At 44.5% G+C, this 72,089-nt stretch overlaps 3 protein-coding genes across 4 annotated transcripts in view; 2 read left to right on the forward strand and 1 right to left on the reverse strand.

Annotated features, from left to right (window-relative positions):
* The window catches only part of ywhaqa (tyrosine 3-monooxygenase/tryptophan 5-monooxygenase activation protein, theta polypeptide a), a 28,737-nt gene extending 4,043 nt beyond the window's left edge, over positions 1 to 24,694 (forward strand). For both annotated transcript variants that reach the window (XM_083642588.1, XM_083642589.1), the window contains exons 3-6: positions 12,062 to 12,185; positions 17,791 to 17,960; positions 20,062 to 20,157; positions 21,293 to 24,694. In XM_083642588.1, the coding sequence (XP_083498714.1) occupies positions 12,062 to 12,185; positions 17,791 to 17,960; positions 20,062 to 20,157; positions 21,293 to 21,355 (453 nt within the window). In that variant the 3' untranslated portion in view covers positions 21,356 to 24,694. The remainder of the gene's footprint in view (positions 1 to 12,061; positions 12,186 to 17,790; positions 17,961 to 20,061; positions 20,158 to 21,292) is intronic.
* Positions 24,695 to 28,420: 3,726 nt separating this feature from the next.
* On the forward strand, positions 28,421 to 54,716 carry adam17b (ADAM metallopeptidase domain 17b; the record flags this gene model as incomplete). The annotated part of the gene is made up of 18 exons (XM_083643091.1): positions 28,421 to 28,656; positions 30,029 to 30,161; positions 30,851 to 30,981; positions 36,918 to 37,006; positions 37,359 to 37,536; positions 39,022 to 39,152; positions 43,426 to 43,512; positions 44,121 to 44,231; positions 47,314 to 47,458; positions 47,546 to 47,637; positions 48,252 to 48,404; positions 48,959 to 49,158; positions 49,940 to 50,043; positions 50,803 to 50,937; positions 51,410 to 51,540; positions 52,402 to 52,569; positions 53,828 to 53,884; positions 54,366 to 54,716. The coding sequence occupies exons 1-18, from the start codon at positions 28,569 to 28,571 to the stop codon at positions 54,714 to 54,716; spliced, it is 2,484 nt and encodes an 827-aa protein (XP_083499217.1). The 5' UTR covers positions 28,421 to 28,568.
* A 14,606-nt stretch (positions 54,717 to 69,322) lies between these two features.
* Positions 69,323 to 72,089, reverse strand: part of LOC310782242 (toll-like receptor 1) — a gene marked incomplete at both ends in the record, with an annotated part of 4,161 nt that continues 1,394 nt past the window's right edge. The window contains one exon of the mRNA XM_083642923.1: positions 69,323 to 71,086. Coding sequence (XP_083499049.1) covers positions 69,323 to 71,086 — 1,764 coding nt within the window. The remainder of the gene's footprint in view (positions 71,087 to 72,089) is intronic.

Consider the following 72,089-nt stretch of genomic DNA (forward strand, 5'->3'; position numbering starts at 1 on the left):
TCTTTCTCATGTGACCTGAATAACCTAAGCTTTGACATGAGGAGTAAAAGCGATATATACAGTATCACCTCTTTATGAAGACATTTGTGTTGGCTCTCTAGTCTAATTCCCGATCGTACCTGTTCTATTGTTCTATTGTGAAAATGTGACTTTGAACATGTCTGTCAGTCACAGGCTGACCTGTGCCAGAGACTCTTGATGTCGTCTTGGTAGCGCTAGCCATAGAGTGCGTGATGCCCCTTCATACACCAACAAGTCCTGCAAGTCAGTGACACGTTTCAAAATGAGAAACGGATCAAGTCCTGCAAGTCAGTGACACGTTTCAAAATGAGAAACGGATCAAGTCCTGCAAGTCAGTGACACGTTTCAAAATGAGAAACGGATCAAGTCCTGCAAGTCAGTGACACGTTTCAAAATGAGAAACGATCGCCATACTAGTGAAGTGAAATCACTGTGTTGGTGATGCTCCAAACGTGACCATACATGTGGGGTTTCTGGCATTTGGACATCGATGGACATTTGGACTTAATGACTCTTGGCCAGAAGGACCAGTCTGTCCACACAGTGTGGCTTTAGAGATGCTCGTTAGCATGAGAAAACAAGATGGCCGTTAGCATGAGAAAACAAAGCACTTTGTCTCAAAAGGAGATAAGTGCAAAATGGTTCAAATACTTTGAGCCAGAATGACCAGTCTGTCCATACTGTGTTGCCCTGTAGCATGTGACCGTATTGGCACCAGTACTTTTTACTGGCAGGTGATTTGTGACAACACAATTCAGCTCTCTAAACTGATGATGGCAAGCATATTTTAATTAGCAACTGATACAATGAGGTATGACATATTTGAAGGAATCTTATTTTAATTTTGTTTTGTTTTCTTTGCCATCATAACTTAACATTACTTAAAATGTGTGTGCGATCCATTTTCAAATGTTAAACGTGGGTGAGTTCTCTGGCTTCATTGCCTAGCGACACAAGCTCCACCTCCCATAGTCTCTGACAAAATAAAGTATTCCGGTGAAAACGACTGCTTGGCTTTGACGTGCCTTCAAAATAAAAGCCCCCAGTATGCTGCACTTGCGCTTAACAAACAAGAGTAGACTCTAGAACGGGGATACTCAACTTGCTTTGCCCGGGGGCCACTTTCGTGAAATGATAGGAGGCCATGGGCCAGTTAATACACAAACAATATACATTTTTCTGTAGCGGATTGTAGGTTTTTGGGGTGTCAGCCGGAGTTTAGTCTGACAATGTTGTGCACACCGGATAGTTAGTTAAGTTAGTTAGGTTAAGTACATACAGAAGTACCTGGGTAGCGAGCAGACGGCAGTATTTGACAATTTAGCAGCTAAATCATAGATTATTGAAAGATATTCCATATTCCAGACTGAAATGCTATAACAGAAGTGGAGTATTGGCCAGAATGACTGAACATTTGGACACTTATTCAGCAGGTATCTTGCATGTTGCGTTCAGGTGCACTGTTTAAAAAAAAAAAAAAAAAAAACTTGCGGGCCGCAAGTTGAGTATCACTGCTCTAGAATAAACGTGATTGCCTCAAATCAATACTGACAAAGCTATTGATTTGGCAACGCTATTGAAATCAAGCTACCGCTGTTGAAAAATTTAGAACGAAACCCAGTCCCCTGTGTGTCTGCCGTCTATATATAGGACCCCACTGTCCTTTGTGCAACAGTAGCTGCCCTTGTAGTTGGGTATACTCTGGGTTAGCTTTCATATTTCTGCTTCTCCCCGTGCCCTACACATCTGAGCATCCAGTCTGTGACAGTGTGAAGCTGGCTGACTGATGATGTCATCGTCTGCAGCCCCCCCCCCCCCCACCGCCTATAGGCTTTGACCTTGCCGTGTCACCGCTGTGATGTCATCAGCAGCGATGCAGGAGCGCTGCAGCAGCCAGGCTGCGGTGGACTGACCTTCTCCTGTCAGTACATGTTCAGGCTGTTCCTGTCAGAGCACCACCACCTCCCGCCTCTACCCAGGTTTCCCAGAATATTGAGTCATTATAAACTATGGTTGGGATGGTTACTTCAAAAAATGTATTCTGATGCAATTACTAATTACTGTTAAAAATCACCTGTTGAATTACCGGTTAAAGAATTTGAGTCGGTAACCTAATCCAAGTATCACAATAGGATGTAACTTGATGACTTTCCATTACTACTTATGATTTACATCGATACCAAACTGTGATGTCGTTCCCCTTTTCTGTCTATCGTTCTTTATTTTAGAATGCAGGTTGAAATTGTAATTCTGCTAATAGGCTAATCCCAATTCCTTTTTACGTTAACGATGATGTACAGGTACCTTTTTTTGTATCCATGCAACGCTGTTCCATGTATTTCGTTTCTCACAACCACAATATAGACTGACTAGAGCCGAACAATTTATATATATATATATATATATATATATATATATATATATATATAAAATAAATCACAAATTCTCCAATTTCCAAATCTCAGAAGCTGCAGTTACTTTGGCCAGAGAGAGCTTGGCACCAACTGGATTTCTATTTTTTTCTTTTGCACAGTCTGATAGGTTAGGGCATGTTCACGCCCAGCATGTTCAGAGTGGTTCAATCAAACTCTGGACCGTTTACTTCTTTAGTTCTGTTCTGATGCGAGAGGCCAGAGAGTAGGACTGCACAATACATCGATTTTTAAAAATAATAATAATACCGTAATTTAAAAAATCAATTTTGAGAGAGAAAAAATACCGACACTAACCGGACCCTCACACCGGTGTCATCTATTGGTCGCTCTGTTCCATCAGACTGGGTGGTGTGAGATCCAGCCTCTGATGGCTAATCATGTATTTTGCTCTGCCGTTTTCCATAAAGTTTCATGGTTTTGACCAGTTAGCATAGCTAGCTCGCCAAAGATAAAAACCACCGCCAAGCACCCCCCCAGAGCAGGCTACGGAGCCGGTGGAGGTGGAAGGTTTCGTGTTGGAGCCGTTCCTTCCTGCCTTCGTTCAAATAAACGCTGTAGAGAACTGGGGAAGCTTTCGACAGCTGCAGTCAGTCAGACTTCTCCATTTTCAACTGCTCTTCACAAAGCCTAAATCACATAGCAGCAGCAGGCGAACCAGGAAGCACGCAAATGTGACGGTAAAAAGTCCAGGCGTGGAGCACCGTCAACGCATTTACATGTGGGGGGGGGGGGGTGTCATTTCATGTCTTTCATGCACACACACAGCTCCCATTCATTTCTAACGTGAGATTGGTTTGCCTGATTACATCCCTCTATGGGCCATATATATTCTATACAGTGTCTTCCTTTGTTCCCCTGTGCACCAGCCCCTGAGGAAGTGTGTGTGTGTGTGTGTGTGTGTGTGTGTGTGTGTGTGTGTGTGTCTCTCACCTCTCTATAAATAGGTCAGGAGATATCAGTGCTGTTGGCAGATTAAGAGATGCTAGTGCAAAGCCTAGAATTAGGCTACATAGACTGGGCTGATCCTTTTGATAGATCCACCCTACAGACTCTTAATGGGCCCATGATAACTAAGTGCTGCCGTTTGTTTTAATCTGCTTGGACCGCCAGATGGGCGGGGCTCCGTCATGTAAACTTTACACGACATTGTAAAGGGTTCCATAAAGTGTATACAATAATATATACAATACACCTCCCCCCCCCACACACACACACACACACACACACACACACAGCAGCCGTTTTGTGTCTAAAAGGCAGGAAGTAACACCGGTGGAAGCAAAACATTGACGAGCCCCCCCCCCCCGCATTGGAACACCTCAATGGATTGGAAGTTGGAAACCCCCATTAATGTTGTGCTTGCGCCGGTGTTACATCCTGCCTTTCAGACACAAAATGGCTGCCGTTATAAAGGTCCATTGTACGAGAGGTATCTGTATGTCACTTTATTATCCTTTTGCCTTGGGGGCAGGAAAAAAACAATCCCTTGCATCTCCCTGCCTACTTTTTTATTCTAAGCTAGTTTTCAGTTCAGTTCACCCAGAAAATGACGCAGTCACTTAATGCGATACGTTTGGCCTATTAATCCGACTTCTCTCTACCCGGCGTTTTTGCTAAGTGTATCTGTTTATATCGGTTTTAGGCTTTGCTATATGTTCAAGACGACCATGCATGCATCTTTGCAATTCCTGCGTGTTCCTGAAAGGGTTTCACGGGGTGTGTTCGGGTGCGGTCAAACCTGCTCCACCTGTTGTGAGCCGCCCAAAGCGCCTTCAAGTAGGAACATGAAGACCATGTCAATGGGAATGACAGGCTGTTCCATGACTGGATGCTTCCCAGGCAGACTGTGTCCACACACCACACCGCTCAATCCGTCAACTGCGTTTCCCCTATATGCATTCGGCAGTGGGAGGTCGGCCCGCTGCTAAAATAGGACCTCCGCTAGAGACGAGACTGTATTGGAAGGGAACTGGTGGGAATAGCGTGATCCTCCCACGTGCTACCTACGTCCTGCCGGTGAAGCTCCCCCGCTGTCGGGTGAAAAGAAGCGGCTGGCAACTGCGCGTCTGTCGGAGGAGGCATGGTGCTAGTCTACGGCTCTCCCCAGATCGGCAGAGGGTGGAGCAGCGGCCGGGGCAGCAGGGGGGGAAATTGGCCAAGTACAATTCGGAAGAAAACGGGGGGTGGGGGCTTAAAAAAAAATAAAAAAAATATAGAAATATAAAAAAAGGAGATGAAACTGTATGAAACATCCACCCAAATGATCACTGCTGTCAGTATGATCGCGCTGTTGTTCAAATGTGCTGATGCACTCACTGAAATTCTCTCACCAAGGCTGCACGCCTGCGTCTGGGAGACTGTTGCTCGCTTGGAATGATTTGAATGTTCTCACCGGTTATCTCCTAATCTCCGCTGCTGTTTTTGTCTTTTCTTCTGAGCAGTTAAGTGTCATGCCTCTCCACTAGGGATGGGCATTTCTAGCAAAAACACTATTCGAAATTCACTGGGGCCAAAGTTGACTTTTTGTTGAAAATTCGCCCGCCCCAATTTTCTTCTTCTTCTTCTGCAAGTCAAATGTTATATAGGTTGGAGTCGATGTCTCGTCATAAATGCTGGGGTAGCTGGCTGAGGGCGTGGTCAGGGTGGGGTAAATCCCCCTGTTCTCAAAATTCAGCATGGTTAGCATTTAGCTGCTAGCCCAGCCCAGGCAGACATGATCGGGGATTTAACCCCCGCAGTAAACGCACATCTGAACAGACATCTATGTACCTGTATCTGGGGTAGAGGGGTCCATGGAGAGAGTCCAGGCAGGGTGGTTGCTCTGGGGTAGAGGGGTCAGTGGAGAGAGTGCAGGCAGGGTGGTTGCTCTGGGGTAGAGGGGTCAGTGGAGAGAGTGCAGGCAGGGTGGTTGCGCTGGGGTAGAGGGGTCCATGGAGAGAGTGCAGGCAGGGTGGTTGCGCTGGGGTAGAGGGGTCAGTGGAGAGAGTGCAGGCAGGGTGGTTGCGCTGGGGTAGAGGGGTCAGTGGAGAGAGTGCAGGCAGGGTGGTTGCGCTGGGGTAGAGGGGTCCATGGAGAGAGTGCAGGCAGGGTGGTTGCTCTGGGGTAGAGGGGTCCATGGAGAGAGTATTGGGCAGAGAACGAGCTCTTGCAAATGACTCAAACATCCACCCCAGATTATGGAGAAGCCTCTTGATGTGTTGTCATTTACCCCACATGGTATCAAAGGTGCTATCGATTATCGAGTTATCGATATATTTTCCTGGGTATCGGCGTTAGAAATTCTAGTGACGTCCCTGATCTAGATCTAGATAGATCTAACGTTGTGCCATATTTGCTATATACTGTATATACCCTCGAAAGGCAAAGCCATCTCTGTCATGGTTTTCTTTTGTAAAATAGTCCGTCGAAATCTATAACAAAATGATCTGCTGCTTAATCAACATGAAACATTGTCCTCTGCTCTCAGGTGCTGATTGATGCCTGTTCAAATACCCTGGCTGTGACCACGTGTCAGAGCGCTGTCCATGGTTCTGATAGCTGGCTATTACCTCTTATTTGCCCAGTAGTCTTAAGTGACTAATTCAACTGAACTGTAAACTCTCAACTGTCTGTCTGTGTGTGTGTGTGTGGATTAGGGAAAATTCAAATCCCCCCCTCTGGGATTTCCCCCACGGAAATGGGTTACAGTGAGGGCAGTCAGACCGAAGAAGGAAACTCTTACGAGTTGACAATTCAGTCAGATGCATCAGGCTAGTCAAACACACACACACACACACACACAGCAACACACACACACAGCAACACACACACACACACACAGCAACACACACACACACACAGCAACACACACACACACACACACACACATCCTGCAGTAGAGCATGGCAGCAGTGCCTGGCAGGATGGCTGGGTTCAGTTCCAGCTCGTCTTCATGATGTCATTTCCTGTCTTTGATTCTCTGCATCTCGCTGTGTGAGAAGCTGCAGCCCTGATTCAAAGTGTGTGTGTGTGAGCGTGCGCGTGTGTGTGTGTGTGTGTGTGTGTGCGCGCGCGCGGACTGAGACACACACACACACGCGCGTGTGTGTGTGTGAGCATCTGTGTGCTCCACTTCTCGTCCCTCCTGGCCATCTGTTACAGGGAAAGCATCACAGGCTCTTTCAGCTCAGTCTGTTGGAGCCGTGCTTCTCAAACCTTTTCATGTCCACGCCGGCGAACCATCCCTCAAATGACACGGATGAGACCACGAGCACCCCCAACCGATGACCATCTTAGCTTTTAGATGTTTTCTTACAGAAAGTGTAGGAGGAAACCCATGACCAAATAAATAGCCATACATCCTGTCATTGTGTTACTTATGGATGGGATTCTAGTGAAAATAAATGATCCCCCTTTTTTCCGGGGTCCCCCTGGAACCATCTCAAGGACCCCGATTTGAGAAGCACTGTGTTGGAGGGAAACCAGGTTTTTTTCCTGCAGTGTGGATGGAACTCATATTATGGCCCTACAGCCCACACACATTAGAATGATTTAAATGAGCTGCTGAGGTCAAATACATCCTCTTGTGCTGCTGCCTGCTGCCCCTGTAGGAAATCAAATGGACCTATGGAATTATTTGCCTATCCAAATGCAAGAGGTCGTTCAAGCAATTTGAGAGCATGATTTATCAATTTCACATTCAGATTTCAGTGTTTCCCACAGAATTTTGAGTATTTGTGGTGGGGGACCCCCCCCCGCAAGATTTTTTTTTAACATTTTAAAGTAAAATGCATGAATTTGGTGTACTTTGAGAAAGCTTAAGAGCAAAATGAAAAGGCTAGATCTATGAAGAACATGTCGTCATTACTGTGCTGTGCGTTTACAATGACAAACTAAATTTCTCCCTATAGGTCAGGGATACTCAACTTGCTTTGCCACTTTCGTGAAATGATAGAAGGTGAGGGGCCAGTTAATAAACAAACAATATACATTTTCCTGTAGCGGATTGTAGGTTTTTGGGGTGTCAGCCAGAGTTTAGGCTGACAATGTTGTGCATACCGGATAGTTAGGTTAAGTTAGTTAGGTTAAGTACATACATAAGTGCCTGGGTAGCGAGCAGATGGCGATTTAGCAGCTAAATCATAGATTATTGAAAGATATTCCATATTCCAGACTGAAATGCTATAACGGAAGTATTGGCCAGAATGACATGAACATTTATTGGACACTTATTCAGCGGGTATCTTGCATGTTGCGGTCAGGTGCACTGTAAAAAAATCACCCCTTTTTTGGGGGGGGGGTCAAAATCCTTTTGTGGCGGCCCGCCACAAATTCCTTTATGTATGGGAAACACTGGATGTTGGACCCTTGGACTCAAAAAGCCCCCGCGTGTGCTTACATTTGCTCTGCTTGTCCTCAAACTGTACGCTCACACTCAAAACATTTTCTGCCTTGACAGATTTCCTGCACTCGCACTCAAAGAAGAACCTCTGCTCACACTTACATTCACTCTGTTCACACTCAAACTCTGTGCCTGCATGTAAATGTCCTCCTCCCCTCCCCCTTCTGCTTCTGTGCGCTCTTGAAACTTCTGCTCTCGGATCTCTTCTCTCAATTTTTTTGTGCAACAATCCAGTCAGAAATCCACAGCCAATAGAATGGCAGGATAGTGTCACATGATCGCTGGGTCGGGGATCATGATGTGACACTATCCTGCCATTCTATTGGCTGTGGATTTCTGACTGGATTGTTGCACAAAAAGTCTGAGAGAAGAGAAAGCGATCCAAGAGCAGAAGTTTCAAGAGTGCACAGAAGCAGTTTGAAGGAGGAGGGGAGGAGGACATTTACATGCAGGCACAGAGTTTGAGAAGAGCGAATGTAAGTGTGAGGAGAGGATCTTTGAGTGCGAGTGCAGGAAATCTGTCCAAGCAGAAAACTTTTGAGTGTGAGCGTACAGTTTGAAGACAAGCAGAGCAAATTGAAGCACACGCGGGGGCTTTTTGAGTCCAAGGGTGCAAAATCTGAACGTGAAATGGATAAATCATGCTCTCAAATTGCTTGAATGACCTCTTGCATTTAGATAGGCAAATAATTCCATAGTGGAGGGCGTCCAAATTAACCTGCTGACTTTTCCCAGATCTGATGGTTGCCGTTGGTCCCCACAGTGGGGGGATCAACGGCTCGCTGATGATGCTGATGACATCATCAGGAAGCGCCCGTGTCGGCAGCCGGTGGGACGGCAGGATGTGCAGGAGGCGTGTTCACACTGGGGACAGGTGGGCTTACAGACTCCCCTGTGTGAGAGAAACAACCAGAAACACTGCAGAAACGACACGCATCCGGGCTTTCCCCTCTGGATTTTAGGGCGTTTTCATACCTGCGCTTTTAATCTGAAAAAATTGGGACTCTGGTTGGTTTTCCTCCTCGGTGCGGTTCGTTTGGGCAGGTGTGTGAACACGGCAATCGCACTCGGGTCGGGTGCTGTCTCGGTCCGGTTCCGAACCATCGCTGGAGTGGGCTGCTGTCTGTGGTGGGGACGTGATCTCACCTCGATCCCACACAACTACAGCAGTATAGTATTTTCACGACATTTCCTCTGAAGTGCAGTCAGGGTTCTGGCTAGTGTTTTTGGGCGGAGCGCTCTGGGCGCCTCGAGCAGAGAAAAGTTGAGCTTTTGGAGAGGCGCGCTGCTTCTCCAATGTCACTTTTTTTCGACGGCAACAAATGAGCGCTGTGTCTGCGCGTCGAAGCGCTCTGGGCATGATTTCCAAAGCTTTCTGACCCGGAAGAAAAGGTGTCCCTGTGGACAGGCTGATTTTGTTTTTCTTGTGTGCACGTTTATCTTCTGGACACAAGAAAATAATGTGTGCAGATTGCGCACAAGATCCACGTCTTGTGGTGTAAAGATATCACAAATAATCACCTTTCAGGACTTTAGGGTCTCTGTAAATGCCAGCTCTGCTGTGTCTCCATATTAAATTGCATAGCAATGTGCACACGTTCAGAACACAGGACCCTCTTCCTGTATTTACGTTCTTGCTCCCGCCCCCCCCAGACACATCTGACCAATAGCGGTCTCTTTCCAGTTTCTCACTGTTCTGTTCTTTCAAGTTTCTGTGGCTTTTTTTCTCATCTCATTCTGTCTCCACTCTCTTGACGTGACCCCTCCTGCCTCTTACTCGTCCTCTACTGCTGCGTCTACTGTGGCTCTGTCCTGGTTTCAGCTGCGTTCTCTCTTATCTGGGTCGCCCTGCACCTCCAGCCACACAAGCTCTCCTTCACATTTATAGCTCCTCATACCAGCTGGCTTTGAAGAGTCTCTCTCTCTCTCTCTCTCTCTCTCTCTCTCTCTCTCTCACTCTCACTCTCACTCTCACTCTCACTCTCACTCTCACTCTCACTCTCACTCTGACTCACTCACAGCTGGAGTTGGAACAGCAGCACATGTGCATATCTGCAGCTTGTGTCCATGTTATTATCTGCTTCTGTCATTTGAATGTCTTTGATAAGCCAACGGGCTTCTGTACACCTCAGCACTTTGTGTGCACACTGCCTTCATGTAACCCTGCACACCTCAGCACTTTGTGTGCACACTGCCTTCATGTAACCCTGTACACCTCAGCACTTTGTGTGCACACTGCCTTCATGTAACCCTGCACACCTCAGCACTTTGTGTGCACACTGCCTTCATGTAACCCTGCACACCTCAGCACTTTGTGTGCACACTGCCTTCATGTAACCCTGCACACCTCAGCACTTTGTGTGCACACTGCCTTCATGTAACCCTGCACACCTCAGCACTTTGTGTGCACACTGCCTGCCTTCATGTAACCCTGCACACCTCAGCACTTTGTGTGCACACTGCCTTCATGTAACCCTGCACACCTCAACACTTTGTGTGCACACTGCCTTCATGTAACCCTGCACACCTCAGCACTTTGTGTGCACACTGCCTTCATGTAACCCTGCACACCTCAGCACTTTGTGTGCACACTGCCTTCATGTAACCCTGCACACCTCAGCACTTTGTGTGCACACTGCCTTCATGTAACCCTGCACACCTCAGCACTTTGTGTGCACACTGCCTTCATGTAACCCTGTACACCTCAGCACTTTGTGTGCACACTGCCTTCATGTAACCCTGTACACCTCAGCACTTTGTGTGCACACTGCCTTCATGTAACCCTGTACACCTCAGCACTTTGTGTGCACACTGCCTGGCCTTCATGTAACCCTGTACACCTCAGCACTTTGTGTGCACACTGCCTGGCCTTCATGTAACCCTGTACATCTGTCTGCTGAGAAGAAAACGCATGTTTACATGCTATATGTTGTCATTGCACATTATTACTCTTATTATTCTCATTTGTCGTATCTTGCACAATTGCACTATATATACTATTGCACTGTGTGTATATGTGTATATATATGTGTGTGTGTGTGTGTGTGTGTATATATATAACATGTGTGTGGAATCCTGGCGTCTGGAATCTGGCTATCTCATCTACTCTGTGCTTTCCTCTCGTCTCATCACGTCACCTCTCTTCGCATCAACAGTCCGGTAAACTGAATACGCTGACAGCCGTGAGTTGTTGGAGAGTTGATCGTTTGCTAAACGAGACCTGACCTGACTATACTTTTCTTTACTGGCTTTCTTCTTGTTTTCTGCGGGTTTTGGAGTGTGTGGAGTACTTCCTTGTTTTGTTTCTATTGGAGAGTAACCGCGAAATCCCGGAAGTGGAATTATTTTTGTTAAGGGAAAAACTGTACTGTTTCACTGGATTGAACTGAACTGTCTTGATTATTTGAAATCCCGGAGTGGACTATTTTTTGGTTTGATGAACTTTCCGTGCCTTTACCTTCATTCTAATAATAATCCGAATCTCAAACTGAGTTGCTGGTGTGGTGTGAATTTATTGCATTGTTTCATTCCCTTGAATTTGAGTGTTTATATTGCTGTGTGTTGCATTTATGGTTGCTATTTAATCTTGATTGTGCATTCAAATAACCGGGTTAAGGGTTCATGTGTTTTTTTACATGTATCCTTTGTGGGGTTTTGACACTGACAAGCTATTTGACTGGTCAAACTGCTACAATATATATATATATATATGTATGTATCAGTAGTAGCAGAGCGTACACTGGGGCAGAGGGTGCACCCGCCCCGGGCCCACGCCCCCATGCAAAAAAAAAAAAAAACAGGCCTGAGTGTGAGAGCAATTCAATCAATAGACAATAACATTGGTGTGTTTAAAATGAGATATTCCACTAAATATGGCTAAAACAGATTCAAACATGCAAAAAAGGCACATTTTTCTTCGTCGCCGGCCTTAATTGGATTTTTGTTTTGTTTTTGTTTTTTGGATCGGGGGGCCCCCTATGAGCTTCGCCCCCCGTGGGCTGATAGGGTCGCTCCGCCCCTGGTATGTATGTATGTATATATGTATATTTATATGTGTGTGTGTGTGTGTATATATATATATATATATATATATATATATATATATATATATATATATATATATATATATATATATATATATATATACTGCCCAACTTTTTGGAGCGTAGCTGTGGCGTGAGCTGAGTTTTGTCTTACCTCCTCTCCCCGTGTCTCCTCCTCTCAGGAGCTGCTGGACAACCACCTGATCAAGAAGGCAACAGAGGTGGAGGGAGCCGTCTTCTACCTGAAGATGAAGGGAGACTACCACCGCTACCTGGCCGAGGTGGCCTCCGGAGACGAGCGAGACAGTGAGTCCCCTCCAGAGGTCTTTCAACCTGTAGCTGCTCGGGTAGAGTCTTCAGCTGTGTCTCTGCAGCTGCTCGGGTAGAGTCTTCAGCTATGTCTCTCTGCCCATGGATGTATTAAAGAGCTGGATACCGTATTGCAAATGGCCCATTCATTTGAACATGAAGCATTTTGAGAGAGAGAGGCGGCTCCAGAAAATGGCTCTTGGTGGCGTCTGAAGACAAATTTACTCATAAAGTCTAACTTGATCATTCAAAGAGTCGTTTTTGACTTTGAGTGACACCCAGAAAATGTTTTCAGAGTTTTACAGAGTTCTTTCCCCATGTAAGTGGATGGGGAAAATCTGTTTATGGGCTGCAGGGTGTCCCATGACTTGCAATACTGAGCTTAGCCACCAGGTTCAATTTGCTTGAAGGCTGAGACCTGACGCTGGGGGCTTGTCTCTTGCCCAGATCAGTGACTCTTGGTAGAGCAGAACGCCGACACAGCAGATTCGGACTAGATCTAAAAACTAGTCCTGCAGCGGAATTGTTTTGAAGTTAATCTCTTTCTTTATTGTTATTAAAGTTTTCAGTCTGAACAAGTGGAACACCCAAATCTGCTCAGGGGGGGAAACTAGGGCTCGACCGATACGGGTTTTCCAACGGCGAGATTTACAGAGCAGGGCGGCCGATATATAACGCCGATACCATGTTGTTGCTTTTTTGCATCTGATAAAATACATCCATTTAATAACAAATGAGACTCAGAATTGCTGAACCACACTGTTATTGTCTGCATTATCTCTGTTTCTCTGCACTCTTCAGTGCACATCTTAAAAAAAAAAAGTATCAACTAAATAAATGTCCACATTTAATCAAAAAACGTTTTTTTTTTTTTAACTCATTGAGTGCCAGCCACTTTTGGAGAACGGATGCTCCCAGTGCCAGAGTTTCAGAGCGTTTTCAGTGATATCTCAAGGCCCACAGAATATTGTGTGATATTACTATGTAAACACCGAACACGCACAAAGAACAAGGAGACTCTATTGTATCATCAGCAAAAAAAAGTTTATTGATACAATTTTCCGTTCTTTAGTTATGACCTGGTGAAGATAGGTTGTTTTCAGCGTTTTCAGGCGTTTCAAATTAGAAGCTGAGTTATTCAGCCTTTTGTGAAATGAAGCATTTCAAGCACATTCACTGACTCTAGCTAATATTTTCTGATGTAGTGACGTGGTGTAGTTGTGTGGTGCCCTGCATGCCCCACCCCCCTCTCCCCCCCCTCAGCTGCAAACTCCTCCCCACACTAACACACAGCCTCACGCACCCAGCGTATATTTTCGGAGTGCTCCGTTTTTGTGCGCCCGCTCCCAGCGCGACACGGAAAAGCCAAACCGGACTGCTGAGAATGGTTTGGCTTTTCAGTGTCGGGTGCTGCTTTTCTGGCAGCTAATCGTGTGGAGAAACTATGCAGACAGACAGAGAGAGGCAGAGGGGCTCAGTTGTGGGAGCGGATTGACTGCTGTTCGCAGCCAAGGTCAGCTGCAGCCAGAGCAATCTATATGGCTCTGGCTGCAGCATGAGTGGTTTCTCTTTCATCACGGGGCTTTTTCCTGCTGTTTTCCTGACCTTTCTCTAATCTGGAGAGCACTGTCGCCACCTAATGAGTCCGTAAATAGGTTATACACCTTCAATAGCTACAATATTTGTACAGCAGATGCAGGAGGCTTTGATCCACGTCCCACCGTCAAAAAACGCATTTGACGTCGATCGACGTCATTGGCACTCTACGTCACTATTTACTTTGACGTCGATCGACGTCATTGGCAAAAATAGTTTCAGTGCACTCAACATTTCTCAGCAGATAACAGCATCTCCTTGTTTCTGAGAGAACAGAAATGTGTAAATGTTTCTCTTTCATTCATTAAAAGAAAATCACACCCAGGTGCTGCAGTAAGCAGTGCAGACATACAGACACCACTTAGGGGTGGCCAAACTACTGCCCGCGGGCCAACTGCGGCCCGCTGCCCATTTTTAAGTGGCCCGCCATGAATTTAGCAAAAAACAAAATTATTATTGTTGCTAAAAACTTTTTTCCGTAAAAAAAAAAAAAAAAAAACGGTTTTAAAGTTTAAAACGTAGATAGAATTTCCTACTCAAGTAGCATTATTTTGCTGTTCTTTACCTCAGTGGAAGTATTTTAAGAATGAGATTTAAATCATCATCATCCTCATAATGAAAATTGCCTCATAAGTGGGTGGGCGGTGGTTAGTCACGATTTTGTCTGTTTGTGACATCAGTGAATTGTGATGTCATCAGTGATGTCACTTGAGCAATTGTGATGTCATCATTGATGTCACTCGAGCAATTGTGATGTCATCAGTGATGTCACTCGAGCAGTTGTGATGTCATCAGTGATGTCACTCGAGCAGTTGTGATGTCATCAATGATGTCATAAATCCTTCCTGGCTGAGGTATAAAAGTGGCGGAAACGATAATTTCCCCCATAAAGATAATTTTGACCATCAGGTACGGTAATTCAACATTTCCCACCTGGCAACACCGGCCATCAGTGATGATGTTCCAGAGGTCCTTGGAGGGGTTCCAGGGAGGCTTGAAGAGGTTCCAGGGGTCTTTGAGGGGGTTCCAGAGGTCCTTGAAGGGGTTCCACAAGTCATTGAGGGGGTCCCATCGGTCTCAGGAGTTCCAGAGGTCCTTGAGGGTGTTCCAGAGGTCCTTGAGGGGGTTCCAGTGGTCCTTGAGGGGGTTACAAAGTTCCTTGAAGGGGTTCCAGAAGTCCTTGAGGGGGTCGCATCGGTTTCAGGAGTTCCAGAGGTCCTTGAGGGGGTTCCAGAGGTCCTTGAGGGGGTTCCAGTGGTCCTTGAGGTGGTTACAAAGTTCCTTGAGGGGGTTCCAGAGGTCCTTGAAGGGGGTCCAGGGGTCCTTGGCGGGGTTCCAGAAGTCCTTGAGAGGGTCCCATCGGGCTTCAGGAGTTCCAGCGGTCCTTCAGCGGGTTCCAGGGGGCTTCAGTGGTTCAAGAGGTCCTTGAAGCGGTTCCAGATTCCTTAAAGACCCTGGCAACCGAAATCTACAAAAAAACCTAACTATATCATTTCGGGTCTTATGTGCATAATTATAAGAATAAAAGTTGTCACAATCCAAATCCTAAATATTGCTATTTTTGCTTGATTTCTGAGGTTGGGGTTGGTACTTGCCAAGTCCTGTGGCTTGTAAAAAATCACACACAGGTAAGTGGTGCAGCCATACAGACACCACTTAACCAATTTTAACTAAAAGAAGAAGACAATTGCTCAAGTAACATCATCACTGATTACATCACAACTGCCTGATGACATCACAGTCGAGCAATTGCGTATCATTTCCAGTTGAGTGACATCACTTCACACACACCTTGTTGCCTTGATCCAGACCCAAATCGTCTCGTGAGTCTCTACGAGTTACGGTTGCGGAGATACGTCCGCTCCGCATGCAGGACTACAGAGCTGTTTTCCCACATGCGCTTTTTACCGCTAAATGACCGGAACGCGGTCTAATGCCTTCATGTGTGAAAGTTGTTTTCCGGTATAAGCGCGACCCCGTCGTCGCGGACATTTCACCAGTTTCGAGCCAGTCAGAAGAGCGGTATGCGCGATCAGGGACACAAGTGTAAAACTGGTCCAGTCATTTGCCGGTCCTTCTCTCATGGGCACGTTGCTTAACGTTCACTTCCAGCGTGCATCATCTAATCATTCACGCACATCAAAGCAAACTACTTCCACATTTCGCTTCGTGCATTTGCTTTCTCTACATACATAGGCTACAAGCGTTGGGTGGCTTGCAAGCCACTGCCATTCTCGCTGTGTCTGTCCTGTGTCAGGCTGCTGCGAAGTGCGGAGGAGTGAAGGACTGGCCTCTCTCGAGCAGGGAGGGGGGAAATCGGCTGTGTTTATTACGCTGGCTTGACGCTGCTCTTAAGTCAAACGAGTGTGATTTATTGTGTGACAAGCGAACCTATTTCACCATCGGAGTTTTGCCGACCCCCAAAATAAGCTCCCCCCCTCCCCCCGCCCCCCAACATACAGGCAATTTCGCTGCTATATTCCCACATGCGAGCGCCCAGGTGTGAAGGGAAATGTCCGATATTGACTTACAGGTAATTTTCCGGTACGCATGTGGGAAAACGGCTCTGGAGAGAGAGAGAGCGGGGGGTGGGGGGGTTTCAAGTCACTGACCAAACACTATTTCAGTGATTGCTGTCAGAATATAATGCCATTTAACACTTATTTTAACACAAAAACATCGCTGAATGCACATTTAATATAATGAGGGGGGGTAGCCTTAGCCTGTTTTCTTTCCTTTACATTTTCATACGGTCAATTATAGACTGTCCAATGCAAAGATAATTCCGAATGAATGCATTTCCAAGTGATTTTCATTTTTAATTGGCGCTATTAAACCGCAAACATTCATTGTTACAAAGCCTGTTTTTGTTCATCAAAATGTATACCAAAGCTGGAGTGCTATACCTCGATTTTTTTCGGGGGTGGGAAAAAAAATATAGCAAGTACTGAAGCTGTCTCGCGAGTCGCGCACCCCAGGGGAGGCCTCGCGCCTCACACCTTGAAAAGCGCTGCTGTAGACAGTTTCAACTTGACAACATAAGCATTCAAAATGGCCTCCGTCCTACTTCCTCTTGCAGTGTTTGCTAATACATTAGCTGGCAGGAAATAAACAGGGCCCTAACTGTTCCCTAGCAGCAGACTTCCAGTGAAACGGTCTATAGCTCATCCGAAATGAATGATAATAATAATAATAATAATAGTAAATTAAATTTATATAGCACACTTTAAAATCCAAGGACTTCACAAGGTGCTTAACCGTTGTGTAGCCCTAGGGCTGGGTTCAAAAAAATCGATTCTCCGATTTTTAATCGATTTTTATTTTAATCCTCGATTATCGATTCATATGTCCAGAGATCGATTTTTTTTTATTCAATTTTTTTTTCTTTTCTTTTTTATAAACAGACTAAAATATTATGCTGTGTGTGGTAGTTGAAACATAGTTTCAAGTTGACGTTTATTTATGTTTGTAGTTGAAACAAAAACATAAATACTGTAGGCTACATGAATGGAAATGTTTGATCATTAATTTCTACTTCTAGAAATTATATAGGCTGAAATCAAATCACTGTGCATAATTGTGAAAGTGTCTTTATTGACAGATGAAAAGGCTGTTATTTACCCTTTGTCACCACCTGGTGAGTAAATATATGTGTAACTAAAACCATTAAAATTGACAACAGGTCTGCAACTTTTTTCCCCCCATGTATCTACTTGGCTGGTTGGGAACCCCTGTGTTACATAACTGGACATGTAATTCAGGGTACAGCTCAAAAAACATATTGAAATTGATCGAATAGAATCGAATAGAATTGAAATTAATCGATTTGCAACCTTGTGAATCGGAATCGAATCGATTCTTGAAATTTGAACCAATACCCAGCTCTAGTAGCCAGTCCGTTTGAATTGTAGTCTCTCTCTACAAAGCGTAGAGAATGAACTCTTGAAGCGTGAGCTGCTGATGGGTGTGACAGCCTCCTCTCCTCCTCCTCCTCCTGTGGTTGCAGTGACGGTGAAGCAGGCCCAGGAGGCGTACGAGGCGGCCTACAAGAAGGCCTCTGAGAGCGGGGACATGAAGCCCACGCACCCCATCCGCCTGGGGCTCGCGCTCAACTTCTCCGTCTTCTACTACGAGATCGCCGGCAACTCTGAGAAGGCCTGCGAGCTCGCCAAACAGGTTCCACCTCCCTACCCGTCTCTCTCTCTGGCTCTCCCTTTCCCACGCTCTCTCTGGATCTCTCTCTCACTCTGTGTATATATCTCTCTGGATCTCTCTCTCTGGATCTCTCTCTCACTCTGTGTATATCTCTCTCTGGATCTCTCTCTCTCTCTGTATATATCTCTGGATCTCTCTTTATCTGTCTTTCTTCCAGTCTCTCTCTTAGAGCGAGATATGCAGCTGATGTATTTTTTTTATTATTTAATTAAAAATCATATTAGATGTGGATGACACTCAAGCTGTGTTCACGCCCGAGATATTTATTTTTCGCTCTGTCGCTTGATTCAACCCTTTGGAATCGCTCTGTCGCTGTGTTTAAATCGCTCATCAACAGGCACACGAATTGACGGACATGTGGGGGCTATAACGTTACGCAATGTCATGATGTTTGTCCACTACGAGCCACCGTAGATGTTTACAAGCTAAGCCTATCAGCGTGCTCCTAACGCGAGCTCCATACCGGTAGTACAGACTTCACTTCATGTCAGCTGTCAGCCTGTCAATCAGCTGTCAATGCGGTTTGTTGCCACACAATAAACCAGCGGTTTGTTCCAAGCCAGTGTGATCCTTGACTCGCTCTCACACGGCAGCCAATCAGCGTTGAACAGCGAGCGACTGATGCCAGCGTAATTTCGCTCGAGTTGGGATATTTCATCTCGGGCGACAAGCGTATTTTCTCCCTATCGCTCTGTCTCTGTCGCTCGGACGCCCAGCGATTTTTCTCCCGTGCGAATATACGCTCAATCGCTGGTTTGCTTTGACTTTGTATGTAAACTCGATGCCAGCGAAAAACTTTTAATAGGTCGGTGTGAACGCAGCTTTACTATGTTTACATGGACGGCAATAATCCAACTATTGACCTTATTGTAAAGAAGACAATATTTCAATGAAGGTGTTGACATTATTTGCTTATTGAATTTTCCATTCCTTCACATGCTACAGAGCAAAGTCACAGCAACCGATACCGTTAATGATGGTTCCATTCCATTTAGGTGTTCCAGCGCCAGGGCCCTCGTTAATGTTATTGGTTACACCTGCGTTACTTCCTGCTTTAGCACCTCACATGCGTTACTTCCTGCTTTAGCACCTCAAAACGGTTGCTGTGAAAATGGCCTATGACTGAAGAGACACGTCCCTACGTCCCGAGTTTCCCTCTTAAATTGAACCTGAAATCCTTTTGTCGTCTTTCTGCCGTGTTGGGGACAAGCTGTTGGGACGTCTTTTTACCGCTGGCAGCCATCTTTTTCTTCTGTAAATAAGTTGCGCAACAACTCGCTGGAAGCTAGAGCATGTGCTGCTGTGTGATTAATGTTTACATGTCTACAATGCACTTCAGTAATGCCACCAAGATCGGAATACTCCACGTCTTAAATTGGTTATTGCTTACTCCGACTATGACCTCATTCAGGTTAACGTAATCAGATCATGCTGTCTACGTGGCAATGTCTTATTCAGAGTATTGTCTTAATCGGGTAATATCAGAATATTGCAGTCCATGTAAACTAGAGGTGTCAAAAATAATCCATTATAAGATGCATCGCAATGCAGACGTGCACGATTCTCATCGATCCACAAATGTCAAAAATCGTTTTTTTTATTTTATTTTTTTTATAATCGAATAAAATATAATGGATGTACATGCAGTTGTTTATTTGGATCATAATACAATGCAATTCCAAATGCACTTTTATTTTAAAAGTAGCCACACAGTGAGAAAAACGAGAGTGAGAAAAAATAAATCATGTATTGGGAAAAGAAGTGATGCATCGATTGACGATGCATCGAGATGCATCGATAATCGTAATCGAATCGTAGCCCTCTGAATCGTAATGGAATCGTGAGGCCAGTGAAGATTCACAGCTCTAATGTAAACGTAGTCACTGACTAAAATACACTTTTAAAGAACTGACGCATCACTCTCATCCTATAGGATCCTTCCCCCCTGTTTTTTCTTCATGATTACCTGTTCATTTTTAAATTGCTGTACTAATTGGTAAATTGCTGTACTAATTGGTGTGTGTGTGTGTGTGTGTGTGTGTGTGCGTGTGCATGTGCGCAGGCGTTTGATGACTCCATTGCAGAGCTGGACACGCTGAACGAGTCGTCCTATAAAGACAGCACACTGATCATGCAGCTGCTCAGAGACAACCTCACCGTGAGTCTGCTTCCACTCTGTCTCGACTTTCTTCACCTGCAAAATACCCAGTCATGTTCTCTCATTTCAAACATCAATTAGTCCAGTCATGTTCTCTCATTTCAAACATCAATTAGTCCAGTCATGTTCTCTCATTTCAAACATCAATTACCGTAGTCCAAAAAGCCGGTTCAGCTATATTGAGAAATCGGGAGAGACCATAGAACATTCCACTCGGACCAAAACATTGAAAAAATATTTTCTTTAAATCCGCAGTTTTTTTATGTTTTGGTCCGAGTGAAATGTTCAATGGTCTCTCCTGTTTCTAAAATATATCTGAACCGTTGGGTTTGACCAAGTAAACCCATTTTTATAAGTCATTTTACGAAATGTCTATGGGAGAATAAATGGCGGATGAAAATCTCTGGTACAGTGCTGAAGCAGGAAGTGACGTTTCACTTTGGCTCTCTATTGTGTCTCATAAGATTTATATTAACCACATGGAGGGAATGAGATGTATCTTGTTGCACGAATAGGCACAACAAAATGAAGGGTTGATTACACGTTGTAGTAGACATCACTTTTCTCCCAGGCTCCGTAGTGTCTTCCCTAGTTTCCTCTGTAGCAGTGTTTCCCAAACTATCGGTCGGGAACCAATTTGGGTCGCTGACCCGTGGGGGGCGGGGTCGCTGACCCGTGGGGGGCGGGGTCGCTGACCCGTGGGGGGCGGGGTCGCTAACTGGTCGTCGTGGCAACTCATTACCGTATGTTTTTTGTGAGTTTGGGTCCCAGGGAGAAACCAGATTTATCTTTTGGGTCAACATGCATACCTAAGACATTAGAATAGATAACATCTAACTAATGCATCTCATTATTTGGGTTTGATTTTGATTTATCTTTTGGGTCCCAAGATGAAAAGGTTTGGGAACCCCTGCTCTATAGTTATGTCTGTATTCATGCAGCAGGGAAATTAGCAACACTTCTTAAAAAAAAAGAGAGAGAAAAATTGAATTGGATATTTTCTTCCATCAAGGCCATATTTTCTTCATAATTTCTTCCATCATGGTCGGTGGCCGCGTGCGTGTGTTGTGTGTGCGTGTGTGTGTTGTGTGTGTAGTGAAGGTTAAAGGTCGTTGTGTGTGTGTGTGTGTTTCAGCTGTGGACGTCTGAGACGGAGCAAGAGGAGGCGGAGGGCGGCAAGGCGGAGAAGAACGAGTGACGCGCCACAGAAACCCTGAGACACTTCCTGTGTCCATTCCTCACTCCAACTCCAACTCCACTCAAACGGTTCTTCTTACCGAGCCAACGTTGTTGCGTCTGGAACGTCGGATCGTCGGTCATTGATAGTTTTTCGGCTCTCGGCAGGTTTTTATTTTTTGGGAAAATATGATTTCTGGTAATATTTGTTATTGTCGTGGTGCCTCTGTGCGTCTCCTGGGGTAGAACAGTTACTGCTTAGCTAGCTTCACCTGCTATCCAACACGCTCTGCTTCACAGGAGGGGATCAAGTGTGTGTGTGTGTGTGTGTGTCACATGTTATTTTTTTTTTATAGTTATATATATATATATATCACAATATGGCTTACATATGCAAAGTCACATTAAAATAAATAATAAGTTATCAAAATATGGTAATGTTAGGTGTGATAAATATTCCTTCAAATGTTTGATACCTCATGTCAGTTTTTACATGAATTTGCTTGCCAATATAGCTGAGTTACGGATTCCACTGGAAAATGATAATTATCAAACTATTGCCCGTGTGTGTGTGTGTGTGTGTGTGTGTGTGTGTGCGTGTGCGTGTGTGTGCGTGGGGCAGCCTGGCTCATAGGAGCGAACAGATTGTGGTGAATTTTGTGCGTGCGTTGCGTCACCGTGCGTTCACGCTGCGAGCGACCCGGGCAAACGTGCTCTGTCCTGACTGGTCGATAAGGGCACAGCCGCTTGCTTTGTGGGCGGGGCCAGAGGCTCCGTTCTGCAGACCCACTGTTTTCAACCAAACAGGCATGTGACATTTTTCACTGCTTTTGAGTTTAAATCATAAATGTAGCCAACTAATTAGCGATCGTTAATTGGGTGTTCATCTAAAAAATAAACCGAAGAATCTCGGTAAAATGACTTCAGAGCTTAAAATTGACACCAACGATAAATCAACTCTTCTCCCAGCTTCGTCTTTGTGACTGATTAGTATCCCAGGGTTGGACTGATATCCGTTTTTCAAAGCCAGTATCACTATTTTCGGATTGAAGTTGCTGATAGCCACCGATTTTCGTGCCAACATCAGCTCCGTATATCCAATATGAGCTCTGTGTATCAGTCTGACCCTGATTCCTTCCCGTCACCTTTCTGGGAAGATTTAAACCGCTTGAGTCAACGCCTCCATTTAGCAGGGAAACAAAATTGTAAAACCCAGAAATCCGATTGGCTAGTGATGGATGATAACTTGTTGATTGATTCGTCAGCGGTGTGAACGCACGGTCAGGACAATGAAACGCGACTCGTTAAGGTTTCGCTTCGTGTCGTCTGTACGATGTTGAGGATTTGACGGCCGGACGCCGGACGACACTGCAAACGCAACTACGGGAAGCCAAAGGGGTCAGAAACGCCCGACCAAACATCCTGGTCCGAGGAAATGTGTTTTTTTGAATATGGTTTTTGGGGCATCATTTTGCCCCTATTGGACACTGGACAGCGGAGAACGAGCATGGACGAGCATGCGATGAAGGGGGGGCCTCCGAGCGCGGGATGACGCGGTTACATCGTACGCTTAAAGTTAAATTAGAAACGCCTGAAATTCCAGATGAGTCCCCGCTGTCAAGACGGCTGATTTGAGGCGTTTTGACGTCAGTGTTCGCCCTGTTTGAGAGACAAGCTGCTGTGTCATTTCACTTGTACGTACAGTAGGGATGCACCATACTGGGTTATTTCTCATTTCTGCAGAGGGTTTATTTTTTTTGCCGATATTTGATATTTTCAAACTCTTTTGGCTGATACAGGTATATGCGCACATTTCCCCCCACCTGATTTCAGAGAATATCAAGTCTCTGCCGTAGTGGTATTAACACATTATTATGCATACTCTGATCATGATGTCCCACTGGTAGATGCAGACATAAATACAATGCTTTTCAAAATGTACACATTCACTGGGCACAAAAAACTACTTCAACTTAGGTTATGTAAAACATGTAATATTTGTTATTTATTTATGTAACATTTTCTTTCAAACAAAGCTGTTGGATTCATCCTACTTGAACAGGCTTGGATGACGCTCTCCCGGAGACAGTTCTGACAATAGCCACCACAAGCAGCTGCATATTTGATTTCATATGCATACGTAAATCGTCATTTTATCGGCTTGTCATATCCGTAGAAATGTTTGTTTTTGGATGATGCCGATATGTCTTTTTAAAGCCTGTCTCGGTCGGTACCGTTGCCATGCCGATTATCATGGTGCGTCCCTACTTGTAGGTGTTTCTGACCCCGTTGGCTTTCCGTACAAACGCTCCCTAGTTACTTCCTGTTACTGTAAACATGTCTGACCAGGAAACAACGGCACAACGCAGGCCTGTTCACTCTGTTTACCACCTGACGCAGGCCTGTTCACTCTGTTTACCACCTGGTGATGGAGATGCAACCACTATTGTCTTTTGGGGTTATTTCACTTTGGTTCTCTTCTTTTTCATGCTAATCATTGTTTGTAGTCCCTGAAGCCTTGTGAAACTGTTTCATACCCGACGTGACAAAGAAATAAAAACTGCCATTTTCTAAATCCAAACTTTGTGCGACTAGAGTTTTGTGTGTTTGTAGTTTCCCTGGCCGACGCCTAAATGTTGATTCCGGTGCAGTCGTTAACTTTATTTTGCTCTTGTCTTGTCTTGTCTTATGCCATATGTATGTTTTGAAGTTGTAAATGTCTCTCCAAAGATACATTTTAATTTCATGTGAGCAGATGTTTTTCAACCTACCTAAACTCTGGTTAAAACTCTTGATTTGTGGAATAGACTTTGATATAAACCTTTCTAGACGATTTTAACTTGACAACAAACATTCTAAATTGAACCCCAGCTCACTTCCTGTTGCAGTGTTTGCTATTACAGGACAGGATTGACAATTCCATGAAAACCGTCTGTATCCTGATTGGTTTAATCAGAACTACAATCAGACATGGAGGGAAAAGCATCATTTAATGTTTAAGGTGCCACTTGTTTATGTTAAATATACATTCAGTAACATGACTTAAACATGGATAACATTAACAAAGATTAGTTCATGTTAATTGCATATCAACAACTGAATCTATGTTGTATAAATTGAACTAATGTGTTAAACGTGAATTAAGCATGAACACAAGAGAAGTTCATATTAAATGCACATCAAGTAATGATGTTAATGTCTACATGTTAATGTCTTAATTGAAGCCATCATTCATGAGGCCTACTGAAACATATTGACTATATTTAGTTTTCTGAATAGTATCCAGAATATTTTCTGTTGGAAACACAAATTGCTGCTGTGGAAACTGTCAAGACGTGGCTACAGCTACATGCTATGTCCTTAAAAAAACACAAATAAAAGTTTAACCTTAATTTGACTTTCATTCTTTTGATTATTTTTTGCCGTGGCCTCATACTTGGACTGATTTTAAACATTTAAATGAATTTGTGCATAGGTCGGCTAGTCCTAGTGCTGTAAAGGAAATGGTCAAATTCCACTGTAGACTGAGTTAATAAAGTGAGCCTACATGTTGTTCATGCCTGAGAATGTGGTATTGGTGTTGATGCAGTTTCCTCTCCTGTCCGTCTCTGTGTGTCACAGTGGTTGGTCTTTGTGTCGAACTGAGTGGTTGGTCTGTGTCTGTGTCTCAGACAGAGTTTCTAGTCTGTCTCTGTCTCAGACAGAGTTGCTGGTCTGTCTCTCTGTGTCTCTGACAGAGTTGCTGGTCTGTCTCTCTGTCTCAGACAGAGTTGCTGGTCTGTCTCTCTGTGTCTCTGACAGAGTTGCTGGTCTGTCTCTCTGTGTCTCAGACAGAGTTGCTGGTCTGTCTCTGTGTCTCAGACAGAGTTGCTGGTCTGTCTCTCTGTGTCTCTGACAGAGTTGCTGGTCTGTCTCTCTGTGTCTCTGACAGAGTTGCTGGTCTGTCTCTCTGTGTCTCAGACAGAGTTGCTGGTCTGTCTCTCTGTGTCTCTGACAGAGTTGCTGGTCTGTCTCTCTGTCTCAGACAGAGTTGCTGGTCTGTCTCTCTGTGTCTCAGACAGAGTTGCTGGTCTGTCTCTGTGTCTCAGACAGAGTTGCTGGTCTGTCTCTCTGTGTCTCAGACAGAGTTGCTGGTCTGTATCTCTGTGTCTCAGACAGAGTTGCTGGTCTGTCTCTCTGTGTCTGTCTGACAGAGTTGCTGGTCTGTCTCTCTGTGTCTCAGACAGAGTTGCTGGTCTGTCTCTCTGTGTCTCAGACAGAGTTGCTAGTCTGTCTCTCTGTGTCTCTGACAGAGTTGCTGGTCTGTCTCTCTGTCTCAGACAGAGTTGCTGTTCTGTCTCTGTGTCTCAGACAGAGTTGCTGTTCTGTCTCTCTGTGTCTCAGACAGAGTTGCTAGTCTGTCTCTCTGTGTCTCAGACAGAGTTGCTGGTCTGTGTCTCTGTGTCTCAGACAGAGTTGCTGTTCTGTCTCTCTGTGTCTCAGACAGAGTTGCTGGTCTGCACGGCGCTGCTCAATATAGACACTTATTAATATCAGTCCAGACAACAGCAGCTCACAGCCAGCAGACATGTGACCCCAGTCTGAGCCACAGCATGTTTGATCATATACAGTCTGAGCCACAGCATGTTGGATCAGTAGACCAGCGGTTCTCAACGTGTGGATCGGGTTCCAAGGGGTCTCCAGCAAACTGGTGAATTGAATATTCCTATAGGTCTCTCAGATTGTCTGTGGTACTGAGGAGCGTTATAGTCAGTTACATTATTTGATCTCCTCTGATATTAAACATATTCCTGTAGGAGCTTTTCATGTGTCTGCAGAGGTGTGACCAAGTCAACCTCATTCAAATCCCAAGTCAGTCTCAAGTCTATAATGTCATTAATGTCCAGTCTAAAGTCTAGTCCATGTCATTAATGCCAAGTCTCAATTTAGAACAGCAAGTCAAGTCAGAACCAATCAAACCAATCAAATCAGTGTATCTTCAGTTTAGTGACTTTAATGTATGCTAATTTTAATTTATGGTGCAGTGGTGTGTTTACTCCTGTTTTAGTTTTACTGTATTGTGTGTGTGTGTGTGTGTGTGTGTGTGTGTGTGTGTGTGTGTGTGTGTGTGTGTGTGTGTGTGTGTGTGTGTGTGAGTGAGAACTAGAGGCTTTGGATGAGATCAGCTGTTATAAATAGAGCAGCCAGATGTCTCTCTGTTTCGAATCCCCCCCTCTCTCTCTCTCTCTCCACTCTCTCTTACATAAGATGGAAGACAAAACATATTTAACACGATCATTTGCCTATCATTTATTATCCAGATATGGAAAATCTGCTGCCTGCTTAAAAAAAAAAGTTTTCCATTGTTTGTGACTTCTTCCATTTCCAGAGGTTTTTTGGCTTTCACTCACCAGTGTTGAGCTAGAGACAATAACGGACGAGTAAAGCTTTGCGGTTTTCAAAATAAAAACCTCATGAAAAACAACCTTTTTACAAGATGCAAGATACATTGAATAGTCATAGCAGAAGATGGAGCAAACGGAAGACGATCTCAAATTATAAAGTGCAAAGTAAAAGTAATTTAAAGTGATATATAATTGGGGTGGGGGGGTAGGATAATGACCGTGGGCTAATGTCCATGTAAATGTCCAATAAAGTCCTTTAAGTGATATATATAGGGGGGGGGGGGCAGTATGGGATAATGACATCCATGTCAATGTAAGATGTCAAGTAAAAGTTATAAGTGTCAGTGGGATAATGTCCATGAGGGGGACCCCAGTCGTTGCAGCTGGTTTGCTCAGGGGTGGGGGTGGCAAAGTCCTGATTTTGGGGGGGCATTCGGGTGTCATTGAAGAGGCAGATAGCAGTTTGGTAGAAGTTGTCCCAGGAACTGTTCGGGCCTCTAAATCCCTCGCTGTTTTTAAAACGAGCCTTAAAACCCACCTGTTCCGCTCTGCTTTTTATTAGCTCGGAGTTTTTAGCTTTTTTTTTTAGCTTGTTTTTATTTTATTTTATTTTTATTTATTTATTTTACTATTTTAGCTACTGTAAAGCACCTTGAGATTTGTTTTACATTTTAAAGTGTGCTATATAAATTAAAGCCATTATTATTATTATATTATAGTTGTACCCTCTGACGTTATCAGTCTTCTGCCATGGGGCGGGGGAGGCCCCTAAAGAGTTACGTCGTGGGTGGGTAGGTTTCGGCGATCATTTTTCTAAGACCACTTTAGCGTGCTGGCAGTGTGTAGGTCCTGAATGGATGGCAGGCTACACCCAACCACCTTTTCAGCATGGCGGATGATGCGCTGCAGTCTGGAGATGTCCTTGCGGGGAGCAGACGATGATGGAGGAGGTGTAGAAGAGTACTTGGCACCTTGAACTTCATTAGCTGCTAAAGAAAGTACATCCTCTGTTGTGCCTTCTTGGTGAGAGTTTTGATGTTCGACAACAGTTTGGTTACTCTTAAGGGTCATGGGATTCCTGACATTGGGGTTGGGAGGAATGGGTAGGTTAGTTTTGTGTCGGTCTACTTTTTTTTTTTTTTTTTTTTTGTTCTTTCTTTTCGCTATGCCTTGTTTCATCATCATGCTAGGGCTCAGAGGGTGGGTGTGGAGTGGGGTGATGGGCTGGGACACAAAGGGAATGGGGGAATCTGTTTGCTTCTGACAATGATGATGTCCCTATTGCAATACAAAAAGATGCACACAAAAAAATATATATATATAATACAGCCACACTTTCACTATGTTTTTATTGGAATTAGTTAATTTCCTTTCATTTATTTTGATCTCTTGCCAATTTTGCATCTTCTTTTATATGTTCTCATGAACGTGTTTCCTCTTATATATTTTACTATTCTTGTTGTATTCTTGTAAAGCAATTTATAAAATTCTGCTTTAGGTGAGTGATTATGATTATTATGATTATTATCTTACAGTAAAGTGATTCAACGCATGCTTTTATTTTTTAAAGGCAGCTCCGTGTATTTCCTGTAGTGTCTCCTCACTCGGTACAGCTTGACGCAGCGGTGTGTCTTCCGGGTGTGTGCGGCGCTGGAAACATTTGGCTTCTGATTCCAAAACAAACGCGACAAAGGACATTTTCTTCACCCCTCATCAGATGATTGGTAAAGTTTCTCTGCTGTGACTTGTGAGCCGACCTGAAGTCAGATCCGTGTCTCTGATGAGTCCAGACTTCTCCACGGCGACCCTCTCCATTCAGCCTGTCGCTGGTCTGGGATCAGTCAGTCAAACATGAGACACATGTTTTTATTAATACTTATTGTTTTAGTAAAGGAGGCGGCTAACACTCCGCGGACAGATGCTGACCAGCAGGAGTACAGTAAGTGTTCTTCATTAAGTTCTGCTTCTCATTACATCACATGGATGCAGTCAGTGATGGAAGAAGTACTCGGATTTTTTTTACACAAGTATCAAAAGTAGAAATACCACAGTAAGTATAGAAATAGCTACTACAAGTAAAGGTAGGCCTACTGCATTCAAGATGTTATGTGAAAGTACAAAAAGTATTGGCATCAAAATGTACTTAAAGCAACAAGTAAAGTAGGCTAGTCCTGCATCAGAATGATAACAGTAGCCTATAAAGCTATGTTTTGTATAAGCATCACTTTAATGTTGCAGCTGGAAAACGTGGAGCTGATTTCCACACTAGGACCTATTACCTAGCAGGTTAGTTTACAGTCATCTATAATACAACACAATGTAGGCTATAGTTGATTTTAGTTTGTATTAATAATCTGAATCTTCAAATGTAGTGGAGTAGAAGTATAAAGTAAGTAGCATAAAATACTAAATTTAAGTACAAATAGCCTACCAATTACTTCCCAAGTTGAACTACAACGAAGCTATACTAGGGAGAGATCTACTTTGGTTAGAAAAAGGAGTTCAAACTACTTTGTAAAACACACACACACACACACACACACACACACACACACACACACACACACACACACACACACACACACAAAAAAAAAATCGACAATATACATGTGATATGAAAATATGAAATAACAAAATGTAATACAAAAAAGTCACGTGTTAGCAAAAAATGCCACAGTCTGTGCATTGCCTGGGCATGCCTTCACAGGGTCAGGAAGAGATAAAAAGGGGGAGGGGCTGGTTAAAAAGGGGGTTCAGTTACAGGCTAATTGTAAAAAAACTAAAAATTATAACTATATGTATACATACATACGTGTGTGTGTGTGTGTGTGTGTGTGTGTGTGTGTGTGTGTGTGTGTGTGTGTGTGTGTGTGTGTGTGTGTGTGTGTGTGTGTGTGTGTGAGAGAATCACTATGCAATTATGAATACAGTTGAATTACCAGCAAGCTACTGCAAAATGTAGATAAACTACTAGTTTATTCTTTCCAGTCAGAAATCTGGGGGGGGGGAGGGGGGGGGGGGGGTTCCTGTTCTGTAATTTCCCATTGAAATGTTGGACACGGCATTACAGCCGCCTTTGTTTGGAAGCAAAAGGTTCACGCCCCTTTTCTCAAAGTTGTTTAAATGTCTTCTGGGAAATGTAGTAAATCACCAATTGCAGTAGAAGTAGATGAGGCAGGTTGAGGAAAAGTGGGTTCGCCAAAAAGTAAATCCCCACACTTGATCAACATGTGTGAATGCGTGAGTGAGTGAATGAATGAATGATGAATAGCTCTAATTACGCTAATAAATATGAATGTGTGTGTGCTCAGGTTCTCTGCGCTCCATGCTGCAGGACTTCGACGTGGTTCCTCTGTCCAGCCTGCAGGCGCACTCTGTCCGCCGGCGGGACGTCCAGACACAGAGCCACGTGGAGCGACTGCTCAGCTTCTCCGCCCTGCACAGGTCGCTCTCCCTCCGCCTTCTAGTAGTGAGATAATAAACTCTTATCTGATTGTGTTAAAAAACTGTTTGGCAGAGAGACGGAAAGAAGAAGAATTCACGGTGAATTTAACAATACTAACAAGTTGGACAGTCCAACCAGTACAGCTGTCAAGTCCAAGTTCCTTGGACATGACAGCTGTATAGAGACACTGCATCAAATAGGCCACGCCCATCACGGGGGAAAAGCTCCGTTCATGTCCACACACCAGCGTCATTTTCCTTGAATTAAACATAGCTAAAAGCTGTTGTGTGGTGGGGCTGCGCAGACAACAAATGTAAAAAATCGCCAGTTAACGTTTTTTTGTACTCCTGAGCAAAACAAGGAAGCTATTGAGAATTGGCGAGAAGAAAAATGTGGATCTAGCTGTCAAGGAAGTAAGTTGGAGTGTTCATCTTCCGTATATACGATCTTTTTGTGCAACACGCAACCATGCACGTGACATAGGAGAACGCCAGGATTGGAGGGGGGCTTTCTGTTTTGAGGACGAACACGGAGCTGTAATGTGTGTGTGTGTGTGTGTGTGTGTGTGTGTGTGTGTGTGTGTGTGTGTTCACAGACACTTCAGATTGTACCTGAGGACGAACACGGAGCTGTAATGTGTGTGTGTGTGTGTGTGTGTGTGTGTGTGTGTGTGTGTGTGTCTTCACAGACACTTCAGATTGTACCTGAGGACGAACACGGAGCTGTTCACGGAAGACTTCAGGGTTGTGGTGGTGGAGGATGGACACCAGCGCCCCCTGCAGCTCAACAGACACAACTACTTCACCGGACACGTCATCGGTAAGACCGGCGAGCCTGGACCGCACTACGCCTTCTGTGTGTGTCCATGATATCCATGTAACTGAAATACGACATTACATTACATTACATTACATCATTTGGCAGATGCTTTTATCCAAAGCGACTTACAATAACACATTTTTGTCAGCAATAGAGCGATCAACTATGCAACACAGTCTATGACAACTACAACATCTGAAGGAATAGTGGTAAAGTTAAGTTAGTATTTTTTTTAGAGAGAGAAAGAAGTTAGTTCAAGAAGGGCCCAGATGGAGCATGAAAAGGTGAGTCTTTAGTCTTTTCCGAAAGACTGGCAGTGATTCAGCTGTCCTGACCGAAGGTGGAAGCTCATTCCACCATTGAGGTGCCAGGGACGAGAAGAGTCGAGATCGGGATGAGCGACTTTTGAGCCCCCGTAGCGAAGGAGGGGCGAGGCGTCCTGCACTAGTGGAGGAGCGGAGGGAGCGCTGAGAGGTTTGGAACCTGACCATAGATTGCAGGTACAGGGGAGCTGACTGGTGTACTGCCCTGTAGGCCAGTACCAGTGTCTTGAATTTGATGCGTGCCGAGATGGGAAGCCAGTTGATAGAGAATAAAATCTATTCTTTCCGCTAAAATGTATATGTAAATGTATATCACAGCTTATCAAATACCAAATGAATTGAGCCTTGAGTCCAGGAAGATTTACCATAAAAGTATATTTAATAGCTTACATTCTCTGCAATACATGTATATTGACAGAGGGCTGAACCTCAATGTACACAATTCTGATATGTCATACAGAGTCAATTATTCAGCAATATGGCCGACAGTGTAACATAGATTTATAGGCAGAGGAGGAAAAGGCAGAGAGGGGGGGGGGGGGGTGTGTGCCGTGCAGGCTCCTGTCTGTATCAATTGTTATGGTACACGATGCACTGGACAAGGTCTCAGCAAGCAAAAGGAGAAGTCCTCTCTATGGGGCTGGGGGAGAAGTCAGTGTGCTATGGGTCAGAGCAGTCATGTCATAATGTGTATGCAATTATAGCTTATAGCTTATTGATTAGGAAATATTGATTAGGAAATGGCATGGAACTTATATTTTTCTCCAACAATCCACCCAATTGTTATGTTCATCAATAACAATAATAATTACAAAATTTAAGTTCACTATTCAATATAATGCTTGTATCTGTATTGTGGGCCAGGGCTGGGCAGGGGGGGGGGGTTGAAAACATAGGAAACATTAAACACTTGAAAAAAACACAGAATTTTTGATCAATATGCAGTCCAGCGCAGTCTCAGCTCATATCACAGCATCTCCATTATCTATTGGGAAGAGAAAAACAAATTTTAGGGATATAATGACAAAATTACATCACCACTGCGGCTATAATATATAGGAGTGGGCCTTAATGTTAACTCTATATGGTTCAATGCAAACAGTCTAATTAATAATAATATAATGCATTGAACTTAATATTCAGTGTGTTCCAAATCACACTTAAATCTTTTCCACTATTGTAAAAGAAGCTTCTTATATACTTGTATAATTTCACTTTATTCAACGCTCGAGTCCTTCGGACCTTCCTCTAAAAGGAATCATGTTATTTTCAAAGTATTCACAACAACAACAATATTTTCTCATCATTCATGTGATGACTCTAGTTCATTCATTTATTTGTTTGTTCCTGGTGCTGTTGTTGTAATTGTTGTTATTAAAAACTATTTAATAGCCCATCTCCATGCAGTGGTTTAATTTCTTTTTGGGAACTATTTTATTAGAATAAAATTCTATTTCTAGTTTACTTTAATATTGGTTTGTTTGGAATAATGAACTGAAACTTTCTAAAATGCAAAACATTCATAACATTGATTAATCATATTCATTAAAACATAATCACAGTATCATATAACTGATTATTCTTAAAATGATACTTTAAAACACTTCATTTTATATTGAAAATAGAAATAATTTTCTTTACTCTAGTGAGCACAGTTAAACGTACTCTCTCCAGTAGTTTACTAAACTAGGGAGCACAGTACTCAAAGTACAGATTTGTGCTGGTGTTGAAGGTTTTCTGTGACGTACAACCTGTAACTATAAACATTAGATTTCACAATGTGCCTGTATTTTAGACAAAATAACTTCATTACAAGTTATTAGTACAACAAGTACGTACATACGGCAGATAATGTTTTGAGATACTCTGTGAGTACATATTCAATTGTTTATTTTATAATTTGTTTGCAATGGACCTCGTAAACAAGATGACTCCTGAGTGGGCATTCACAGCTTACAGAGTGGCAATGAATTGACCTTGTGGACTTGTGGCAATGTGCAATGGGGCGGAGGGTGACCCCAGAAAGTGCTGTTGGTGAGGGCTTTACATGGGGGGGGCGGGCTAGACCCCAGGCAGTTCACTTGAGTGATTTTGGGGATGGCAAGACCCCACTAGATAAAACAGTGAGGGCCAACATTGTTCACATGCTCCAAACGCAAACTCAGGACTGTCTGTCCTCCGAGGTCATTGTCTTATCTATAGATACTTTTGAAAACATCTCACCCGTACTTACGGTAAGTGTAAATTTTGCTTATGTGTTGAAAACATACCAAAAGTTAAATGTTGGTATGCCCACTTAATTTGATTTCTCATCCACCCAATTGGTGGTTGATAAATGTGCATTTTTCTGTTTAAGAAAATACTTCAGATTCAGATTATCGTACACAGGAAGTCTTCACCCTTCACGACACATTCTATTATGATTTATTTTCAAAATAATAATCAACAGTCTATTTACTCTAATTGATTTTCAAATTTGCTTACTGCACTTTAAATAATGCAGAGCTTACTTCACTCTATTGATTCATAACAAAAAACATTTCATTCAATCACATACTGTGGGGTTTGAACCTGGGGCTTGTTTCGACATTCAATTTCATAATGTGTAATACTGTGGGGTTTGAACCCGTGATACAGGGCTTATCTCTCTGACCTAGAAAAATGCGGTGGCTGGCTCACTGTTTGCTCAAAGGTTTTGGGGATCCAATTGTTTCTGGCTAAGTTTAACCTTGTTGGAAGACTGGCTGTTCCAAGGGAACATAAACAAATTATTTCAGCCTGCTATGTTCCATCACATTGGGCCAGCTATAGGGGAAGATTGACCATCGCTACTTGGGCCAATTGAATCAACAAGATGGCTGTTTGTCCACTCGCTGCTCCCGTTTTTTATATCTACAATCTTTTACGTAATGTCCTCTCTTTCCGCAGTAGTTGCATTTATCGTAGCCTTTATAACGAGTGTGGTTTCGAGGCACATGCATGGTGTACTGATATGGGGAACTTCCTGAATTGTCTATGCGTACTGGCATGTGGTCAGCTGATATAGAATGCTGAACCATCTGATGTGGCAAATGATTTGGGTCTGTTTGTATGTTCACAGGTATCTGCTTGGCCATATTTAAAACACTTTGTTCGGTACCTGTGTCAAATTTTACGGGCTCATCTCCATACTGTCTGATAACCATCTCAAGCTGTCTAATTGTCTCTCTGGCTCCTTCACACTCCGGCCTTCTACAAAGCCCTTCAGCGTCCATTATGATAGCTTTTTCAGAGAGCAGAACCAGATGGCTTCCTTACAGTATGAAAAGACAACTGAGCAGGCCTAGGCTTATCTACAGTATTTGTTTTAGTTTACACACGACTCGGTGAGCCGTTGTTTTGATCAATTCTGTTACGTCTCTCTCTCTCTCTCTCTTTGGCAGAAGGCAAATCACTGATTAGGTAAACTGACCTCTCAGGAAAAACTCTGGAGGTAAACACACATCTCAGGTCAATTCAAAACTCTGGAGGTAAACTGACCTCTCAGGTGAAGGCAAAACTCTGGAAGTAAACTGACCTAAAGTAATAAACCTGTATTTTAGAGAGAGAGAGAACTAAGAGAGAGAACTACTGTTTTTGTTTATCACTTACTTGTGATCTTCGATAGTGTCCGTGTGTGTAAAGTAATTTTCAACACTTTACCTTTTAGTCGATGTGGGGTCTCTGGTGACAGAGGGACGGTTGTTCTCCTGTTGACCAGTTCCGTCCGTGTGTGGGGTATCTGGAATTTACAAACTTGGTGACAGATCAATTTGTTCAATCGACAATTGATTCTGTATTTTGGGATTGGCTAAAATACACTTTCTGCAAACCTCCTGTTCAACTCCTTTAAAATAGGCTTCTTAATTGTTTTGTTTTACAGTGAAACAGCTGCTTATTTTTGTTTGTTTGTTTGTTACATGCTTGTTACACATTGTAGGTATTTCAAAAACATCTCAATCATATTGGTTAGACAACTATGATTGCTTCCCAGTCTCGCTCGGTGCTCAATATCTCTGGCCGATCCTAGCCAGCGCGCCATGGGGCTACACAAACCCCTCGAGTGAGTGGTATGTTATGGGGAGATCTTTTGGTTTTATTTAGTATGTCGTGTGGTTCTTAAAGACCGTATCAAGCATATGCCTAGAATCACCGCAGTTTCCCACTGGACTATAATAGTCGCTGCTAGGCAGCCTTCTGGCTCTTTAGGGCAATATGTGATAACGCTTCTCAGGCTCTCTTGCTCTGCAGCTACCACTGAACCATCCAGGTCACTGCCAAATACAGCCTGTCAAGAGAGTTTTTAATGGTCCTGAGGTATATTTACAGTTATTTACATTGAGGTGTCCCCCCTTGTCTCAAGAAACCCACAAGATACTAACTTAGGTTATTATATAAACCATACATATTTACAGTTATATACAATGTCATTTTGACACACCCACAATATGCAAACATTTCAGATTCTTTTAGATATCAGACGACAGCTTCAGTAATGAATTATGAAATTAATTCAGACTTACCCGCTCTCGTAGATATCCTGTTCGTGACACGCCAATTGATAGAGAATAAAATCTATTCTTTCCGCTAAAATGTATATGTAAATGTATATCACAGCTTATCAAATACCAAATGAATTGAGCCTTGAGTCCAGGAAGATTTACCATAAAAGTATATTTAATAGCTTACATTCTCTGCAATACATGTATATTGACAGAGGGCTGAACCTCAATGTACACAATTCTGATATGTCATACAGAGTCAATTATTCAGCAATATGGCCGACAGTGTAACATAGATTTATAGGCAGAGGAGGAAAAGGCAGAGAGGGGGGGGGGGGGGTGTGTGCCGTGCAGGCTCCTGTCTGTATCAATTGTTATGGTACACGATGCACTGGACAAGGTCTCAGCAAGCAAAAGGAGAAGTCCTCTCTATGGGGCTGGGGGAGAAGTCAGTGTGCTATGGGTCAGAGCAGTCATGTCATAATGTGTATGCAATTATAGCTTATAGCTTATTGATTAGGAAATATTGATTAGGAAATGGCATGGAACTTATATTTTTCTCCAACACCAGTGAAGGTCCCGGAAGAGGGGAGTGACATGAGAGAATTTGGGTTGGTTGAATACCAGACAGGCTGCAGCGTTCTGAATGAGCTGAAGCGGTCGGATGTCGGTGGCAGGTAGGCCGGCCAGGAGCACGTTGCAGTAGTCCAGGCGAGAGATGATAAGTGACTGGACCAGGAGTTGAGTCGCTTCCCTTGTGAGAAAGGGATGGATTTTGCGGATGTTGTAGAGGGAGAACCTACAGGAGACGAGAATATTTACAATGGATAAAATCAATGGAGTACAACATAAAAATATAAAAACCACAATTTAGAATAAAATGTTTAATGTTTTTAAACTGCTGACCACAGGGCCAAAATGCATCAGGCACCATCATCACCTTGCATCAATATCACACCAGTAGTGTCTGAGGTTTCACATTCAGGTCAAAGGTCGCTAAGTCCAAAACCTGCTATCCCTGTGTGAACATGAAGCTGAAAGAGTCCCTTCCTTGGATCAATAAAGGTTAACGTTCACATTTTTCCATTTCCAGGTGAGGAACACTCTCGTGTTCAGGCTCATATAGACGACAACGAATTCTCAGCTCACATCCTGACTGACGAGGCCGAATACAACGTGGAGGTATAATACTCAAGTCCTACTTATGCTAAAGTGTTAGCATTGGCTATGTCTGCTGCTCAACATAGTGTATGCTAAAGTGTTAGCATGTAGCCTACTGTATCACTCAACATAGTGTATGCTAAAGTGTTAGCATGTAGCCTACTGTCTATCGCTAAACATGGTGTATGCTAAAGTGTTAGCATGGAGCCTACTATCACTCAACATGCTAAAGGGTTAGCATGTAGCCTACTCTATCACTCAACTTAGTGTATGCTAAAACATTAGCATGGAGCTACTGTCGCTCAACGTAGTTAGCGTATGCTAAAGCGCTAGCATAGATGGGTGATGTCTCTGTCCTCTCTCCTCCTCTCAGCCTCTGTGGAGGTTCAGCTCGGCGCCCCCTGATGGCCGTCTGCTGGTCTACAGGTCAGAGGACATCAGGAACCTCAGCAGACTGCACCAGCCCTCCGTCTGTGGGTCTGTGACCTCCAACCCCAAGCACCTCCTCCCCGACGCCTTGAGAGCGACCATGTTGGAGGAACAGGAGGAGGGTGAGCAGAGGTTATATATGCTGTGTTTACATAATATTGGAAGCATTAGACCGTATACAAATATGGACGTAGTTTGTGTGATGTCACCCATTGGATTGTGGACTCCTGTTTTGAAGCTTCGAGTTTGGCATTTTGGACTTTTTTTTTCTTTTTTTTTATAGGCAAGGCAACTTTATTTATATAGCGTTTTTCATGCCAAGGGCAATCCAAAGTGTTTTACAAAAATAAAAAACAAAACAATACAAACACAAGAATAAAATCAGAATAATACACTCACAATAAAATCAATATAATCACAATGAAGAAAAAAGGAGAGAAAATACATCTATCTTATTATCAAATTATAATTTGAGAAGTGGCCGTGTCCGATTTTTATCCCCCATTAGTGCTAATTTTAATGTATTTATCCTGGTTGCTGCTCCACCCTCTGCCGATCTGGGGAGAGCCGAAACTGGCTCCATGCTTCCTCCGAGACATGGGCAGTAGCCAGCCGCTTCTTTTCACCTGACAGGGGAAGCTAGGACATAGCACGTGGGAGGATCACGCTATTCCAACCAGTTCTCCTCCCTCTGAACAGGCGCCCCGAACGACCAGAGGAGGCAGCAGGCATTTTGGCCATCTTGTTTTTTTTGTTGCCAGAAACAGCAGCTAGCGTGAGACCAGGGGTCTCCCACAGAGCCACAGCACTGCCTGCTATTGGTCCGCAATCGGTGAGCTCCGCATTCACTGGACAGGCGGCCTGTCAATCACGCCCCAAAGCCTGCTTCGTCTATTTTATATATATATATATATATGTATATATATATATATATATGTCCAGCCCCTATGAATAGAATTGAAAACCAGGCTACCAAATGGGACCATAATGTACCAAATGAACATCAGGCTGTATTGCAGAAGACTTGAAACTAGTGATTGAGACATAAACGCATTAGGAAAGTGTTTACTGAAGTCATAAATCAAGTTAGAAGTAGGGTCATTTTCCCATTGAAAAATGTGTAAAGGAAAGCGCTCTGCACTACACACCTTTTACACCTGACTGGGACAAAGTCGGTGGAGCTCCCCCTCGTGGCGTGGCCGTGCACGTCCCTGTCTTTTCTAAAATAATTTAAGAGGTACCTTACATTGGCACTACATTATTTACTATCCTGTGCACGATGCAAAGTTTCATCTGGTTTACCCTCTCCTCTACTCTGAGCCATGTGAGGCTGTCAAAATGAGACTGTAGCAGGTGAGTCCTGGGATGCAGTTGAAGAACGAGCCTGACTAATTTGTTTTGCGCTGTCTGCAATCTTTTTTTCAGTGTCATGGTGGTGCTGGTGTACCAGGAGGAGCAGGCAATTATAATAATAATTAGTAAAAGTTGCTGTGTTGTGTTGTGTGTGTGTGTGTGTGTGTGTGTGTGTGTGTGTGTGTGTGTGTGTGTGTGTGTGTGTGTGTGTGTGTGTGCGTGCGTGCGTGCGTGCGTGCGTGTTGACTCAGCAGAGTCTGTGTTCAGAGGGAAGCGACAGCTCCATGACCACCGGAGGAACACATGTCCTCTGCTGCTGGTGGCTGACCATCGCTTCTTCAGACACATGGGCCGCGAGGAGGAGAGCACCACCCTCAACTACCTGGTGAGAGAGACCGCAGGGAGGGGGGAGAGACTGCAGGGAGGGGAGAGAGAGACCGCAGGGAGGGGAGAGAGAGACCGCAGGGAGGGGAGAGAGACCACAGGGAGGGGAGAGACCGCAGGGAGGGGAGAGACTGCAGGGAGGGGAGAGAGACCACAGGGAGGGGAGAGACTGCAGGGAGGGGAGAGAGACCACAGGGAGGGGAGAGACTGCAGGGAGGGGAGAGAGACCACAGGGAGGGGAGAGACCGCAGGGAGGGGAGAGACTGCAGGGAGGGGAGAGACCGCAGGGAGGGGAGAGAAACCGCAGAGAGGGGAGAGAGACCGCAGGGAGGGGGGCCAGCCAGCAGCCTGGGAAAAACCACCCTGATAACATCACCTCACATCCTGTTCCACTCTACGTTATCAGTCTGGACTCCTAGCCGGCGCCTCCCACAGCAATTTCAGTGGGCGTGAACATTTGCCTTGACAGACAACTCCTTCAGCCAATCAGTGTGACCAAATCCACTCGGAAGAACAGCCGAAAACGTCTTTTCTGCCGATAAACTCTGCTGGTTCATACACTTATTCTCGTTTAATTGTTGTTATTGAGTCTATTTCTGCAATAACTTCGGGAGCCGCTATACTGTTTGTGCCAGCGCCCCTGATTGGGCGGGTTTACGTTAGTCAACTATGAAGCAGGTCCCTGATTGGCCCGTGCACTACGGGCTTGCGTGACTCCAGGGGCCGGTTGCACCAAGTGGTCTTACGACTGGTCTTAAGCTACGCCGGTCGTAACTTTACGACCTAACAGCTACGCCGGTTGCACCAAGAGGGCTTAAGCCTTCTTTTAACTACGCCCAGGCGTAACTCTTACGCCTGGTCAGCAGGAGGCGTAAGAGTCTAAGGGTGCCTGCCTGTAACAGAGATCTCCGTGTCTATCAGCGGAGACCCGTCCTCATCGTCATCATCGTAAAGTCGCCTTTGAAGCATGAAGTTAGATTATAACGGCTAGTTGTGTGGCTTAGCCTTCCCAAATGTTGACGTTAGTTTTTCAGAATTTAATACATAGAATTGGGAACGTTACATTCAATTTCATTCAGACTGTCTGGCACTCAATCGCCGCCATTTTTCCCCCGGAGCGAGGGAGGTTGGGAGGAGGGAGGGTGTAGTGATGCACATACAGTAGTGGCTGATAGAGCGTAGTGGCACAGTGACGCTCCAAGCAGGTCGCGAGGCACATTTTTGCAACATCATCCAATCAGGGGGGCATTCCCTGGCAATTCACATGGACGCGCATTGCTACGACCGGCGTAGTTAAGACCAGACGTAAGCCTTGTTGGTGCAACAGGCATAAATCCACTCTAAAGACTGGTCTTAACTAAGACCGACGTAGGAGTTACGACCAGGCATAGTTAAAGACCACTTGGTGCAACCGGCCCCAGATGTTTTCAAGTTGACCTTTCTACCAATAAAGTCGAGTCGACGTCAATGAATCGCCAAGTGGTGCAAAGCCGGTATTTAAAGAAGAAGAAGAAGGTCTTGTTTACCGAGTTGAGGACAGCAGGAGGAATGTAAACACGATGGCTTGGGAAAACTCTTCTCTGCAAAGTAATATGAACAGAGACTTACTGCTAAGTAGCAGTTTGATGTCGGGGGCAAACATGTTGTGTGACTGTAGTGTCCAGGGTTATGATGTCATATCATCACATGTTGTGTGACTGTAGTGTCCAGGGTTATGATGTCATATCATCACATGTTGTGTGACTGTAGTGTCCAGGGTTATGATGTCATATCATCACATGTTGTGTGACTGTAGTGTCCAGGGTTATGATGTCATATCATCACATGTTGTGTGACTGTAGTCCAGGGTTATGATGTCATATCATCACATGTTGTGTGACTGTAGTGTCCAGGGTTATGATGTCATATCATCACATGTTGTGTGACTGTAGTCCAGGGTTATGATGTCATATCATCACATGTTGTGTGACTGTAGTCCAGGGTTATGATGTCATATCATCACATGTTGTGTGACTGTAGTGTCCAGGGTTATGATGTCATATCATCACATGTTGTGTGACTGTAGTGTCCAGGGTTATGATGTCATATCATCACATGTTGTGTGACTGTAGTTCAGGGTTATGATGCCATATCGTTCACGTAAATAGTGAATAATTTCCTCATGCTCTCCGCTCTCACTGTCCGCTCTCACTGCTACTCCTCATCGCACACACCCACTAGAAGCCTGGATAAACACTGGATATAAACCCTGTAATATTGTTTATCTCCTCTTTTAAACATTGCCTCCTCCTCGGCATCCCAGCTCCTTGAGTCTGTTGTATCACGGGCCACCCTGTCAGGGGATATGGGGTTTAGTTCAGTCCCGACAACACGTAGCAAAATGTTGATTTAAAACGGAAACGGTGGTGCATTGAATCATGCGAGGAAACGACTGTCAACCTGGAAACCGCTAAAGCTGCGTTCACACCGACCTATTAAAGTTTTTCGCTGGCATCGGGTTTACATACAAAGTCAATGCAAACGAGCGATTGAGCGTATATTCGCCCGGGAGGAAAATCGCTGGGCGTCCGAGCGACAGAGACAGAGCGATAGGGAGAAAATACGCTCGTCGCTCGAGATGAAATATCCCAACTCGAGCGAAATTACGCTGGCATCAGTCGCTCGCCGCTCAACGCTGATTGGCTGCCGTGTTGAGAGTGAGTCAAGGATCACACTGGCTTAGAACAAACCGCTGGTTTATTGTGTGGCAACAAACCGCATTGACAGCTGATTGACAGGCTGACAGCTGACATGAAGTGAAGTCTGTACTACCGGTATAGAACTCACGTTAGGAGCACGTTGATAGGCTTAGCTTGTAAACAGCTACGGTGGCTCGTAGTGGACAAACATCATGACATTGTGTAACGTTATAGCCCCCAGATGTCCATCAATTCGTGTGCCTGTTGACGAGCGATTTAATCACAGCGACAGAGCGATTCCAAAGGGTTGAATCGAGCGACAGAGCGAAAAATAAATATCTTGGTGTGAACACAGCTTAACAAAACGATGCAGACCCGTCTTCATATAACTTAACACTAGGGCTGCACAATTAATCGTATTTTGATCGTCATCGCAATATGAACATGCGCAATAAACACATCACAAAGACTGCCTGAAATGCAATGAATAGCAAAAGTGATTTTATTGACATGTGTCATGCATTCACACTCAGCGTGTGATCGTTTTGTCTTGTTGTAAATCCAGCGTACACCTTTCCCTTGCAACAGTGCGCTCCGCCCCTCTGCCAAAGCCCAAACACGCTGTGTGTAGTTTCAGCTAGAGTCAGTGTGTATTTCATTTCTTTATTCAGTGGGCATAGGCTATTCAATGTTTGGGTCTATGTCAGCAGTGTACATATTAAAGCAGAAAGACATAGGAACTGTATTGCTAATATGCATCCTTCAATATTTGTTTATTTATCGCAAGTCATATGGTCATCGCAATATTGAACAATGTTATCGCACATGGCAGAATTCCCTCATATGGTGCAGGCCTACTTAACACCCCCAGTTCTGCTTACGTTCGGCGTCCTGTGTGAACGAGGGCTAAGCCGTCCGTGGGCAAAATGGCTAACCCTAACCCCTGGACCATCTCAATCCGGCCCCCAAGGTCCTCAAAGTAAAACAAAACAACCCCCAAAAACTCAATAAAAGGCAGAATTATGTTAAGAAATCTCATCTGCTACTGCCATTGGATTATTTGTATCACTATTATATCGGGAGATTAACAAGAAATGACCAATCACAACGGAAGAGAGGGTTCAAAATAGGGAGACTCCTGCGAAAATCAGGAGTGTTGGCAGGTATGATCTCCAATGTGTGGCCCTTCACTTACTTGATGTAAGTCAGTGTGGCCCTCAGGGAAAACATGTAGACCCGCGTCCTAGCTAGTGATGTGAAAGTCCACCTCGGGTTGAGATCAGGGGAAATATTTTCCTCACACGATGTGTCATGTTATTGCCAACTGGATTTTTTTTTTTTTTTGCCCCCTCTGATTTACCACAACTGATCTCTAGATTTGAGTTGAGCACTGTATGTAAATGAGCCAGAATCCATCCTTGAAAAGCTGTGTTTCTTAACCCATTGATACCTGATGCAGCATTTGTGTGTGTATCCCTTTAAGACCGCGAACCGCGTTAACGCGGTTCGCGGTCTTAAAGGGATACACACACAAATGCTGCATCTGATATCAATGGGTTAAGCTAATGTTGCCTATTGACCCTGACTGTTGTGCAGATTGAACTGATTGATCGCGTGGATGACATCTACAGAAACACGTCGTGGGACGAAGAGTTCAAAGGTTACGGCGTCCAGATCCAGCAGGTGAGGAGTAGTGCGGCGTGTGATGTGTTGTCTGTTAGAAGGTGTGTTGTAGTGTGATGTGTTGTCTGTTAGAAGGTGTGTTGTAGTGTGATGTGTTGTCTGTTAGAAGGTGTGTTGTAGTGTGATGTGTTGTCTGTTAGAAGGTGTGTGTTGTGTTGTCTGTTAGAAGGTGTGTTGTAGTGCGGCGTGTGATGTGTTGTCTGTTAGAAGGTGTGTTGTAGTGTGATGTGTGATGTGTTGTCTGTTAGAAGGTGTGTTGTAGTGTGATGTGTTGTCTGTTAGAAGGTGTGTTGTAGTGTGATGTGTTGTCTGTTAGAAGGTGTGTGTTGTGTTGTCTGTTAGAAGGTGTGTTGTAGTGCGGCGTGTGATGTGTTGTCTGTTAGAAGGTGTGTTGTAGTGTGATGTGTGATGTGTTGTCTGTTAGAAGGTGTGTTGTAGTGTGATGTGTTGTCTGTTAGAAGGTGTGTTGTAGTGCGGCGTGTGATGTGTTGTCTGTTAGAAGGTGTGTTGTAGTGTGATGTGTTGTCTGTTAGAAGGTGTGTTGTAGTGTGATGTGTTGTCTGTTAGAAGGTGTGTTGTAGTGTGATGTGTGATGTGTTGTCTGTCAGATCATCATAGAGAAGACTCCCACCCTGGTGGCTGCAGGAAGAAGCCACTTCAACATGAGGGGAAGCCCGGTGGAGGGCAAAGGCGTGTGGGATGTCAAGAAGCTGCTGGAGGTAAGGCACCATGTAGAGGCAGCACACACTACCCGACAAGAAGCTGCTGGAGGTAAGGCACCATGTGGAGGCAGCACACACTACCCGTCAAGAAGCTGCTGGAGGTAAGGCACCATGTAAGTCATTGAGTCATTTTGGTTTGCACACTTTATGACTGAGCTGCGACAGGGGGTCGATCGCACATTACGAGATTTTCACGAGTAAAATCCCCGACAAGCTTTAATTCTTTCTAAACACACGCTGGCACATCGATGGGTCATTCCCCAAATTAGTTCAATGTCAGATTAGTTTAAGTCAGAGTTATTAACGTTTACGGCTATCTTAAATATTATGTCAGAATCAGAATCAGAATCACTTTTATTGCCACAGTATGCAAGTTCCATACGAGGAATTTGTCTTAGTGTCTGTATGCAGCGTAGCGGTTACATCAATATACAGGGATAAGAAGTAGGAAGATAACTAACGGCAATCGCAAGGTTGCAAGTGCAATCAAATCGAATCAAATCGAGTCAATATATACAATATGTACATGAGTGGTGAAGTGTTCTGTGGATGATAAATATGAATTTACGTTGGATTTACCTGAGATTTACAGACTGAGTTAAATATACGTTAAATAGGCAGTGGATTTACATGGATTTACAGTCAGAGTTAGATAAGAGTTTACATGTGGGGTTTCAATAGATAATAGAGTGATCTTAGTAAACATATAAGATTTGCATAGCTAATATTTTATATTATATTTGTCGCCGAGCTCCAAAAACAGCTCGCCGAGGGCTCGGAGCGCCTTGTCTGAACTTTAGAACTTTAGAAATGTGCTGGATCGAACGCATTGTCAATGGTGTATTCACCTTATGTTCCAACACAGGGGTCAGCCAGTTACTTCCTATTGTGTTGACACTTCCTGTGACAGTACAGTACTAGCAAATAACTTTTATGGAAAGAAATGACAGCTCCATATTGCCCCATTGCAACATCAGCGCCCAGCAGCCTCCGCCATTTTTTATTTTTGGAAGCGTGACAGCGCCAAAAGAACCTCGCACAGGCTCGCAGTGGTCAGCTGCGGTAGCGCTGGCCCCTATAATCAGCCTCTCTAAACAGTAACTCAACGGGAGAACACTCTAAACTTTGGGGATTCACATCTTTTCCGGGCGTACTGCAAATCTTGATTGAAGTGGTGTAGTGCAGGGATGTAAAACAACAACCATATTGTGGAAACTAAGCAACATTTTTCGTTTTCTTTGTTTAGTTTTTTCAAGATAAATACCTAATGAAAAGGACCCGAGGTTCAACTCCCGTTGAGTTACTGTTTAGAGAGGCTGATTATAGGGGCCAGCGCTACCGCAGCTGACCACTGCGAGGCGCATTCTGTTTCCAAAAATGGCCGGAGTGTCGTCTCTTTCCTTCCACGCTCTTTGGTACTAGTGAGCAGGTAAAACAGACGGTGTTTTGAACAGGAAGTCATAACACAACTGGGTCAAGTGGGTGGGGCTACATAAGGTGAATACTCTTCAGTGTGTGGGGGGGGGGGGGGGGGGGGTGCAGGAAGCAACAGGCAGGAAGCAACGGGGCTTATGGGGAATGTAGTATTTTGTTTTTATTATTAGTGGCCGGGCCAGCGAAGCGGCAGGGCCACTGCTTGTATTTGCCTGTATTATTATTTATTTTTTTCTTTTTCTCCCAGGAAGTCAGACTTCCCATGCATGAATATAAACCAAACTTTGCACAAAGGACCAGTCCCATGCCAAACTAAGTTGACGTGAATTTGGCACCAATAGTCCTGATGGTGGCGCTACAGCGACCGTCTAAAGTTTCAAATTTTGAAAATTCATAACAAATCAGGCATATGGGCTACAACTTTGACACTTTCACCCAAATGTGTGCCCAAATGAGGAGAAACTTTTGTACGCTGCAACCTATGGCCAATTATGAAGTCTAAAGACCGCAAAACTGCAAAAACTGTAAAACTAATTAAACCCTACTCCTCCCACATTTTTTCTTCAACCGACACCAAACTCCAGCATCTGCATCGATAGACTGTCCTCCACAAAAGTATCAAACAGATTTTTGATAGATCAAAAATTGAGCCCACAGTGCATCAAAATGTTTTACTGTAAATGGTACTTTAAACAGTTAATGCAAATTCTTGCTAAATAAAGGTTGAATCTCCACGAATTTTTTTTACAATATTTTGCTGTCAGAGTAGTTGAAGTGTGCAAAGTCTAAGAATTGTATGTCAAAAACTGAATTTTTGACAGTATTTTGAATGTATAGCCTAAAGAGCATCTTAATTGCCCTAATTACCTAATGATGTGATGTCACTTGAGCAATGATGTCATCAGTGATGATGTCATCAATGATGTCATCCTTCCTGGCTGAGTAGGACTGGGTGGGTGATGTGTTCAACTGCCATGTACTTAACCTGCTGCCTTCTGCCCCAGCCCTGTCATGAATGGCAGTGTTTTAATCTAAGCAGATTGGATTGCATGCAGCAGATGACAGAAAACTCATCCATAAGAGACTTGACTTGGACTTGTGACTAAAGACTTGAGACGCGATTTGGACTATAGCTAAAAGACTTGAGACCTGCCCGGCCACGACCCATTGCTGCGCAGCAGCTATAATTATTATTATTATTTTGTAATTGTACTTGGCCAATTCCCCCTTTTCTGCCCCAGTTGCTGCTCCGCCCCCTGCCAATCTGGGGAGAGCCGTAGACTAGCACCTGCTTCCCCCGATACATGTGCAGTCGCCAGCCGCTTCTTTTCACCTGAGAGCGGGGAGCTTCACCGGCAGGACGTAGCACATGGCAGGATCACGCTATTCCCAACAGTTCCCCTCCGCCCTGAACAGCGACCAGGACACATACCCCTAATCCAGCTTCCCACCCGCAGACACGGCCAATTGTGCCTGTATGGACGCCCGACCAAGCCGGAGGTAACACGGGGGGGGGAGGCGCGAACCTGCGACCCCCCCGTGTTGGTAGGCAGGGAATCTACCGCTGCACTACCCGGAACTGTAGTCTTGATGTGGAGAGACACACGCTTGAACCCCTGTCCCGCCCTGCTTCCGTGTCCTGCAGCAGTTCAGTATGGACATCGCGGACGAAGCGTCTCGGGTCTGCCTCGCTCACCTCTTCACCTACCAGGACTTCGACGAGGGGACGCTGGGCCTGGCCTACGTCGCCCCCTCCAGGCAGGGCGTCCCGGGAGGCCTCTGCTCCGAGAGTGAGTCCTGACTTTTTCCAACAGTAGAGTTTGATAGAAGTCGATCGATTTGATGCCTCTTTAAAAGCCTGCCTGCTGTGTCCTCAGAGTGTCCTCCATCCTCCACGGAGCAGAGGGCCATCTACCTGAACACTGGCCTCACCAGCACCAAGAACTACGGCAAGACCATCCTCACCAAGGTGAGTCCTGCTGTGTCACATGACCATCCTCACCAAGGTGAGTCCTGCTGTGTCACGTGACCACCCTCACCAAGGTGAGTCCTGCTGGACCACATGGCGGCTGAAGCTGCCGTTCACAGAGAAAAACCACTAAACTAGACCTTCAGAGCCCACCCCTCTGTTCCTCCCCGCAGGTTAAAACAAACCCCACCCCTCTGTTCCTCCACACAGGTTAAAACAAACCCCACCCCTCTGTTCCTCCCCGCAGGTTAAAACAAACCCCACCCCTCTGTTCCATAGCATAGCCCAAATCTCTTAGAATGGTTTACTTTATAAGTCTGAACAGCAGCCACTGTATTCATAAGGAGATTAAACTGAGAAAAGCAGCGGATCTTAGTGTTTGTGAAGCTGCAACCAGCACATGTTTGATATTTGTACTTGATAAATGACTACTTATCATTAGGATTACTAGAACTCAAACTGGTGATTCGGACCTGAGACTGGACTCGGACATGACCTAGCACCTGGGTGACTCAGAGTTGAACATTGAGGACTCGGGACTGGACTTGGTGTTAGGTGACTCGACTACACCCTCCTCCCCAGTCAGTATGACCCGGTTTGTCTCGTCTCGGCAGGAGGCGGACCTGGTGACGACTCACGAGCTCGGGCATAACTTCGGGGCGGAGCACGACCCGGACAACATCCCCTACTGCGCCCCCAGAGAGGACCAGGGGGGCAAATACGTCATGTACCCCATCGCCGTGAGCGGGGACCACGTCAACAACAAGGTGCTTCTCCTCCTACAGTCAGAGAAACACCTGAAGGCCTACAGGAGAGGCTACGGTCAGGGAAACACCTGACTGACCTGAAGGTCTACAGCAGAGGCTTACACCTTTCTGCTCCTGAGAGATGCCTCCTCACCCCCAAATTAGTTCACCATGATTTTTTGACTTGACAAGATCCTGAATAAATAATTAGCCCTCTATGACGTCTAGTTTGATCCATGTCAGGTCTGCACTGAGAACTAGGAATTTCCCAGGACAAAGGTCGGGAACGCCCCTGGGGACGTCGCCTGAACTGGGATTTCCTACTCCGAAACTCAGGGGAACCTCACAGCCCCGACCTCAAAATCCAACATGGCAGAATTATTACAAATATTAATGTTTACATTTAAGAATTGACCCCAAAGCAGTTACATTCATGTACATCGGAAAGTGGAAAGTGTGTTTTTCTAAACCCAGCCCGACAAACAAGATCTTAAAAAGTCATTGAACAGTTCTTGAATTTGATGTCCAAGTGAGTGTGATACCACAATGAAAAGTGACATGTTTTGCTTCTCCAGCTGTTCTCTAACTGCAGCAAGCGCTCCATCGTGAAGCGGCTGCGCTCCAAGGCGGCGTCGTGCTTCAGGGAGCGGAACAGCAACGTGTGCGGGAACTCGCGGGTGGAGCGGGGCGAGGAGTGTGACCCGGGCCTGCTGCACATCAACACCCACCGCTGCTGCACCCCTGAGTGCAAGCTCCGGCCCGGCGCCCAGTGCAGGTGAGCAAACTGGCCACGGAGACCAGTTTGCACACGGTGCAGTGGCTTTAACAAATAAGCCACTGTTTGAGCGGGGTTGACGACACGCAATCCAGAAACAAAAGCCACCGCAGGTCAAAAACCATTGAACAAAGGAATTTATTAACAAAAGATTTAAACAAGAATACGGCTCGCTTTTGCTTTCAAAACAACAAAGTAGTCTATAGTTTGCGGTAGAAAAACTGTGTCCGCTCCCCAGTCTCACCGGGCATTCTCTTTTTTTCCCAGGTGAAATTAGTCCCCTTAATTAAAGGATCCTACCTGGCTCTGTAATAGCAGAGCTGACCCAAAGAGGGAGCCAAACATAAATAGACCCACAGCAATCATAATTCATACTATATCCATACCATAATTTTGCCTGCTTTGCATAACCAATATAAAACAATAAATCATTTTTCTTTCAATATTCCATACATTAAACTCAGTTCCCCCCATACATATACCCATAACAAATCATAATTCAATAGATTATAACGGCTCCAACACACGGGTAAACTTGACAATGTTCAGAACTTCCAGCACTCTTGGAAAACGAATGAACTGATTGTGTTTCACTGACCCCATTTTTTATGCCGATGTTTCCAGACTTTAGTGTTCACCTGTTCTCAAATTCAGGCCAAAAAAACCCCACAATAAAATGCTGATTTGTGTAAATTTGATATCAAAATGAACAGCGCATCTCTTGATGGCACACAGCACATGTCTGTTGATGACTCATTGTCTCGTCTCCCCCTGTGGGCAGTGACAGGAACAGCGCCTGCTGTAAAGACTGCCGGTTCGAGTCCGAGGGCGAAGTCTGCCAGGAGCCCATCGACGCCACCTGCAAGGGCCGCTCCTACTGCACAGGTCAGACCACGCGCCACCTGCTGGACAGTGCATGCACATTATTTCCCCCCTAAACAGGATATTTGCAGTTGTTAATAATTGTTGTTGATCGTTTAGAATTTACATAATTTGGGGATAGTGCATTAATGTGTAAATTAACTGTTATGGGGTCGCAGGTAGGTTTTTATTTATTGATACGGTATTTTATATGAAATGGTCACATGTGGTAATGTTTATATGGTAATGTTGCATATTACTATCATTTGAATTAACACTCATGGGGTGTTTATATGAATTTTTAAATTGTGTTTTATATGAGTTCTTAAATTAAGTTTTAGGTGTAACCATTATGTCTTAGATATGTGTTTCTTGGGTCCTTATACTGTATATACATACTCCCGGTGTATGTATGAAGATGTACATGTTAAACTGCCTCAGTTACACATGTCACATGATTCATCTTGCTACAGGGACCCAAGAAGCTAATCTTTCCGTCATTGTTACATTCTTGTGCCACGTTTTGGATTGATCCTAGATAGGTATTTTACAGTGAAAGAAAAGATAAGACAAAATACAGTATTTTGTGTTTTTTTGTCTAAGAAATAATTAAAGGAATCTTTGTCAGTCATAATTTGTCTACAATCTCATTTTGTAAAAAACACAAAAAAAAGCAGAAAAATGAATTCAGTATCGTGAATCGTATTGAATCGTGAGTTGAGTGTATCGTTACATCCCTATTTCTCAGCCAATCAGATTTGAGGATGATGATTGTGTCGACAGGAAACAGCAGTGAGTGTCCGCTGCCAGAGAACGCTCCAGATAAGACGGTGTGTCTGGACAGTGGAGAGTGTCTGGGCGGAGTGTGTATTCCGTTCTGCGAGGCCGTTCTGAACCTGCAGTCCTGCGCCTGCAATGGTACGCACAATGCTAACACAATACTAAAACATCGCTCACAACGCTAACGATATACTGACACAACACTACTAAATGTCGACAGGAAATATTATTATCTATTGTCAATGGCTTTTATTGTTTGATTAGCTTATTTTATTATTTTTCGCCTATTTTTAGGCTATTCTTTTTATTTTAATTTTTGCGCTTATGTTCTATGGCCTTTTCCCTGCTGAATCCCATTACTTTTCCTGTGCAGTAATCTAATTTCTCCACAGGGATCAAGAGTTTCATCTGGTTTTATCTGAATTGTCTAATCTGGATCTGTCCATGTTACATGTGATTGGCTATTTGTTACAAACCCCGCCTCTTTCATGTGAACAAGCTCATAGCTGTATATGTAAATCCTGGGTTGACAGACTGTGTGTGTGTGTGTGTGTGTGTGTGTGTGTGTGTGTGTGTGTGTGTGTGTGTGTGTGTGTGTGTGCCTCTGTAGAGACCCACTCGTCGTGTAAGGTGTGCTGTCGCAGCAGGAGGGGGGGGTGCGCCCCCTACCAGGACAGCTCCGGCAGCTTCCTGTTCCTCCGCAAGGGCAAACCCTGCACTGTGGGCTTCTGTGACGGAGCGGTAAGACCAGCCCTCTCTCTCTGCCAGCATCTGACAACTCATCCAAACTCCTCATGCTGCTTTCAATACAGCGAATATCTGCCACAATTTAAACTGGCGATACTCTTTTCTGAATGGTCTAGACATGGTCTAGACCTCTAGTTTGTGGTTGTAAAGTTTTATGAGGCTGTGATGATCCTAGAGCAGTGGTTCTCAACTTTTTTACACAAAGTACCACCTCAGCAATGACCACCACATGAAAGTATGAGGGAAGGGGGAGCCCTGCGTACCACCAGTGGTACCCGCACCACAGGTTGAGAACCACTGGTACAATAGGTCATTTTATACAGTGAGGTCAAGTTTCGAAAAATGGTCTCACTACAATGAAATGGCTACTATGGGGACTAACATCATCACACATGAGTACAATCTTTGCTAATTGAATCCACAAGAGTCTCAGCTTTCCAGTCATACTCAATGTATGTAATTCCAAAACTGTTTTGGGACCCCAATATGCCAAGATATTCCAATAGAATAGGGGAAAATGACACATTTGTGCGACGTTTAAAGAAACGCATGGTTTTCGCCAAAAACGGCATGGGATTAGCATAAAGGCGTAAAGGAGACTCGTGGGTATCCATAGAAGCCATTCTCATTCAAATCTTGAGGTCAGAGGTCAATGGACCCCTTTTTAAATGTTTTTTCCCACGACAAAGATTTAGCCTAACTGGAGCGAAATGACAGCAGCAGCTGCTGTCATTTGATGTTCTTGTATTGAAATGTACTCCTGGCGTATGGCTCGTTGTTTAAATGCAAGTACCTTCTATTGCCTGAGTGGCGCTGTGAGTTCCAGTCCAGATCCTGATCCCTTCCTGTCTGCAGGGGAAGTGCATGAAGCAGGTGCAGGACTGGATCGAGCGGCTGTGGGACTTCATCGACAAGCTGGACATCAACACCTTCAGCAAGTTCCTGGCCGACAACATTGTGGGCTCGGTGATCGTCTTCTCGCTCCTGTTCTGGGTTCCGCTCAGCATCCTGGTCCACTGTGTGGTACGAGGCTGCCTCTCCCAATCACCTCTCACCTCTGTTCTGTACTGGACATGTCCCTAACCATAACCCAACAGAGACATGGAATAAACAGAGAAAAACCTAGACATGAATCAGATAATACATTGGTCTTGTAGAAATCAGTTTTTTCCTCGCCAATAAATCATCTCACGACCCTCCAAAATGATCTCCTGACTCCCTGGAGAGTTCCAATCCCCAGGTTGAGAACCACTGGTATACAGTACATCATATCAAATACTGTACCTTCAAAATACAAGTTACATCATGTATATTTTAAGGACAAAATAAATCCCATACATTTTTGCTTTTCTGAAGGTATAAGTGATGTTTTTTCTACTAGAGGTCAACATAGTAGTTCAGTCCATACTAACAGTTCAGTCCATACTAACAGTTCAGTCCATACTAACATAGCAGTTCAGTCCATACTAACAGTTCAGTCCATACTAACATAGTAGTTCAGTCCATACTAACATAGCAGTTCAGTCCATAGTAACAGTTCAGTCCATACTAACATAGCAGTTCACTCCATACTAACATAGCAGTTCAGTCCATACTAACATAGCAGTTCACTCCATACTAACATAGTAGTTCAGTCCATACTAACATAGCAGTTCAGTCCATACTAACATAGCAGTTCACTCCATACTAACATAGTAGTTCAGTCCATACTAACATAGTAGTTCAGTCCATACTAACATAGCAGTTCAGTCCATACTAACATAGCAGTTCAGTCCATACTAACATAGTAGTTCAGTCCATACTAACATAGTAGTTCAGTCCATACTAACATAGTAGTTCAGTCCATACTAACATAGCAGTTCAGTCCATACTAACATAGTAGTTCAGTCCATACTAACATAGCATACTAACAGTAGTTCAGTCCATACTAACATAGTAGTTCAGTCCATACTAACATAGTAGTTCACTCCATACTAACAGCAGAACCTCATTTTGAAGACACACTTTATGTATCCTACTACAAATAAAGATGGATGTCCACCATCTGAAGACAGTGACTCGTCCACTCTGACGAAATAATGATCACAACATTAACAAGATATTGAATGATGATTTTCACTGATAATGATTTGTAGGTAATGATTAAAGAAAGGAGGGGAGGCTATTTTGTGTTTTGGAGATACTTAAAGCCTTCTACATTGTCTGAAGTAGGAATCATGATGAAGTCAAATGAGATAAGAAACATCTTGCGTTTCTCAGTATTCTATCTCTTTACCTTCAGGACAAGAAGCTGGACCAGCAGTATGAACAGACCACCAAGTCTCTGTTTTTCCCCAGTGTGAGTATTGCTTTTTGCTGTTTAAGGTTCATAAGCTGTCAACACGTGGGGCGCAGGTTCGCGCCCCCATGTTACCTCCGGCTTGGGCAGGCGTCCATACAGGCACAATTGGATGTGTCTGCGGGTGGGAAGCCGGAGTAGGGGTATGTGTCCTGGTCTCTGCACTAGCGCCTCCTCTGGTCGGTCGGGGCAGAGGGGAACTGGTGGGAATAGCGTGATCCTCCCACGTGCTACGTCCTGGTGAAAAGAAGCAGCTGGCGACTGCACATGTGTCGGAGGAAGCAGGTGCTAGTCTACGGCTCTCCCCAGATCGGCAGAGGGTGGAGCAGCAGGGGGGAATTGGCCGAGTACATCTGGGGAGAAAATGCGAGACAAATGAGGGAAACAAAAGTTGATAAGCTGGTTTAGTAGAAAGCAGGACTCTTGTGGAGCTGCAACGATTAGTTGTCAACTCATCTTGACTTTGACTTTGTTTTCCCAGAATGCCGAGCTCCTGAGCAGCCTGGACGCGGCCTCGCTTTGTATCTTCAAACCGTCGCACTTCTCGGCCGCCGCCCTGCATTTCCAGCCCTCCGGCCCCCAGCAGACCAGCACCCCCCCTCTGCCCTCGCTGGACAGCCCCCGCATGGCCACCATCCAGGAGGACCCCAGCTTCGACTCGCACCTGGACACGGAGGCGCTGGACCAGGCCTTCGGGGCCCGGGCGGGGGGCTCGGCGCCGCGCTCGTTCGAGGACCTGACGGAGCACAGCGCTGCTGGGCACAGCGACAAGGCGCTGCTGTTCAGACTGCAGCGGCAGCGACGCGTCGACAACAAGGAGACACAGTGCTGAGAGGGGGAGAGGGGTCGAACTCGTGACGCGCTGAGAACAAGAAACGTTGATTGGAAGTTGGATTTTTATTTATTTTTATATATACTTTTTTATCCGTGAGGGAGAACAGGGTTTAGCAGGTGACTCGTCAAATTGGTTCTTGTGATCCTGCTTCGTCTTGGAGAGAACACATTTCTCAAGAACGCGAGGCAGAGAAGCATCTACGGCTGCAACTAACAATTACTTTCATTATCCAAAATGTCAAAATCACTTTTTCCCCATGAGTCCAAGATGACATCGTCAAATGTCTTCTTTTGCCCTGACCAAAGATAATAGCAAAGATAACCAAAGTTAATCAGTTTTCTGTCATAGAACACTAAATACATCAGAAAATATTCACATTTAAGAAGCTGGAAGCTAGATACTTTTTTTCTTAAAAATTAGTCTAAACAATTAATCGATTTATAAAAACAATAGTTTGGCGATTCATTTTCTGTCGGTTGACTAATCGATTAATCCTTGCAGCTCTAGAAACGTCATTACAATTTCTACATATTTATTACAGTTTATTCTCCCAGTGGCACCAACTGGCTCTGTGCTGCGTCACTTTCGCCACAAATCTCTGAGCTTCCCTTTGGTTTTTGTCAGCCAAGTCGCCGTCCGACCCGTCCTCACTTGACAAGTAAACTTCCTCGGTCCTTCTTTTGTTGTGGAATCCTCTTTTGGTCATTAGATATTACAAGAACTCATCTTGACAAAGTGTGGATGCTTGCTGCCACAGAGGTTCAAACCCCCGGTCTTCAGTTTGAAGGACGCGCTCTCTGACCACTAGCTCATCCATGGCCCTCAGGCTCCTGGGAAAGGAAAGCAAGGAACCTGTTGCCAAAACACTGTTACACCACAGCATGAAAGCATAAAGCACACTCCATGCTAACGGCATATTGCTATCGGCATTTTCAAACCCCCCCCAAACCGGACCCTGAATGCTGCGTTCAAGACAACCCGGGATTTCCGACATCATTGCGTTTGCGCTGCGGTGAGGGGAGAGATATCAGTGTGAAATACAGACGATATAAACACATATTGCATAATTACGCCTTATTGCATAATTACACCTAAGTATGTGTTAAAACGTCAACCAACACGTTTAATCCATTAACAATGACGGCCGCCATGTTTGATGACGTCAAGTCGGACAATCCGGAGCTCTGAAATGATACCCGCATTTCGGACCTGTAATTCTGAGCGGGTCAACCGTTCAATTCATTTTCTATTTTTTTTGTGATCAAATCTTTTTATTTTCAAAACAATAAACACAAACAATACGCCAGACATAGAAAACAAATAAGACACCCCCCCCCCTCCCCACAAGGGTAAACAAAGAGAAACAAAAACAAAAACATTCAATTCATTTTCTACAAGTCGGAGGTAGTTTCTCCGAGTTCTGAGATGTCTTGAACGTCAGCATAGGCTAAGCCCCCGTTCACACAGCACGCCGAAGCAACGCTCAAACTGAAGCTGTACCTACGCTGTACCCACAAGTTTCATTTCGCCAGGTGGAGCCGTTCACACCACCCGCGCGCATGCCACGCTGACGCCGTGCCGAAGCCGCCACGCCATGCCGAAGCGGTCGCTCAGGACTGACGCCAAATTTCCAAGCGTGAAGCCGTGAAGCCGTGAGGCATGAAGTCAATGGGGGTTGTTGTGCCCACTTTTTCTCAGCTCCTGTTCCGGAAGAGAATTCCCCATTCATTTTCTCCATAGACATTTAGAAAAATCCTTATATAACAAGTTTTAAGCCTGGAAACAAGCCAACCAGCAACATCGTGAGTGACCGTAAAACATTTCACTTGGAGCAAAAATAAAAGGGGGGGGGGGGGGTCGAAAATATTTTTATTAAGATTTTTATTTTTTGTTTTTGCTCCAAGTGAAATGTTTTATGGTCACTCACAATTCAGTAGGTCGCTGGTTGGCTTGGTTCCAGGCTTAAAACTCGTTATAAGGATTTTTCAAATTGTCTATGGAGAAAATGGGGAATTCTCTGATGGAATGGGAGCTGAGAAAAAGTTTGCGGTTACTGTTGACTCTATTGTGGTGACAACCGGGACAATTTGGTAATGAATGTTAAACCGGGACATTTTAGTGTTTTTGTCGGCACGTCACGTGGGACACTCATCTTGAAACCGGACAATCCGGGACGTCCCGTCACCGTGCCAAAAGGTCAACGAGCTGCCTTGTTTTGCAGAATATTTAAAATGTAATCTTTCATTTGAAGTACGTAGGTTTTCAGGTGACAACACAGAGACAATTTGGGAAAGTTGTATTGTGGTCCAGGCTCAGACGTGCAGAGGAACCACAGGGTCCAAACAGGCAGGACCCGTCAGATCAAGTCTTGGGGTCACTACTCAAAAAAGGACTATATTACTCATTACTTGTTACTCATTTCAAAAGTAATACTACTTTACATATTACGCCTTGGGAGCAGCATTTTGTTACAGTACTTATATGATGTTAATTAACATGTCAACGTTAGCTGCTACTTGATACGTTAGCTAGCGTGCTAATCAGATGTGTTGACAACAAGACAGTGATGGTTAGCTGACATCAGTCTGTCTGCATGATATGGAAGTTCAATATGGCAGCCATGGGCCGTTTCTTTAAAACTGGGAAATGGGAATGTGACGGTTCAAAGGTCATGAGCTCCGATGGTGACGTCACCAGTGCTCGTATTTTCTCTGCCAAACTCTTAGGAGCCTCAGCAGCCCCGACATCAAAAATCCAAGATGGCTGCTCCGCGCATCAACAGTTAAAATCGTGGTAAATACTGTTTATTAGCACTTCTGTCTTTTTTGTGTCTCATTAAATCAGCTGTACACACAGCAGCACTGTCTAACTTCTGTGTGGACATGTTGCTGCAGTGTTTGTATGCGCAAAAGATATCGTGAAATGCATTGTTATTATCAACTGTTATTGCTAACAATGGCTAGCCTGGCTAGAGCTAACCCTGGCTGGTTTCCCGACTGTTTAAATGGAACGTCAACAACTCAGGTGTGACGTCGCTCAACCGTGAAATCCTTTGCTCCCAGTTTTAATGGAACGGACCACTACTTCACTCGAAAGCCCTCCACATGTAGCCTACTGTAGCTCCACAGTTTGGTCAGATGATGGACAGCAGCTTTTTTCCTAGTCTGTCGCAGCGTTTCCTTCCTTCCGAACGATGTTTAAATGTTGAAAAGCCTTCCTGCCCCAGGTGCAAATATGACTGACAGTCATGTATGTGTAGATGCCTGTCTCAGTCTGTATAGAATAATCTAGTGGTGGTAATAATTGGGATCTTGCATGGAGATTGCCTTGTTTCTGGGGTTCAGTGTCCTGCTCATGGACACTTTGGCAGAGAGGATGTCGGACCCTCTGCAGCAGTATATATATATATATATATATATATATATATATATATATATACACATATATATATATATATATATATATATATATATATATATATATATATATATATATATATTATATACACCGTAATTCTGCCAATAAGGGCCCGGGCGCTGCTTATGCTAAATCAACTTGGACCCCGGGCGGTAAAAGGAAGACAGGTGGCAATTAGAGTCAGGCGGTTATTTTTATTTTCACATAATTGAGCCAGGCGATTATTATTTTTTGAAGAGAAATGCCTGCTCAGCAAAAACGGAAAGTATCAAATTGCTTATTTAAACCAGTGAGATAGTACTTAGTACACACAAGGGTAGGTACAGGCAGTTTAAACCAGTGAGATAGTACTTAGTACACACAAGAGGGTAGGTACAGGCAGTTTTGAACATGCCTAGTATTGTACAACGGACTGGAATGAACGAAAACGACTGATAGCCTTAATCTTCATCATCATCATCATCCAACTACGTTACGGTATCAGTTCATTGCTCTCCTCTTCTCCCTCTGCCAAACAGCCATACCATATTTTAAACAAGTAACATTAGCCTACTGCTCACACATTCAGTTGTGTGTGTTTCATTGGAAATAAGTCATTTGAGACATTTTTAGAAGACATTTGAGCTGATTGACAGCTCAAATGTAATATGTATGTAATATGTATGTAATACTACTTCAGGTATTTTCTTCTAAAATGGATACAAGGCATTTTAAGATTAACTTTGTTCCGTAGGCATGTTGCCAAGCCACAGTCTGTTCTGTTCACCCAGCAGCCTCTCAGTCTGTGTCGCTCTTCAATATAAACTGTTACAGCCGTTATACACTCAAATATATTTGAACTTTTAAGTCAGTGAAGACGTTTGTTTTTAATATACAACATCAGACACTTTTATCACTGTACCGTGATGCACTGTTGGCCCCAATGGGAATTGAACCTCTAACCGAAGGTGCCTTGTTCTATTCATTCGAAAATATTGAAATATCGAAAAAGTAATGTAGGCCTACCGGTAGTCTTAAAAATTATAATTTTCTCACAAATGAAAAAAAAATGCCAAGTGGAAGCTATTATTATGAAGCCTAGCGCTCTGCTGCTAACTGAAACAATCTACCATACTAAGTTATCTAGGATTTTATGTTGGCTACAGTAGTTAGCTCGCAAGCTAGCTTCAAGTTCAAACTACCCATACTAGCCTATAGGTAAGCTAGTTAGCTAACTGACCTTCAACATCATGATGGCATGGGCATGAAGGGGTGAATAAACCTTTTTTGTCCCCTACCAAAGGGGGGACATATATATATATACTATATATAATTTTGTTTTTTCCCAAACTCCATATATATGGAATTTGGAAAAAATAAAATGTATTTCATATGGCCATAGAAAAGCAATAAAACTGCTCTACATGTTTAGTTCGATGCTCGGAACCTTTCAACACGGAAAAAACAGAACAGATCGGCTGACGGACGTTTTTATTTCCACCATACTCTGAACTGATAAGGATTTAAAACTACAATGTATTTCTTAATATGATGTAATCTGCCCTTCCATGATGAGCTGAACAGTTATTATGGCATTTATTGGTAATGGTGGACAGGAAAATGGCCCCCAAAGCCGATCAGTGTGTTGTTTGCGATATACATGGAGACCAATTTGGTTGTTTTTATGAAAATGTCTGTCCATTAAACCTGGAATGTTCTGAATTCATGATGTCACTGTGGAAACATTTTAGTTTGGTTCGGAAAACTGAATCTTGACCACTATCACCAGTGCCTTATGTACAGCTAATTTGTGGTATTCACATGCACTACAATAAGTATTTTTATGTACACAAAATCTATTGTGATCGTTCTATCTGTTCCCATGCATTGTGATGCACTTGTCTTGTTCTCTGTACAATGTGAATTGTTTTATCTTTATATCATTTGCGCTATTTTGTGATGCACATCACTAATTATTAATCGATTTAGAATCCCACTTTATGTCTTGAATGCATTGTTTTATTGCCATACTGACGCTGCTGTGTTGATGGGCAGTCTGAAATCAACTGTTTACTGTCACTTTCCATACAGTATGATGTGTATGGATTTATTCTTGAATAATTCTGAAGGACTACAATACAGTATGTTTTAACGTGTTGTACTACCTACTATGGGATTTCATAATCGATAAAGTCATGTGCTAGAACTCCACACAGACTTGCCCAAAATGCTAATAAACAGTTTACATTTTGGGGAATGGAAAAATCAGCTTCTGGGTATTGTAGAGGTAAAGGTTTCCTACACATTTTCCATTTCAAAATTCCATACTTTTCCAGACTCAAATTTCCAGACTTTTCTGTAGACTTTTCAGACCATATTTGACATCTGAGTACACAAGGGCGTCACCCTCTCTTCTCTCCCCTCCCCCTCTCCCCTCCTCTTTTCCCCCTCTCCCCTCCACTCCCATCCTCCCCCTCCCCTCCTCCCCCTCTCTCCTCTCCCCTCTCCTCCGCTCCCATCCTCCCCCCCTCCTCTTCTCCCCCTCTCCTCTCCCCTCCTCTTCTCCCCCTCCTCTCCCCTCTCTCCTCTCCCCCTCTCTCCTCTCCTCCCCCTCTCCCCTCCCATCCTCCCCCTCTCCCCTCCTCTTCTCCCCCTCTCTCCCCCTCCCATCCTCCCCCTCTCCTCTCCCCTCCTCTCCTCCCCCCTCCTCTCCTCTCCCATCCTCCCCCTCTCCCCTCCACTCCCATCCTCCCCCTCTCTCCCCTCCTCTTCTCCCCCTCTCCTCTCCCCTCCTCTCCTCCCCCTCTCCCCTCCTCTCCCCCTCTCTCCTCTCCCCTCCCATCCTCCCCCTCTCCTCTCCCATCCTCTTCTCCCCCTCCCATCCTCCCCCTCTCCCATCCTCTTCTCCCCCTCCTCTCCTCTCCCATCCTCCCCCTCTCCTCTTCTCCCCCTCCTCTCTCCTCTCCCCTCCCATCCTCCCCCTCTCCTCTCCTCTCCCATCCTCCCCCTCTCCTCTCCTCTCCGCTCCCATCCTCCCCCTCTCCCCTCTCCACTCCCATCCTCCCCTTCTCCCCTCTGGTTCCCCCCACCCACCCCGGTCAGCGGTCTCCTTTTATACACGTTCCTAACAGCGCAGGACAACGCTGGCTCAGATTTGAACAGATCTGAGCCAGCCAATCGCGTTATCCTGTGAAGAGGTAATGTCCTGTGCCCCATGACCGGATGGACCATATATGGACTTCCTCCCCCCGTGCTATCATAGCTGCTGACTGTTACTGCATTATCCGTCAGATCCCTTTGCAATACCAACCCCATAAAGGTACATGGACGTTACTCTGCAGAAACTACAGTAACAAAATCACGAATTGCTCTGTTTTTGGTGCTCTGCATGTCTGTGTTTGTCTAGTTAACGTGTTAACGTTAGCTAACGGCTAACATTTGCTAGTTAGCCAACCAACCAGCAGCTAACATTAGCTAGCTAGCTAGCTTACTGGAAGCGATATTTTTTTCGGATGATGGCGAAGGCATAACCCACCCCTGGCCCTCTCTGCCTCTGATTAGTGGCAGCGTTATAAACCATAGATATGACTATATTAAAAACATAAACACACTGGCGTCTTTCATGCAGGCTAGCAAGCGTAACTGCTGTAGGTCTGTCTGACGGTCACAGACTGTAACAGAGATGTAATGCAGGATAGCCAAGCGAATGTGTTTGGATGGAAGTTTGACGCTAGGCCAATCAGAGGCAGAGAGGGGCGGGTTATGCCTTCGCCATCATCCGAAAAAAAATATCGCCTCCGGGACAACAACGCTTCCTACCCAGCGTGTGCACGTCTTTCCGACAGGGGTGGTTGTTATGGCAATTATCAACAACAACAACAACTACTACTACTAACTACTACAAGACATAAAGACGGAAATAGGCTACCTTGTTAATGTGTCTGTCGGAGACACGGCCTAACGTTAACATTTAATATGAGCCGAATATCAGCCTGTGCTCAGCTATGTATACAGGAAGTAAACCGGATATTCAGGTGGGTTGTGACGGTTGTTATTGTTGTCAAGTTAAAACTGTCTATAGCACATGGTAGCACAAGCTGCCGCTTTGTTCTGGTACCTGAAGAATTCTCCCCCCCTTCAACTTTGCTGTATTTGACCAACAATGTAGGCTATGTATGGATTATAATCAATCACGAATATGTAAACTGGAGTCGAGGCTCCGTTTAGCACTGAGAGGAAGAAGAAGCTCCTCTCTTATAAACTCAGATGAATGGTTTAGTTAGCGTTAACGCTAGTTAGCTGTGAAGCTATTGGAGCTAATGTTGTTGGAGCTTTGAAGGACAGCGTTTTTCAGTAAATCAAGCAGGAGGAAACGTTCCTGTGTCACTATATGGGAATGTCTAATCCAAAAGCTGACAGCGTTGGTGATAGCGACTAACTGCGGTCGTTGAAGAGATATTTGGGCTGTTTGAAAGAAGATAGTGAGGAGGAGGAAGCCTTTTTGAGTCCAGAGTGACCTTTGGATCTTCCCACTCCACTGAGTTGACTGCTTCTGAAGAAGGAAATGGAGTGTAACGAGTTAACATTTCAGTCTATGAAGCTAGAATACTCTTGTTCAAAAAAGAACGAGCAACAACGAAAGCTGCTGGACACTGTTTTAAATCCTGTAGTACGGTTACATAGAGTAGCCATACCTCCAGACTTCCAACAGCTGTTGGTAATTAAAGAAGAAGTTCCTCCTGAGCTGTGGAGCCCCAGTCTGGACCCAGTCTGGACCAGGAGGTCCCAGAGCCCCCACACATTAAAGAGGAAAATGAGGTTTTCTGGACCAGTCAGGAGGGGGAGCAGTTTCAGGAGGTCCCATAGCCCCCACGCATTAAACAGGAAAATTAGGTTTTCTGGACCAGTCAGGAGGGGGAGCAGATTCAGGAGGACCCAGAGCCCCCACGCATTAAAGAGGAACTCTGGACCAGTCAGGCAGACTCAGAGTCCCCACACATTAAAGAGGAACCCTGGACCAGTCAGGCAGACTCAGAGTCCCCACACATTAAAGAGGAACAGGAGGAACTCTGGACCACCGGGGAGGGAGAGCATTGTCAGGGGGCTGGAGGGGGCTGATATCACCAAGTTCCCATTCACTGCTCTTCCTGTGAAGAGTGAAGATGAGGAAGAGAAATCTCAGTCCTCGCAGCTTTATCAAAGCCAAACTGAGGAGAACAGAGAGGCAGAGCCTCTGGGCAGCTGCTCAACTGAACAGATGAAAACTGAAGCTGATGAGGGCTGTGGAGTGTCAGAACCAGCCAGCAACTTATATCTTATATACTTCCCAGCTAGTAGTAATTCACAACCAACTAATGATAAGACTTCAGACTCTTCTGGGACTGAAGACAGTGATGATGAATGGGTGGAAACTAGTGAACCTCAGTCAGGTTTAGACTCAGAGAAAAAGAGTCAAGTTACTGGGAAGAAACACTTCAGCTGCTTAGTTTGTGGTAAAGGTTTTGGTCATAAAGGACACTTGAAGACACACATGATAGTCCACACGGGAGAGAAACCATATAATTGCTCAGTCTGTGGTAAAGGTTTTGGTCATAAAGGACACTTGAAGACACACATGATAATCCACACAGGAGAGAAACAATTTAATTGCTCAGTCTGTGGTAACGGTTTTGGTTGGAAAGGAAACTTGAAGAAACACATGATAGTCCACACAGGAGATAAACAATTTAATTGCTCAGTCTGTGGTAAAGGTTTTGGTCAAAAACAAAGTTTGAAGGAACACATGATAATCCACACAGGCGAGAAAGCATTTCATTGCTCAGTCTGTGGTAAAGATTTTGGTCATAAAGGATCCTTGAAGAGACACATGAAAATCCACACAGGAGAGTAGACATTTAATTCAGGGTTCCCATGGCCATGGAAAACCTGGGAAGGTCATGGGATTTCAAAATCTTGTCTTCCAGGCCTGCAAAGTCATGGAATTAGTCAAATCCTGCAAAGTCATCACATTTTTGTTGTGTGTAATGAAATGGTTACAGTAATCTTTCCCATGGATAAACGTCCATGCTTTGTTGTGCTGGCCTGTGTTTATGTCTCACCAATAAATAAAAAAGGACTAAAAAAATGTTTGTGCTTCGCAGCTCTAATCTTATTTCATACTTCATTATAATCTTGGGGCTTTAGACTTCTCGGTTTGTGACAGGCTATATTGAAACATCTGACCACTATCCTAGTATTTCTGCAGTTTTGATGACATTTGGTTGAGTATCATCACATATATGTCTTTTATTAAATGTATTTATTCAATGCAGGAAATGCTGTTCAGGAGAACCTGTAAACTAGTGGAGTTGGAGACGGCCAGCAGGAACGCACAGAGGGCCAAACCTTTGAAGAAGGCTGCTGTGAGTGTCCTGTCCATGCCCTCAGATGCATGTTTTCTTGTGACCAGCAGGTGTCGGCAACGTTCTGCTCAGCTGAATCAGTACCATCACAGCTACTAGGGCTGCTAGCTGCTGATTTTAGGACATGAGATGCCAGTATAATGAGTCAATTTCTTTTGACGAGCACCAAGTGTATAATGATGAGATGCTCTCCATATTCATCAGATGGAGGAGGTGAAGAAGGCAGCAGAGGAGGTTGATCACATATCTGGAATGGCTAAACAGGAGATACAGCTGGCGACTGCACATGTATCGGAGGAAGCAGGTGCTAGTCTACGGCTCTCCCCAGATCGGCACAGGGTGGAGCAGCGACTGGGGCAGAAAAAGGGGGAATTGGCCAAGAACAATTGGGGAGAAAATGGGAGACAAATGAGGGAAGCAAAAGTTCATAAGCTGGTTTAGTAGAAAGCAGGACTTGTGTGGAGCTGCAACGATTAGTTGTCAACTCATCTTGACTTTGACTTTGTTTTCCCAGAATGCCGAGCTCCTGAGCAGCCTGGACGCGGCCTCGCTTCGTATCTTCAAACCGTCGCACTTCTCGGCCGCCGCCCTGCGTTTCCAGCCCTCCGGCCCCCAGCAGACCAGCACCGCCCCATGGCCACCATCCAGGTCAGGACGTCGTGTAGCAGCAGGAATAAAATGTTGGAATTAAACCAGAGTCACACAAGGCAAATTAGTTTTAGCAAACAGTGGCTTGAATATGTTTAAAGTTACTTACATTGATGTGCAGCAAGATGAAAATCTTCAGTGCCAAAAAGCTTCAAGCAGCCTCTCAAAATGTCCATCTGTCCATGTGGTCTGGTCTCTCAACAGATGACGTCACTTCCGCCACCTTACCAAAATGCTTAAGCAATATGACCAATAAATCTAGTTCTTAACATATTTTTTTTATTGAAACATACAATAATGATTACAAATATTTAATCAATGTAATCTGTCAGTAAAATAAAGTAAATTCTATATTTAAAGATTAGTTGGAGTTTTACTCTTGGATTATGATATGATCAACTCAAATAATAACCATATTGATGTCCAGTAATTTTATTGGGTGAAGTTATCATTGTAATACTGTTATATTTACTCGGTCAATTAATTATTTTTCTGAGTGGATGCTAGCTACCCTAGAAAGAGTCCCGTGTGCCTACATACTAGACTTGCATGCGACTTTCGCTCCCAAGCTGTCGAAATCAGCGATACGGACGTATTTACAAGTGTCACAGAAACATTTCAAAACCACCTACTTGAGAAGAAGGGTTCATTGCTTCTCTACATTGGGGTTAGAAAGCTCAACGCTGCTCATAAATGCCTCTTTTCATCCTGTGCTGTTCAGTCTGTGCTGGTGATATTATTTTTTACCGAGCTTTCGACCAGAGTGGCGCTGTTGAGCGCAGTGATGGCTGGGAGCTCTAACCCGGAAAAAATAATATCACCAGCACAGACTTCGGATGAAAAGAGGCATTTATGAGCAGCATCGAGCTTTCTAACCCCGACGTCGAGAAGCTATGAAACTTTCTTCTCAAGTGGGTGGCTTTGAAATGTTTCTGTGACACTTGTAAATGCGTCCGTATCGCTGATTTAGACAGCTTGGGAGCCAAAGTCGCAGGCAAGTCTATGTACAGAGACGGGACTCTTTCTAGGGTAGCATAGTCTACACGGAAAGAGGAGAAACGGGGCTAGTTTCCTACAGTCCCTGCTCTCAGTGGAGGGAGTTGGGCTGCGCTGCGCTGTGCGTGGGAAGCACTGTGATGATCATCAGACCTCTCTGGATTAGATAAGCAACTATAGAGAAAACTAGCTTCAGCCACACCAATTTATTCTCAAATGCTTTGGGATTCAACACATTATTTACATTTGACACATGATTTACAGCAGGCAGTGAAATTTGAGCACAACGCTAAAAAGAACGGCTCTCAAGTAGGACTCTGTTCAACAAATGTCAGTGAGGGCTCAGAGCTGAATTTCGGCCTCTTCAGTCGTTTTTCCCCCCAATATTTTATTTTTCAATTTTCAGAACACAAACAAAACAACACAAACAAACTCAGACACAGGGGAAAAAAAGAAAAAGAAAAATCATAGCCTACATATTTTATCCACATTCCAATACTACAACGTGGTGCTACCAGCCGCATAAGGTGCTTACACCTTATGTGCTGGTGATGTTGTGCATGGGATCCCACACAAGGGGTCCATGAGAAACCAGCCGGGCGAGTCACCCGTCGCCCCCTAACCTCGTCAAGGTAGGCCAGGAACGGTTCCCAGATAGTTACTAATCTTTTAAGTGAGTTGGTCCTCAGGAACCTGAGTCTCTCCATTCGTATAACAGAGATCATGTCCGCCAACCGGCAACCACAATTGAAAAGAATGTGAAGAGGGGGACTTCCTTCAGAAAAGTTTTGTTGTTGTTGTCATGACAGTTGTCCCCTGTGTCAGAGACTGTTGTTGCACAGCTGTAGGGAAGTTCAGAGAGGACTCCGAGCAGCCGAAGATGGCGAGTTCTGCCTCCGGCTGAAGGGTTATTTTGTCTGCCTTAGACTAGAGTAAGGGCCCTATCTTCCCCCTGGCCTTAGGCGCTAAACTGGCGTTAAACGCAAAAAAAAACACGCTTTGCGGCAGACTCGGGAAGATAGCATCATGTTTTTAGGCCCCGAAATGCGCTTTACGCCGAAGAGGAGTGGCGCAGTGCCAGAATAGGCCAGAATGGGCGTTTTGGCCTTAAACGCTATCTTCCCCACTGGCGTTAATTTAGCGCTTAGCGCTTTTCAAAACCAGGCCTTATTCAGTGCGCCGACTCCCCTACCAAAGCCACACACAGACACACATGTGAAATCTCCCAGCATGCATTGAGGCTATTACATTTTGACAAGAAATAGCAACCAAATCAGCCTAAGTACGCTAAGTGGTAGATAGAAATAATATTTATGTTAACACAACATGCAATTCTAGAACATTTCAATATTGGACAAAATAAAACATTAAAATCAAAACACAACCCTATGTGAAACATACATGTAATCCAGGTGGCATATATATCCGTCGCAAATACAATGTGATATAGATGAGTAACACGGTTGGACGGTTGTACTGTGATGTCCGCTCCAACAAGACTTAGCTTACTTGACATGTACTTTTTCCAATAAAAACACATTTATTCCATGACTTTACATAATGTAGGCTATATTTATGTCATTTATTCCATGACTTTACATAATGTAGGCTATATTTATGTCGCATCATTTAGCCTGTGCTGTGATGTGCAGGAGCAGCAGGTAGCCTACAAGTTATAAAACTAAGCCTGTCCTGAATGAGCCGAGTGGGGGTGCTTGTTCACTATTGTGAAAGTTATGTGTTTACAACATAAAGATCATGGAATTGGATGGTATCAGGAATGTCACCGATAGTTAACGTTCTATATTGTAGGCTACAGGGAGACCGCATCAGCCGTGCTGAACAGATCTGTATTTGCCTGGCTGTAGGTTGAATTTATTCAGGCTATGATCTGTGATGTGCTGAGATATCCAAATTGGCATGAAGAGATGACAGCATGCAGCCGCAACCCGGACTGGATAGAGTGGATCGGAGCTTCGAAAGGAAGAATGTAATTGCGTAAAAGCAGTTCACCAATGACCACAGTTGTGAATAATTCTACGCCTAAAAGGCCCACTAATAGTGCTGCGCCTGGCCTTAAACGCTATTTTAAGGCCAGGGGGAAGATAGGGCCCTAAGTCTTCAGTTGTTTTAACATGGCTGATTTTCCACATCCAGTGAATCATCACAGACATTACAGACACTACCTCCTAGTCAGTGCATTACTCAGCTTGTCAGTGAACATACGGTTAATTGTGCCACATTTCTGGTAGATGGGACATGGAATTCTCTTGCTATTTCTCCTGTGTGAATGCCAAGTAAAGCACAAAGGAGGGAAGTCCACACACTGGAGGCTCCAAGTAAATGGTTGAGAATAAGAAAATATAAAAAATAAAGTAAATGGTTTTATTTTCTATATTTTTTATTCTCAACCATTTACTTGGAGCCTCCAGTGTGCAGACTCTCATTTACAGCTTTTATCTAAAACATTTCAAATTTTAATATTTATACTTGTTTTATTTATTTATTTATTTATTTAATTGATGCTGATGCCTTTCTCGTGGTGACGAGAGGCTGTTTTACAGTGAAGACTTAAGCTGTGTTCACGCCGAGATATTTATTTTTCTCCCTGTCGTTCGTTTCAACCCTTTGGAATCGCTCTGTCGCTGTGTTTAAATCGCTCCGCAAACTGGGAGCGCACTCTGCCCTCGGGCCAAGGTGTTCATACTCAGAGCTCGGGGAGAGGGAGAGACTATTTGTGCACAATTGGCAGCACCTGTGTCGGCCCGCTGATAGATGTGGGCGGGGTGCAGCGAGCTTGAGAAACATGAAGTACACAGCTCTAACGTTAGACAGGATGAAAACGCAAACAACACAACTGTGTTTCCCCCCGATGCAAGAATGAATAAATACATCTGGGGTTACGGCAGCCAATCAGCGTTAAGCAGCAATCGACTGTTGGCAGCGAAATTTCGCTCGAGTTTGGGCGAATTTTCGCCCTATCGTTCTGTCCCTGTCGCTCAGACGCCCATCGTTTTTTCTCCGAATATACGCTCAATCGCTCGTTTGCATTGACTTTGTATGTAAACTCGATGCCAGCGAAAAACTTTAATAGGTCGGTGTGAACGCACTTTTAGTTGAAACTCTGTCGTGTTCAATCAAGTAGCTTTTTTGGTTGAGCTCTTAAACCTGGTTCGTGACCAGAGGCAATGTGTCTGATATGGCCGAAGCCACGTGCTTTAGGACCATGCTCTTGTCTGCTGTCTTTAGCATTGATTTAAGGCTTGCCCAGAAAACCTGTTGCTTCCGTTCATCCTTGGGCCACTCGAGGTACGTCTGCTGCCTCAGTAAACTCCTCAGTTTCAAGAACTTCTTAGGCAGAGAGTCAGCTGGAATGGGCTCCAGTAAAACAAAGACTAAGGAGTCTTGCTGGATGCTGATGGCTCTGTGCTGGGCAAAGAAGAGCTCATAGTTGCACCATTCACTCTGGACAAAGTGGTTGGAGAGCACAAACAGTGTCTTGTAGCTGGCCTCCACACAGTTAATGATGTTATCCATGATCCAGTCACCGGGGACAAAGTCGCGCTCGTGGATGCACAGGGAGAGCCTGGCGCCTTCTAGAGCGGGCACCAGCCGACTGTCGACCCAGGCGGAGTCCTGATGGCTGTAGGAGATGAACGAATGATATTGAAATGAGACACTCTGCAACATGTTGGCCCGTTTCTGACCTCTCCTCTTCACCCTGATCCACACCCATAACATCTTTACGTACCACGCTCCGTCACAAAAATAGAAAACAAGAGCCAGGATGGTCGTTATGACCATCGTTACAGGCAATGCAACAGCAGCTTGAAGCCATGCCTCACATGCCAGCTCAGTGGTCTTATATTCTGAGAGTGGCAGGCCAGCGGCCGACGAGGGAACACTGCATGTATAGTCCAACGGCCAGTCAGGGAGCAAAGACTTATCGAAAGCAGTTATAAACCAATAGGAGTCGCATGAACAGGCAAATGGATTGTTTCCAGCTTTGAGGGCCTGAAGTCTGGGAAGCCCTGTCAAGACGTCCCTGGATATAGATGTGATAGCGTTCTGGTCCACATGCAGCATAAGCAGAGTTGGGGCGTGGAGATCCACAGGGACAACCTGGATACTGTTGCCACTCAGAAAGAGGTGTGTCAGCTTAGGGAACTGCCTTAGGACCTCTTGTGTTATGGCTGTGACACCCGTCTTCGACAAGTCAATTCGTTCAAAGTGTGGAGACAGATATTCAAAGACAGTGTTGCCCAGGTTGTTGTGTGCTAGGCTGAGCTCGGTCAGCCGAGCGGGCCAAGAGCAAGCCTGGTCCAAATCGATGGAGTTGAAGCTGAGGTCCAGGGACTCCAGGTTCTTCATCTGATGGATCTTATCGGCGATGATGGAAAGTCTCCCGAAGCGGTTTTTGCTCAAAGACAGCCGCCTGAGTTTGGGAAAGATGGAGGTATACGAGCAAGACGGCCAGAACCAGAAGCCCAAATCCTTCAGTAGGTTATCGGACAGGTCCAGTGTCTCCAGCGCTGGCATGGGCGACATCAGATTGCAGGGGAAAACGATCATTCCACTCCCAGAGAACTTTATATAGGTCATTTTGGAGAATGCTTCAACGCTGACATTTAGTATGGGTAATTTGTATTGATAATGGGTCACGCCATCAAAGATAACTGACTGAACATAGACTGTGCGATTAGTACGAAACATAAACCCATCTGGTGCATCTTCATTATAAATCATGTTGACGAATGCAAGTTGGCGAAGAGGGGAGAGACACACATTCTCAACAAACATCTCCAAAAAAGAGCTATTGATCCAAGTGTTTTCAATTGTGATATTTTGTATGGATGGCATTGTTCTGAGGTTCTGAAAAAGGTCATCTGTCACAATGCACTTATCAGGAAATAGCTTAAAGGAGGACTTACCTCCAAAACACTTTTTTTCAGCTTTTAACCAATATATATGACTTTGGGGGTGATGTGTGAAGAATTCTGGTCAGAATTTCCACATTTGACACCAAACTGTTGCCATTTTACCATTTGTATCATTTTTCAGCAGCATACCTGGCATAAGCGCCCTCTTAGGGTCAAAGACTGCTTTTTTTTTTTTTCTCAAATGAATTGGAGATTAGGAACACTTTGACGTCACAGTGTTCCCAAAGACTATGGGATTTCAAGATAATTACTCCCCTTACCCCCCCTGTACCCTTTCGGCTCCTCAGAACTCCAAGCCTATTCCTATTGAAGTTTGCTCTTAAAATACTGAACCAAACGTCGTCAAAGTTGGCACATGTCTTAATTATAGTTAGTTTCCCGCTGAATGTGTCATTACTTTATTGATATCTTACCTGGATAAGCTCGAATGATGACAGTCTGACATTTCCGCGGCTATCAGTCCGACTTCAGAAGCACTTCTCTCGGCCAGTCTGCTCTCTCATGCACCCGCGGGGGCGCGCAGCAGCAGCAGCACACAGCAGCAGTGAGAGGCGGGGGCTTTCAACAGTCTGACATTTCAGCAAACAAATCTCGTCGCAGTTTAGCGGACATGTAAAATATAACGCTATACTACGACGTGACAATGTGACAAAGCTTCTCTAAACATATCGGCTAATATAATATCATCACTGTGTACAAGCAACGCCAACTTTTATGGAAATCAAGTCAGCAGAGCAGAGCGACTGGCTCTGTCTGTGTGTGTGTGCTGCTCGGGGGGATTCGCATGGGAACAGTGTGAGGAGGAGAAGAGCTCTCCCCAAGCCCCAAAACACAAATTAAAAACGGATTTCATTGCGCGGTTTATCTCTAGTTAGACGAGGGAATTACGTGGAGAAATCTCGCATTGTGTTACCCCAGAGCGAGAGGTTTGTCCTCACTGTGTGCTGTGTGCTGCGAGCAGCGAGGCTCTTAACGTAAGTTTAGACAAG

The sequence above is a fragment of the Poromitra crassiceps genome, assembly GCF_964638095.1.
Source record: "Poromitra crassiceps genome assembly, chromosome: 9".
Lineage (NCBI taxonomy): Eukaryota > Metazoa > Chordata > Actinopteri > Beryciformes > Melamphaidae > Poromitra > Poromitra crassiceps.